This window comes from Aythya marila (genome assembly GCF_965140915.1).
Source record: "Aythya marila genome assembly, chromosome: 9".
Lineage (NCBI taxonomy): Eukaryota > Metazoa > Chordata > Aves > Anseriformes > Anatidae > Aythya > Aythya marila.
Genome location: NC_139050.1, coordinates 16,228,918 through 16,289,865, shown reverse-complemented (window position 1 = coordinate 16,289,865; position 60,948 = coordinate 16,228,918). Strand labels below are relative to the sequence as shown.

Below are 60,948 nucleotides of genomic sequence, written 5' to 3'. Positions count from 1 at the left end.
TTTCTCCTTCTTGTAATTTTCTCATTTCCCCCCTCTGATTTTCACCTTCTCCTCTCCTCCTCCCTCCTTTCCCCATCCCCTCCCAGTATCAGCACCCAGCACTCAGCACCCATGGGTGCCCAGGAGACCCAGACACCCCTTCCCTGCCACCCGTGGGCCATCCTTGGGGCTGGGGCCATGCTATGGGGCCCGCGGGGGGAGCGCACGGGGAGGGGAAGGGGCCAGGCCACAGCTCAGCTGTTCCCTGCCTCGGTGAGGAGGAAGACGGGGGCGGGAGGCAGCCCGGGTTTCCCTGTGGGGCTGAGATGGGCACGTTTCATTTCCACCCCAACCCCTGCCGCGTGTGGCGGAGGACGAGACAGCGCCGTGGGGAAGGAAGCGCGGCGAGAGCCGGGGCTGCGCGGCACGGCACGGGGCACGCGGCACGGGCAGGGGGCCCGCTGCCTCGCCATGGCTCCCGGCACCTCGAGGACCACACCGGGCAACGTGGACGTGGCCCTGGCCGGCCTCTTCGTCCTGCTGCTGTGCTGCAGCCCCGCGCTGGCCGGCTGCCACCGGGGTAGGTGGAAAACCCAAAGGTTTGGGGTACGGAAGGGGCAAGGGGAATGGGGGGCGCTCAGCGGAGGAATGGGGTGAAAGGATGGAGAAAAGGGCCAGGTGCTGAGGTCGTGGTGCTGGTGGGGTGTGAGCCTGGCTGCGTGCGTGCCGACCACGGTTGGGGTTTGGTGTTGGAGGTTTGGGTTTGTCAGGTTTCCTGCTCTGGGTTTCATGCCCCCGTGCTTCGCCTCCTGGGGTGGGCTTCATCCTCACCGAGCCAGGCTTCTGCCTCTGGTTTTGTTTGGCGTGAAATTTTGGGAGAGAAAGGCAGGTGGAGAGTGAATGGGGGAGTCTGGGCAGGGTAAGGAAGAGTCCTGGTGAGGCCGGGTCCCCGCTTTGGTGGCATCGGTTGTTTTCTGTCCCGGTGGTGAACACGGGGCTGGAAGCCCCTCGTGGGACCCTCCCCAGGCACCGATGGCAGCTGGTGCCGGGAGGAGGCAGGGACACCTGTAAAACCAGGGACTGCTCGGGACATCCTCCGAGCACTTCATTCATTGCTGAGAGTGGCGCTCGGTAGGAAGCACAGCCCTGAGCCTGCTGAATATTTCCTGTTAAACACAAGAAACTAAGAATACTGCGAAAATTAAAACTCGGCATAGGCACTGCCACAGCAAACGCTGCCCGCCGGGAGCTGGAGCAGTTCCCTCTCTCCATCCTCCTGTCTGGTATCGTTTCTCAGTTTTTTAAGCCCTGTTTTCTAGCTCATCCTGTAATCAAGGAACTGTCCCGGTTCCTTCTCTGCTTGGTGAGCCTGCCTGTACCAGCCTCAGGCCAATGCTGAAGAGAGAAGGCACTTTTCTGATCCTGCTTCCAAGTCTAGGGGCTGGTGTCAGTGCTGGTTTCTGAAAAATGGGAAGTTAAACTTCACCGATGGTTTGGATCACGTGTAGTCAGAAAACCTACATGTTTTTTGTTTGTTTGTTTGTTTGTTTGTTTGTTTTAATTTTCTTTTCTGCTTTTTATTGCTCTGAACCCAATATAGCACAGCAGCCACCTCTTCCTGCTGGGTCTGCTTGTCCTTGCCAGGACATCACCCATTCCAGTGGCTCAAGCAGCCAAAGTGAGAGGCAGGCAGAGAGTCTGATGGGCAGGATTAATATTGCTAATTCTTGCTAATTAGGGGCTTGCTAGGGGACAAGAGGGCACTGCTTGGGCTCTGCAGCCCTGGCTTTTCTCAGGAGGTGGTAGAAGGTGCCTGGCCCATGCCTGCAGCCCTGCTGGGACTGGGTGGGCAGAAATGAGGTGCCCCAAACAGGGATCCAGTCCCTCTGCTCGCTTTTGGAGGCGACACCAGCTAGAGGAAGGGTGAAACCCAACGTTAACACCGAGCATGGATTTAATAGCAGTAATAATATGCCTCCCCCTCCCTGAAGTCTGTTTTTTGCAAAAGCTCCTGTGGGTTCATTGTAGGGGGCTCTGCTGAGCCCACTTGGCACAGGTCACAGGGCTGGCGTGCGAGCAGATTTTTACAAATCTCCTTAAGGGCCTTCAGGAGCTGAGGGTGGGACAGCTGAGAAGTGTGCGGGGACTCTGGCACACGAGGCAGGAGCATGAGGGGCTTGGGAGCCCATCACCTCCGTGCGGGATGGGAGCTGCAGGGGGCTCTCACCCTTTCTGCAGCCCAGGATCCCACGAGGGGCATGGCTGCTCCTGCTACCTGCTGTCACCGTGTCATTTCCTTGCTTCTTCTCTCCCCAACAGTGACCTTCTCCCCAGCCATGTTAACTCGCCCCGCAGGCAGCTCAGCCACCTTCTTCTGCAACATCTCCATAGAGAACAACTCCAGCCTGGAGTACAACCTCAACTGGTACAAGGAGACCAACCACAGCGATCCCCAAAAAATTGCTCAGATCAGCCGGAGCATCCCCCAGACAAAGACGGAGAAGTACCTGCTCTCCAACCACGCTTCTGTCTTCAAGATTGAGATCCTGAACCTCCACCAGAATGACTCGGGCTCCTATTACTGCGGGCTGATCGCCTTCTTCCAGTCCAACAAAGTGGAGGAGAGCAACCGGTCCCACCTGGTGGTCACAGGTCAGCTGAACGGGACAGGCTGTCGGTGTCACCCTGCGGTGCCACCCCAGAGGGTAGGGACTGGGGTGGATGGCAAGGAGATGGGGACTCCCGGGCTTGTTCTTGGTGAGAGCCCTGTGGGGTTTTGCACATCAGCTATGGAGTGATGTCCTCCCTCTGCCCTGCTCCCTGAACCAGGGGCATGCTGGTGGCATCTCAGCTGTGGTGCCTCCAAGGGGCTGTGTCCCAGAGATGGAGAAACCACATTCCTGGTTAAGTGTATGGCCCCAGGCAGGCAGCACCCTCCTGGGGAGGACCTGGTGTGGGTGAGGAGAGCACAGCCCTGCCCTTTACTCGTACCGTTGAGGTCCAGGACACAGCAGGCTGTCCTTTCCCTGAGCACCTTGCAGCTGGGTCTGGTCCTGAGGCAGGAGGTCTCTGTCCCCAAGGATGCTCTGGGGAGGAATGAGTACTTACTGAAGGCATTCTCTTTAAGAATAGGGGAAAACACTGCAAAATTTAGTCTTCTTACACATCTCCTGCCAGCGTGAGCTGGCCCCAAGATGTGGAGGGGTCTGGGAGGCTTGGGGGCACCGTGTTCTCCTTGGGGATGGGGATGGGGTCCTGCTGTGAGACTGCCTGTGGGTGTCCTGGCCCCTACACTGTCACTGTCACCCCAAGTGGGATCATCCTCACCACCCGCAATGAGGAGGAGTGGAACGTGGCCAAAAAAAAACCCCACATCAGCCCAAATTGAGGGTCCTGGAGGGATGGCGGGGCTGTAGCAGCCAGCCTGGAACCGAGCCCTTTCTGGGGACACCCCCTGTGCTCCCCTAGTGCCATTCACAGAGATCTTACGCTCCTGACCTGCTGGCTTTTGTCACGGCTCTTGCAGCAGCCCCTGAGAAGATAAACACCACCGAGGAGCCTGGCGTGGAGGACAGCAGCCCCCCAAGCCACATCAAGGCCGTGATCCTGGGCGTCCTGCTGCTGGGCTGCGTGGTCGTGCTGGTGGTCCTCGGCTACTGCCTCGTCACCTACAGGAGAGGAGGTGGGGACCTCGGGGACCCCGCTCGCCGTGCCAAGGGGCTGGGGGTGCTCCAGGGGACCCAGGGGGTGATGCTCCTTCAGGAAACCCAGCTGGGACCTGGGGGCAGATGGATACGTGGGGTGCACGCGGGCTGGTTTGGATGCCCAAACTCAAGTGTGGCGTGTCCCTGTGGGACAGGCATCTCCGTGCTGATGGGACAAGGGTGCTCAGGGCTGCTGCTCGCCCTCCAGCCCACGTGCTGAGGCTCTGCACCTCACCTTGGAGCAGCATCTAAGGACATGAGGGGACTGGCGAGCCCCGGTGCAGCAGCACGATGAGGCTGGGTCAGCCCCAGCCGCTCAGACTGCCTTGGCACACAAGCACCTCCTAACCAAATGTGTTACTTTGCAGATGTGCAGAAACCACCGAGTGAAAACACCGCAGAGGTGAGTTCTCCGCCTCCGACAGCCCGCCGTGCTGCGGGGGAGCGGCGCCGGGTGCGGGAGCGGAGGGCACGGGGCCTCCCTTTATCGGGCTTCTCGCTTCCCCTATCTCCTCCTGGCACCGCGCGATCTCTCCGGCACTGCTACGGCTGCACCTGCAGCACGGCCCCATCGCGAAATCAAAAAACCGCCTGAGGCAGGACGGGGGCCTCTCTACTCCAAGCCTTGCTCAGAGCAAGGTTTTATCTGGTGGGGAATTGTGTTGCTGTGAATAATGGGAGACTCTCCCACTCCATACCCAACTCTTGCTGCAGCTTGGCTTGTTCCCTCTCTTCCTTTTGCTGGGCATTGCCTGAAGGAGGCCAGCTCTGTCTTCCTCCAAGCCCGTTAGGTAGCTGAGGGCAGCCTTCACTCTCCCCTCTCTGGGCTGAGCACTTGCAGCCTCAAGCTCACCCTGTGCCATTGGTGCCCGTGGAGAGGTGGCAAAAGGGACCCTGATGTGCCTGCGGGTGACCCCAAGGCTCAGGGTCTGGTTTCCCTGCACTAATGCCACCCCAGGTCTGTACGTCCTTCCCCTCTGCATTATTCTCGCCCTCGTGGGATGCTTGTTCTGGCACTTGCTGTACAAAGGGACTCGTGCTGGGAATGAATGGTGCCTCTGGGCAGAGGATGGATCCCAACGGGACGTCCTTTCTCTGCAGAAGGAAGAGAAGCCGCCCGTGGTGTCCGTGTCCACCGTGGACTACGGTGTGCTGGAGTTTCAGTGGGACCCACACACCCAGCTGCCTCCTGAGACCTGCCCGGACGACCAGACCGAGTACGCCACCATCATCTTCCCCGAGGAGAAACCTGTCACACCCGAGCGGGGCAAGAGGCACCTGGACGAGAGGACGTGGCAGCCCCCGTCACAGCCCTGCTGAGGGCCGGGCTGGCCCCAAAGCCAGGCGTGTGCTGAGCAGAGCGATGGAGGTGCTGCTGCTGCAGTTCGTGTCGGACAGCGCTGGCTGTGCTGGTGTCACGGCCATGGGACAGGCACCGAGGGACGGGGACAGGTCCCTGCTGGCCTGGTGCTGGGCTCCAGGTGCCTCTGTACTAAGGGCAGGATGGGACGAAGCAGCGATGCCAAGGGGTCTGTGCCAAGGGATGGCCTCTCAGCATCAATCTCCCGCCTCTCCCCGGGGATATCTGGGGCAGCCGCCCTGCATCCAACCCTGATGGCAAAGCAGGGCTTTGGGACGGGCTCCAGAGCGAGAACAGGGGCAGTGCTGGGAGCTGCCACCCCACGGGAGCAACATCCCCACCCCAGGGTCTTGTGCCAGCTCGGGGCAGGGCCTTCTGCACGTACTGCTATTTATCGTGCCCCGGGGAAGCTGGCGGGTGCTATCAGACACTTCCCTCCTCCGTGGGGACGAGGGGCACCGCTGGGCATCCCAGGACGAGGATGCTGTGCCTGGTGGGAGCCGGATCCGGCTACGGGGGTGAATAAAGGGGTTGGCACCCGGGCTGTTTGCTGACTCGTGGTGGCAGGCGCGTGGGCAGGCAAATAACAGCTCCTGGCAGCACACAGGTGAGAGCCGGGAGGCGGCGGCGTCTGTTGTGGTTCCTGGGCCCCTCCGTGCGATAAGCAAGCCGCTCTTCCATGAAGCTGCTCTTAATAATTTAGAGAACGAGCTGCTCCCTGCTTCCCAGCCCTGCCTGGGTGCAGACGGGGCTGGGGCAGCCACAAAAAAGCCCCCCACTCCCCTGTCTGGGCTCAGCTTGGGGTTTCTGCCTGCCCAGCTGGGGACAAGGTGCCGGGGACTGGCTGTCACCACGTAGGGTGACGCTCATGGTGTGGTGCCTGGCACAGCCCAGCTGTGAAACTGTCTCCAAACTTCCATTTTTCCCTTGAAAGCGATGCCAGGGATGCGCAACCCAGCCGAAAGCTTACAGAAACCAAAAGAGAAAGCAGCGGCAGTCGCTAGAGACTGGAGGAGCCCTGGTGAGAAGCAGGCTTGGAGGCAGCAGCGTCCTGCTGGGAGACCATGAAACCCCAAGCAAACAAAGGGCCATTTGCATACTGCACCTCGTGGCACTGTCAGCAGCTTTCTTCTTCCGTTACCACAGCTAAAAGTAGCATAGCCTTGAGACAGCAGGCACCAAGGGCTGTGCCCTCTGGGGGCTGTGACACCCATGAGAAGCCTCCAGAGAAGATCGTACGGGATGAGCATCCATCCAGAGCGGCTTACATCCTTCCCTAGGGCAAGACCATGGATGTGGTGGCCCTGCTCAGTCCCGTGACCCTCTGCAAGCTCCCCTGGGGCAGTGGCACATCTCACCCCGCGTTCACACACGTCACAGTGCAGCTCAGTCCATCCGGACTCTGTGCAAGGAGCAGCTCCGCTCCTCGCCCTGCAGCAGCGCCGCGCTGCCCCAGCAGCGCAATGGTCGTGCAGGAGGCAGCTGCAGCAAACAAGAAGCAGGAGCTCAGTCAGCAGTTTTGGTTCTGCCTTTCCCGTAAGAGCACACGCAGGAGGGTGGGCCCTGCTTCATTTTTTCCACCCTGCCTCTTCGGGCAGCAGGGGTGCCAGGCACGCCGTGGGGGCTCAGCACTTCATGAAAACCCCAGCGAGCACCCCGAGCCACCGCAGCGCTGTGCCCCTCGGGGCACCCAGCAGCCTGGCCATCTCCCTGTGCCTCGCAGGGATTAAGGCAGTGGGGCTGGGGACATTTGGGGAGCACGGTGGGGATGCCCCAGGCACCATCTCCCACCCCTGTTTGCAGGGCAGGGTGCTAGTGCTAGTGCGAGTTTCCCTGTTCTGGCTTTCCCAGCCCCACCATCCCACATCCCTCCTTCCCAGCCCCTCTCCCTGTGTCACAGCCCTCCTGCTTTTGCCCTCCTCCATGCCCACGCCGGCTGGCCTTGGCACCGACTTGGCACCCTTTTTCTCTGCTCCGAATTGAGCCAGGACCCCAGCAACTCATGTCCACCCCTGCTAAGGTTTGCATCAGGTTTTCTGGGGAGGCTGAGCTGACACCCTCACGGACTGGTGCCCTGCAGGTACTTTAACTCTCCCTGCCTGCACTAAGGTTGGGCTTTGATGGGTCAGGAAGTTTTGGGGGGATTTGGCAAATTCTGGCCTTTCTGCAGCAGCTGCTTTGCATTGCTGTGACGAGGAATGATTTTAATGGTCCTCTGTTTAGGCTGCAGAGAAAAAGCTTGCTGCAGAGCAGCCAGCCAGACCCCCAAAAACCTTGCTCTGGCTTTGAGCTCACTTCAGCCTTGTGGCCACCAGAGCTCACCCACACCCTGCAGCCGTGCCCCCAGCCAGCCCCGGTGCTGTGCAGGACGGGGAGCAGCCTGGCTGGCTGCAGCCACCGCATTTCCTGCTCTCTTGGGTCTGTCACAGCAGCCACTTCCAACCACGGCCACCCCACACTTCCTCAGGGCAGCGGGGCTGTCACTAGCATCACTGAAGTGCTTTGTCAGCATCTCAGGTGCACCCAGAGAGCAGGGCTCACCCCAGCTCCAGTCCCACGGCTGGGAGACCTCCGAGAGCTGGGGCTGGTCCCCATCAGCACACACAAGAAGCTTCACACACAATAAAGTACCTGAGCAAGCAAATGTCCCAGCAGAGCTTTTTAACCCCTCACTGTACCTCCTTATGTAGCCCAGCTGTGGTCAGAGGTGATAGGGAACATGTGAGTCCCTTAACGATGCCCTAGCCCAAGGGCTGGGTTTTGAGGAAGCGGGCAGGAAGGTGGAGAGGAAATCCTCTGCTGCTTGCAGGAGTGTCTTCGAGGAGAGCCATGCCAAGGAACATCAAAGCCCTGTTCCTGCAAAATAGGGCATTGCACATGTAGGGGAAAGAAGGGACAGTAGGGCCACATGGCAATAAGGTCACTTAGAAGCAAGCAGCGTCCTGGTCACTTACAAATGTGGAGAGCTGGGAGGTTTCACAGCAATGTTTTGGTTTTTGGAAGGGCTGGGCTGCAGGGGGATTGGTGTGCGAGTTGTTGGCCCCTGGGTTGGTGAGGTGGTGACCTCTGGGTGGGACTGGCCCCCCAGGTGTGGTGGCCACGGAGCATCTCCATGGCCCTGTCATGCTGGGAGAGCGGCTGAGGTGGGATGAGTGCTGCAGGTGGTCGGACGTGCTGCTGGGCAGCTTGCCTGGACCCCTAGCCACAGCCCATCTGCACCACCCCAACGTGTCCTGATGGGTCTGCACCCACAGCATCTCCTCCATCCCATGCAATCCCACCGAGAGCCCTGCCCTGCCTGCGACCGAGAGTGCTGGAGGCTTGCCGAGCATCTGCGTTTCCTCCTCCTGCCCTCATTTTGCTTTCTCTAGTTTTGCTTTGAGTCGGCTCCATGGTTTCTCCTTCTCTCTCTTCCTCCCTTGGGAGGGATGTGCTGCTGGAGGGGCTGGCTGGCTGAGCGGTGCTGAGCCCTGCGCCCGGGGACAAACCCGCTGCCACCGCACCGGGCACAGCCTCCCCGGGGGGCTGAGCCCTCTCCTTACACCAGGGGGACCATCACGGGGCCACCAGGCCAACGGGGCACCAAACCCCACTCGGGGTGGTACCCGATGGTGTTTCCTCAGCTGATTCCCCCCTTTTATCCCTCTCCACTGCTCAGCATCCCTCTCCATCCCAAAAGGCTGGAGGCAAGGCAGCGATGTCCCCTTTCCACAGCCCATCTCGGGCATGTCCCCATTTCCTTGGGATCTGATTCTCCGTGCCTCAAACCCATCCTGGGACAGACCTGCCTTCTCTAAGGGCTCAGCCGTGAAGAAAGCCCAGCCTGGAAGGGATGCTGGTCCCTAGAGGACGTGGGCCTCGCCGTGACGGGGTGGCAAGCAGTGGCACCAGTGGGGGACAGGGGCGCAGGGAGCTGGCACGGTGCTGGCTCCCAAGAGGGTACAGATGCCAAACTTGTCATCTGCATCAAGGAAAGGGAAAAAAGAGGATCCAGGAAGCTACAGATGAGTCAGCCTCGGTACCCGGAAAACCGCTGGAACAAATTAGTAAGGCCACCAAGCGGTAAACACCGAGAGGGCAGCGCTGGGACTGAGAACGTAGATTTAGCAGGAACAAATTGTGTCAAACCAACCTAATGCTCTTTTCATTAGAGCTGGGTGGTGCAAGGAAACTGGGAGTGATGCTATCTTTGTGCAGTGTGTTATGTTACGTTCTCGTAAGCAAATTAGGGAAATGGGAAATTCTCCCACTGTGGGTGGACCGCTACCTGAGAAGCTATATCCCCAAAAGAGTTATCAATAGCCTGTGATGGCAGGCTCTTCAGATAGGGTTTTTCCAGGGAAGGGATGTGCGTGGCCCGAATAAAGGCAGCCTGCTCTTTAGGGAGGCTGTGGAGGCCATCAGGGTTAGAAACCAAATCCACGGGTGAGCTGGAGGAAGGAGCAAAAATACCCTGAAAAAAAAAAATGTTGGCGCAGCGAGAGCTGGGAGGGGAGGAGAGGAATCTATCCACCTCCCTCCTCAAGCCCCAGCTCACCTGGGGGTGGGAACCGAAGCCAAAAATAAATTCGGGCTGTGTGAAAGTGGCAGGGAAAGCACCTCGCGGGCTGTGCCTCATCTTCTCCTTCACGCATCCCGCGGAGGAGTCAGGGCTGGAGCTCTGGGATGGAGAGGGCTTGTGGGGTCCGGCCCCGTGGTGGGATGGGGCTGATCCCTATTACCCACCAGGGCCGTGCCGGGGGTCCCACAGGAGCTTTTTTTTTTTTTCCAGGCAGGTGCCAGTAAGCATCAGGGCGCTGGGGCAGCGCCGGGAGGTGTGCGCCGAGTGGAACAGGACGTCAAAGCAGTTTCAGCTCTGTGGGTGGTTCTGGGAAAGTCCCTTCAGTGCCGGCAAGCACCGGGCTCTGACAGAGGGAGCAGCGCCTGGCTCCTCGCAGAGGGCTCTGCGCCCCGAGTCGAGATCTGAGTCGTGTTGCCGTGACGCAGCGGGGCAGGCTTTCCATGACAGCGGGGTTTTGGAGGCACCCGGCCCCCCGAGCCCGAGGGGCAGCAGGGAAACGGGGAGCAATGCTGGCATCCCTGGAGCCTCCCCTTTTCTTTTTCCCTGCATTCATCCCCTGGGATAAATCTCAGCCCCGAAAGCAGAGGGGCTGAGGGGGTGGGCAGGTGCTGCAGGGGGGTGGCCCTGTCCTTGCTGCCCTGTTGCAGGATGCCAGTGGGTCCCCGTGGCAAGGTGCTCGGGTCCCATCTGCAGGTTAGGGCTTTGCTAGCTCTCCGTAAAGGTCCCGAAAACTCTGCCTTGGCTCCTCTGCTTGCAGGAAATCTCCGTTCCTCCCTCCTGGCCTTGCTCCAGATGACAGGGAGGGATTGCTATTAAGGGTGAAAGGACCTCAAAACGAGGATTAAACAGGCACAGGAGGCAGTGTGGCTGCAGGGAACCCTGCTGCTTCTCCAGCCTCTGGAGGAGAAGCTCGGCATCGTCCTGCGGAGCTGCTGCACGCCACACCTGGCGAGGGGTTACAGCCCCTGTGCACAAACTGTGGTGGCCCACACAGCCTTTTTCAGGCACCCAACACGATTTGCTGCTGTAATTCTCCCCAGGGGATGCATCCTTGGTGATACCCTCTAAGGCCAGGCGCTTTGGGGAGTTTTGCACCCTCTCTGTGCAGAGGATGGTCTCCTCTGGATCCTTCAGGCTAGACGAGGTGGTTTCACATCGAGGTGGCTCCACCGGGCAGCAGATCCTCCCCCAGCTTCTCTCTCAAGACCAGGTGCCATTCAGCCCCTTATCTGCCCACCCTGCGTGGCTCCGGGTGGGATGCCCGGCGATGGGGGAGGCAGGGGGGTGTCAGCAGCCCCGGCCCCGCTGCTTTCACCTCTCGGCACAGAGCTCACCTCCCCACTTTCGGTTTTATGTGCGGTGCCATCGTCCCCGACTTTCCACTCTGTGGTTTCGTGTCAGGCTTTTTCTGCTCGAGTTGGCTGAAAGTTGTTAAAAACACCCCATGTTTGGTGGCAGCTATCGAGAGAGATAAATGTACCTGGGGTTTTGTCAGCTGCTGAGCTCTGCATTTTCGGTGGGCTTTGCTTCCATTATTCCTATGCTGGGCCAAATCTCTGCTGATTCTGCCCCATTGCTCTGATATTGGTGGTCCTGGCCAGCATGGAGGTTTTGCATTTTGAGCCTGTCTGCCTATGGATGGAACAGCGATGACAGCTTCAGCAGGGATGGGAGCTTGCCCCGTGCCCAAGTCTTACATGCAAAACGCATTGGGGACAGCTGCCTTGGCTTTGCTTTGGGGGACTTTTCACCTGTCCAGGTGTGGCACAGCGTCAGCTGAACCAGTGGATGCAGGGAGTGGGCTGGGGTGGTGCTGCTCACGCGGGAGCAAAGGTTCCCGTCTCCAGGCACCGGGATGTGACTTTGTACCCACGAGGGAGGGAAGAACGGTGTGGGGCACCAAGAGCTGCTCATGTGTCAACGCCCAGAAGCTGCAAGCTTGACCTTGGCCACCGCCGCTTCCCCGGCTCCAGGCAGGACCATGAGGACATGGCAGAAGATTTTTGCACAGAAGATTGCGGAAATGCGCGTGGAGGAGCCGTGGACAATTCAGGAGGATGGCAGCCTGCAGGTGAACGGCCCCAAGCATGGCCGGAGGGATTATTTGCAGATGCTTGCAGCCGGGAGGTAGGGGCTGCCGACTCGGTCCCCTTTGAACCACCACCGCTGTCCTCCCCAAAAAGCCTCCCGATCCTTGGGCTGCAGCAGGGTGACCTTGGTGGAGGGGTGCAGAGCCCTGTGCCACAGCACCCTGCAGCCCAGGGGGCAGGAGGGGATGCAGAGAGGGGTGCTGGGCTGCCAGCCCCCGTACGTGTTGTGAGAGACGAGGAGCTGCAGGTTTCTCCCCTTTTGACTGCTCAAGACATCTCCTCACCTGCCCTGCGGCCTCCACCCACACCTTCCTTCTATTTTGCTTCTTTTTCGACTTCCCCTGCCCCTTGTTGATGCTGGCTTTCCGCTGAGATGTGCTGCAACAGCACGGGCTGGGGGCTGGAGCCCCAAATGGAGCTGGTGCCAGATGCTTCCCTCCCCCAGGGCCTCTGCTTGGGGTGGCGGGGTCCAGATGGGTGAGGGCACCAGGCTCATCCTAAAATCTGTATAGAGCTTGGGCCAGCCCCCAGCTCACCTTGCTGAGCTACCCAGGCTGGTGTCAGGCCCACGGGGGAGGACAGGCCATGGGTGTCCTTGCGTGAAGCTGATCCCTCAGCCCCGACTGCCCTGGTCCCTACTGATGGCGTGGGGAGCTGCTGGGCTGCCGCAGGGAGCCGGGGATGAGCGGGTGTCCCCTGTGCCCCCCGGCAGGTTCCAGTGCTCCCACTGCTTACGTGAGTGGTCCTCAGCCAAGGTGCACATCCTCTTCCACATGCGCCGGGGCAAGGTGAGGATGCAAATCTTCCGGCAGAGATGCCGGCACTGCTCCAGCGCCCCGCTGGAGGAGCCCAGTTTCAGCCAGGAGAACATGGAGAGGATCCTACACAACCTGGTGCTTCAGATCCTCGAGGACTTCTACGAGGTGCCCGTGCAGCCCTCTGATCTCATGGAAGTGATGGTGGACACCGTGCCAACGGGGCCACACGACAGCAGCCACTGCGAGGGCTGCCGGCTTGGGGCTTGCTCCAAGCCACTGGTGGCCCCGAAGACACCAGCCTGGAAGCCCAGGAGGCATCTGGGCACGGCCACGAGCCCTCCACTCCAGCTCTTCAGTGACTTTCCCAAGCAATATTACTTTAGTCCCCTCTTTGTATGTGTTGTGCTTGTGATCCTCTTCATTGTGTTATTTCTTCTTGAAGTAGTGGGAGCTGGAGCTGGCAAAGGGCAGCTGGGGTGATGGCTGTGGGGATGGGGATGATGGGGGTGGTGGATGGAAATTTGGGTGCCCAGGGCCAGCCTTTTTCCCTGTCTCCCCAGCACACAGCGGTCAGGGACGGCCACCACCACCCTGCTTGGGCACCTTGGCTCCAGCTCGGGGGAGCCTGGTGGGTCTGATGGCTTCCTTTGGGAAATATTCTGCATGAGGATGACCCCCCCCCCAAAAAAAAAAGATGGAGTGTACCTGCAAGAATAAACCAGCTCTTTGTCCTCAGCATTTGTGCTTTTGTAATTTCTCCAAAGCCTTTTTCTGGGTATGTGCGACCAGCTCAGCTGGAAGCAGGGGATTCCTTTATCAGCTCGTAGGAGACATCCCAGTGCTCTCCTGGCTCAGCCTTAGTGAAGATGGGTACCCAAAGCAGCCGAAGGACACCTGAAACTGAAGGTTTGCAGCAAAAGCACCGGGAGCCAGCAGCACCTGCCCGATCCGTACCATGCAGGTGGTTTGGTGACTTTGTGCCTCGGTTTTCTCACCTGTAAAATGGATCCCAGCCATGCCGTGGGCATCCCCCTTATTCCTTCCAGCTTCCCACTGCCCTGGAGACGGGTGCCATGGGGCCAGGCAGGGATCCTGAGTGTCCCCAGGTTGCTGCAGCAGCAGGGCTGTGGGTGACGATGTGTCTTTGTGCTCCTCTCAGTGCTGCCCTGTCTCACCACCAGGGCTCTCCTCTCTTTCGGTGCCTGGTGATCCCGATGTGAGCACTTTTAGAGCTCAGCCCAGGCCATCAGCCTTTTCCACAGCCACCCAGACCAGGTTGAGGTGCAGATGGGTGCAGATGAGGACCTTCGAGCAGTGTGTGTGTGTCCCTGAGCCCCCACGGACCAGAGCTGCATTGCTTATTCATCTCTGCCCTTCTCTCTGGGGTTTTCTCTGTCCCACCAACTCTCTCTCCCTTTCCCCAACCCTTTCCTCCTCTGCTTCCCTCAGCCCCAGCGCCAGCAGATGGAGCTGCGAGATCTCCGGCACCGCACTGGGAAGCACTGGGACCAGTGCCCTGCCAGCACTGGGAGGGGACAGCCCTCCCTAAAGGGGGGCAGCCCTCTCCCCCATCCCAGTGCCCTGCTGGCTCCCTGCGGCGTGGCTCCCCCAACCCATGCCCTTTGTGGGTATGGTGCCAGCCTGTTGAGCTGGTCTCTCACTCTGATTTTTCCAGTCTTGAAGCACTGGAGAGAGATGCACAAGTGATGCAAATCACCATGTTTCCTGAGCATTTTGGGCAGGAGAACCTGAATGTCCCCATCTTGCTGGAGGTTTCTCCTTGCTCAGGGGCTGAGCTGTGCCGCAGGAGGAGCTGGTGCTGCAGATGTTGTCCCTTCCATCCCAGGGCTGCCCTGGTGCTGGGACCAGCCCTCTCCCCGCCAGCGTTATGTCATGAAGGCGGAGACGCTGCCAAGTTTCTTGCTGCCGTTGCCCCTGGCCCTTTTCTTTCCATGCTGAGGTTTTCCCAGCCCCAGTCGGTCCCCGTGCCTGGCTGCCTGCAGCCTGCCCAGCCACCCAGCTGCAGGGGGAACTCCCTCGCCTCCTCCTGCGAAGCCAGCTCTGGTGGAGACTACATCCCTGCGGGGGTCCTTGTTTTCTTGCTTGTGTCTCTTCTGCTCTTTTGCAAGGGCAGGGCATCCCTTAACCCTCCTTAAAATGTTCTCTGCACACACCCAGGCTCCTTTCACTCATGGCCTTGCACGCATACGCTGCTTTTTCCCCAGTCCCCTTGCTGATGCTGCCTGCCTGTCTCCTTGTGCTGTGTGTGTTTCTGGGGGGGCTCTGCCCCCTCCATTGTGCAGTTGCTTCATCCCCTTCCCATCACTCAGCAACACCCATGTATACATGGACTTCTGAGCCACAGCCTCATTTTTGGGCTTTTTTTTTTTCCAGGGTACTCCGCTCTGATGTGCGGTTGTGCCGATCTCCCACAGGTTTCTTAGCAAAGTGCCCTCTGTGTGCTGCTCTCCATGGCTCTTGGCACTTTTGGAGGTCAGAGCAAGCCCCCCCAGCTCAGCGCAGTGACCAGGGAAGGTGAGAGGCATGGAGACAGAGAGCCCAAGGAAGGTGGCTGAGGGATGAAGGATGCTCTCCTGGTGGGTCCTGGGCAGGTCCTCACTGTCCCTCTTGTGCCACCCTGGTCTGTCCAGGGCTGGGCTCCTCCGCAGCTAATGTCTGGTGCTTACACTTGGCCGGGGATGGGCAAACCTCACCCAGGGGCATTTTGCTGGATTTTTACCATAACCTAACTGATAAATTGCTCTCTCTGTGCCTGTCTCCCTGGCGAGAGGCTCTCAGCACCCCGGCAGGTCATGAGGTGCCAAGGAACACATGGCCAGCTGCTGCTTTTGCTGTTCCCCTCTGCTGCCCGCTCCCATCCCCATGGCACTGGGGCAAGGGGCTGGCATTTGGTGGCATGCAGGGGACACGGGCTGGGTGGCATCGGGGACTTCCCAGCAGAGCTGTGGGAGGGAGGAGGAGGAGGACAGGCTCTATTTGTGATGGGTATCTTGTGGGCAGCAGCGTTTTGTAACTTGCCTGGGAGCTGTCTAGGCACAGGTCCTGCAGCTGATGGTCTGATGCCCAGGGGACCATCTTTTGCTTTTGCTTTTTCTTTCTCCTTCCGTTCATTCTTTGGATGTCTTTGGACATGCCAGCACACCCGGGTGTGAGCAAGCCTGGGCAGCCACCCTGCTGTGAACTCCGAGGAGCTCAGTGGTGTTATTCCAGTCCTGTGCTGTAGGAAAATGAGGGCCAACAGCCCAGCTCCCAGCCCTGGATCTGGGCACAAGGCAGGAAACATGCCCGTGGCTTAGGCTCCCTCCAAAGGCTGGATTTTCACAGCTTGGGGAAGGGATGCTCAGCAGAGCTGTGTCCCTGCCCCAACTTCCATCTGTATTTGCTGCAGAGCCCCTGCTGTGAGGATGTGCTTTCTCCCAACAGCTAGCAGGGACGGGCTGCTTCTTCACCCCTTTTAAAACTAAAGTCCCTTACCTGTTATTTTTTCTGCATGCTGATTGAACCCAGCTTTAATTTTTATTCTCTCTCGCTGCGCTCTGCTCCGGCCACCAAATCCATCTTTAATGACACGCGAGGGCTATAAATAATTGAAGGGCAGGCTCTCACCTCTTGCTTTTCCCTGCAGTTTGCATTCCTGGGCAGTCCAGGTCTGCCTCAGCCCATGAAGCTGCAGGGGCTGTAGCTGAGCAGGCACACTGCCAGCCTGCACACGGGGCAGAGCCCCTCAGCATCCGCCCTACACAGGTGAAACCACAAATGCTGGTGGAACCGCAGCATTTCTCCCCTCTGTGCGTTATCTCTGATCCCCAAGTAGCTTAAAATAAACTGACAGCGTAAACGGAGAGCCCAAGGGCTTTGGAAGTCGCAGTCGGTAGTGACTGGTGGTGGATGCGCTGCTGGACACCAGCCCAGCTGGCAGAGACGAAGGGCGATTTGCAATCCTGGGGGATTTCGTTAGCATTTCCCCCGTGATGCTTAGGAACAAGAGATATATTGCAGGCGCTTCAGTTTAATTGTTTGCTTTCAGGGATAAATATTTTTTTTTCCCCCAGCACTTCTGAAGAGGGAGTTTATTGAAAGCCAAAGGGCTCAGCGGTGTTGCAGGATTCCTGGCCTTGAGAGGCTTCTCTGCAATCTGCAGCCCCTGGGGACCGTTTCCGAGCTGCCTTCAACCTGTGCGTTGCTGCGGGGCAGGGAGCTGGGACACCCCTGGGCAGCGGTGAGGAGGCAAGCCCTCCCCTTGGGTCCGCAGGAAAAAACTCCTCTCCTCCACAATTCTCTCCCTTTTCTGGGCTGAGGAATCTGCTTTACTTCCCTTTTTCATGTAGGATATCCATGGGTCCACATCAACACCTGGGCTTTAGCAGCCCACTGCATCACCTGCTGGGCTCTTCATGCCTGGGGACGCCGGTGGTTGGAAGTCAGTGCTCCACCGCTGTGACCTTCCTGAGCCACTCCAGGCTCTGGATGACACTGGAATAAACCCCGTACTGCTCCTTCACCCCGCAGCCATCCCCCCAGGACACTGTGCCCAGCAGCTGCCACTGGCTCTTCTCGGGGCTGAAGGTGACCATGGGACCGCCTGAATCTCCGCTGCAAGCATCGTTCCCACCTGCATGGGGTGAAAACTGCTGCAGAACCTCTCCAGGAACCCAGACACCCTGGTGGAGTGAACTGGAGGGCTTGCAGGGAGCAGGGACTGGGATGTGAGGCTGGAAACAGCACGGATTTTACCTTCTTTCTCCCCAGCACAGAGCATGTCATCCGTCACCGTCCTGTGGAGCCTGGCGTAGGCATCTCTGCACTCGCTGTGCTCGACAATGGGCACCTCTACCTGCAACGCAAGTGCTTTGGTTCATTTCTTCCTGCCTCCCCCATCCAGCCTCCTCCCCAGCACTTCCTGAGCCTCTAGTTTTTCTCACCAAGTGCTGTGTGAGACCCAGCCCCATGGAGGGAACCCCACCGTGATGGGGACATGGGACAGTGCCATGTCCTGCTGAAAATTATCTCTGTACCAGCCCCTGAGGCCAGCTGTAGCTCTCACCTCCATCAGGGTTTCGGGAAGCCGTTGCAGGAAGGGTTTCCCCCAACCACTGACGATGACCAGGGTGTCTGAAAGGGAAAGGGGAGATGCTGCACTGCTCACTGTGTGTGCTGCCCTTGTCTGGTGGTTCTCAGATGCTGGATGCTCCTCCTGCCCACCTTCAGGCTGTCTCTGCCTCCCACCTCTCTTCTCCTGAAGGCTGCTCCTGCCTGGCAGCTCCTGCCCCAGCTCCCCCATCCGAGCTGTGGTTCGGGGCTGGGGAGTCCCATAGCTGTGCTGGGGAGCTAAAAGAGACGTGTGGAGCAGGTAGTAAAACTGCCTGGACCTCACACAGGTGTGCAGCAGCTCGGGGAAACAGCTGTCAGGCAGGATGTCTGGGCTACACTTTGATAAGGGACAAAGGGGTTGGGAAGAGGAGAGGGAGGGGATTGTGGTTCTGGGTTCACAAATCACTCAGAGGTGCAAGGATGAGTGTATCAGCTTCATGCAGTCTCTGAGGAGGCTAACCACCACCAAACGCTGTGGCTCCAGCTCTAGAAGGCTGTCTGACACCCCGGTGAGGTCTGAGAAGCACATGCCAGGGATGCTTTCACTTGGTTGATCCCAAGCCAAGCCAGAGGCCTTGTGAGGTCCCTTCCAGCACCATTTCATACAATATTTTGTCCCTGCCATTGCCTCTCCTCAACACCTTGTCTCTTTCCCTCTCCACCTACCCAAGACATCCCACATACACCTAGGTGCCCTCTGCACCCACCCTGGCTCATCACCCAGCCGCTCTCGGGGTGCACCCTGGCTGCTCCCACTCCTCATCCCCACTCCCATCCACCTCTTGAGCCCTCCCACAGCCCCTTCCCCATGGCAGAAGAGGGAAAGGAGGGCAGTGAAGCTCTTGCCTCGTGGCTGCTTCTGGTCGGGGAAGCAAATGGGCATGACGTAGTCATTCAGTGCTGCTGCACCGGACAGCTCCACCAGCCCGATGTCATACTCCAAGGTGTCAGGGCGGTAGGATGGGTGGACGAGGAGGGTTTTGGGGTGCATCTGCTGCTCCGTGGCATCCTGCCTCAGGGTGCTGTGCTTCCCTGGGAGGGAGGGGAGGCAGGGAGATGTTTGTACCAAAGGGGGAGGTGGCTCTGTGGCGTTTTGGCCATTAGGGCAGCTCCCACTGTGGCTGGGTGCTCTGCATGTGTCTTTCAGAGGTTATTGTGCAAGCTGTGCCCAGAGCCACTGTGGGGAGAGCAGAGCCCTGGGCATGGCTTCACAACCCCCCATCAGTGCTCTGCTCACCCAGGATGATGCTGAAGGAGGAAGGGGCGAGCAGATCCGAGCTGCGGAGCTGGGGGATCTCCATGTCCAGTTCGTTGTGGAGGCAGTGGGCTGCGGTGACAATCCACTTGTTCCCTAGAAAACAACCCCCAGGGCATCAGCGTCCCTCTGAAGAGTCCACCCTAGTTGCTCTTGCTCAAAAACTACATCAGTATTTTCATCAAGCAGGATGGTGAAGCTCAAAGGCACCACATCTGAGCCTGGGAGTCCCTGGGCAGCAGCAGGCTGGAGGCTCCCAGCATCCTACGATCCTCCCTAACCACAGGCAGGATATTCCCAGCCCGGTTTTTACCTCCTACAGCATCTCCCCGAGGATGGGCTTACCCAGAAGGGAGCCTGCGCAGAAGGGCCGGCCGCCCCGAGCGAGCATGGCGATCCAGGGGGAGGCTCCTCGCTGGGAGAGGTGTCTGCCTGCGGGCCGGGACACGGCGCTCCTGGAAAACCTGGGCTTCCCACACACTGCAACCAGAGGCAAGAAAGTGAGATGTGAGGGATGGAAACACCCAGACTTCGCAGTAAACCCTTACTGGGGTGTGGTGGAGTAAAAGGATACGGGGTGCCTCTCCTTAAGCCTGAGCGAAGGGCACTTTGAGGCCATCACTTGGGTCTTACAACCCTGAGAGGGTTCCCAGACTTTTCCTGCTGTTTCCAAGGGTTTCCAAAGAGCCATATGGTCCTGAGTACTTGCTGCATTCCCAGGCCATGTGGAATGGAGGGGCTCTGATTCTGTGTCGCTGGCAGTGTGGAAAGCAGCCTGCGTTACCAGCAGCGACCAGAAGCCTGGGAAATGGTCCATGGGGAGGTTTCTAGCGGGCCTTGGCTGTTCTCTGCTCAGCAAATGCTTGCTGAAGCTGACAGTAATTGCAGACAGATTTCCCAAAGTGATATGGATGTTTCTGTCCGCTGATCACTGTGAGACCGGGTAGTATTCAGGCTTGTAAAGCCCACAGGTTGTCGAACCTGACTGAAGGCTAAGGAGCTTCATCCTTTCAAGTGAGCTGGTCTTTTGCAGCACTGCTATACTTGGGTGGGCAGGATGACTGTGTGTGAAATCCAGTAGCTCCAGCCTCTGTCTTGGCCATGGAAAGAGTTTGTGTGATGCAGAGCTGGACTGTGTGGAGCTGAGGGCATGGCTGATAAGGACTGATATGGACAGAGAGCAGATGCGATGGAGAAGGAGCAGGGGTGTGTGGCACAGACTCATGACCTGCCTTTGCCCTCAGTCCTTGACCTTGATCTGCCTGGAATAAAAGCCTCAGGGCACAAACTCAGTAAATATTAAAGTTTTATTTTGTTCTCAAGAGGAAGATTACACAGAACCATCCTTACATGACATTGGATATTTTACAGAATGTAGTATCAAAAAAAGAAATATATATATATATATATATAAAAATACAGTCGCAGTTACATGACATAGCCAAGAATACAGTTCTTAGCGTGTCTGCAAATCAGACCTTCCTTAGGCCTTCTGCTCCTCTACATGCTCTACAAATGGCCTTTTGGACGATAGCAAAATGGAGAGTGGCTCATTTACTGTTGACTCATTCCTTGCATGGCAAAACCAAAGGAGGAGGAGGAGGAGAGGTCCAAAGGAGGTTAGAGGCATGCAGAGGGAACAGCAGGCAGTTGCTGCATGTTGCTTACAGCTATAGGAGGGCTTTGCTGGCAAGTGAAGGAGTTGATGTCCCTGCTGAAGGAAGCTAAGCTTACCTGGCCATCCCATATGCTGGGTCAGTGCCATATCAGCAGCCATTACCTTTCCAGCCATGGCTGAAGTTTAGGGCTAATGTGGACACATCCTCACATCCCTGGGGCCAGGTGGACATCACCTGAGATGCCATCAGGAAGGGATGTTTGTCTGCAAATACAAATACCAGCAAACCCACAGGGCTCTCTCACTGCTCCTTGCACAGAAAAGGTGTTACGCAGTGGGGGGGACCTGTGAGGTCCAGACCTGCCCATCCAGGTTTCCCATGCTGTCCACAGCCCCTGTTGCTCCTCCAGTTACATCATCTGATGGGAAGAGCTGGCCTGAGAGCCCTGAGGGTGTGGGCAAGTCTTTGTGCATGGCCCAAGGCTTTGGTGGCAGGGAAATGCTGCTTCTGTCACTTTGCCTTTGTCACAGCTTGGAGGGAGCCTCCCCGGGAGGGTGGGCAAGGTTTGGAGCCCGGCAGCATGAGCTAAGGATGCCGGATGAGATCTCACCCTTCGCTCCCTTCCCCCAGCTCCCTAGCAAGCATTTCCTAAGAGAGCAAGCAAAGGGATGGGACCAAGCGCAACGGATGACGTGGAGGGCTGGCAAAGGCCCGAAGTGCGGCTGAGCATCGTGGCTACTGCTTGCGAAAGACCAGAGTCTGGAGCATATTAAAAAACAACAAGAAGAAAGGAAGCTGCGGCAGCAAGCAGTGCTTAGTCACTCATCTCTCCAGCTCAGGGTCCAGAAATGTCCACCTCTCTGAGGAGCCTGTTTTCTTCTCCACCCAGTCCACGTAGTTGGAGACTTTGGTGTACACCCCATACACTTGCTTGCTGCCACACTCCTCCGGGCCACCCCACGAGACCAGCCCTTGGGCCACCCACCTCCGGGTTCCCGGGTCCTGAATGACGAAGGCTCCCCCACTGTCTCCCAAGCAAGTGTCCTTCCCACCTTCGTAGTAGCCGGCGCAGAACATGTTCTCGGTCACGCTGTAGTTCCCCGACCGGGACTCGTAGCTGGTCTTGCACTCCGCATGCAGCACCACCGGGAGCTTGACGTACTGCAGGATGTCGGACAGCGTCCTCATGCCCGAGCTGATGATCTCGTCCACCGTGATGTTGGGGTTGGAGATCCCCCAGCCAGCCACCAGCCCTAGAGTGTTGGGGTGAGGTCCCTCCAGCTCATGCTCGAACTGGGGCAAGCAGACGGGCATGACGTAGTTCCCCATGGTCACCTTCTCCTTCAGCTTGACCAGGGCGATGTCGTGGTTGTAGTTCTGGATGTCAAACTCCTCGTGGAGTATGATCCTCTCCACTGTCCGGTTGACAGCCTCCATCTTGTTCCTCACGTCGTGCAGGGCCAGGTAGACAGTGACGTGCTCCTTGGAAACGGGGATGACCGTCTTGTCTCGCCGCTGTGAGCGGAGCACGTGGGCAGCTGTCAGCACCCAGGAGTCTGAGAGCAGGGCCCCGCTGCCGAACCACTTGTCGTTGGGCACCCGGGACATGTCCTCCACCACAATCAGGGCCTGCCAGGGGAAGAAGCCGGGCTCTGCGTTGCGCCCGCCGATGATGCGCTTGATGATCCCGGGCAGAGCACGAGCCGGCCGGCCGCACACTGGGGACAAAACGGACAGCACTGTTACTCCCAGCACTTATCTGGGGAACAAATGAAAAGGGACTCCCCTGTAGATTATGCCACATGGCTGGTTATCTTCATGACCATAAGGATGGTGGGGTGACCCCTGCAGACCCTGTTCAGCCCTTATGGAGCTAGTTCTCTCTTGGCCTGAGCTATGTCAGCAATACTTTTGGAGCACAGAACATCTTCCTTTGCTCATGGGCCCCGGACAATAGGGACAATGCTCTCCTGGAGTTAAAAGTAACTATACCAAGCCCTCTGTCCATGCTTTTTGTGGCTGTGGTCAATGAGACATAGATTAGAAAAGTGTCTCGTTTATGGGACAGTACAATCTGTTGCTTTCCAGGATTTGGGGGGGACCCAATCCTGTCATCTGCTCCCACATGGCACCCTGGGAGACCCAAGGGAGGGTCCCAGGCAGCTCTCCCAGGAGGTACCACTAGGCCTGTGGCATAATCTACCTGCAATGATGCATGCAATGCACCTTGCTCAGTGCCATCCATCATTGCACCTTTGGGACCTGCAATACCTTCACAGGGGGGTAAGAGGGTCCGACCTGCCTCTGCATCTCCCCATGCACCCTGAAGCATGGCTGCATGGCTCCCATGGCTATGGCAGCCTGCCCAGACCAGGCCATTCTTCAGCTGGTGGGACTGGGACCAAGCTTGGCCGCTAGGCCAGGTGCTGGGGCAGGGAAGGAGACGTCTTCAGAGCCAGGAGCTCCCTCTGGCTGCTGTCCCAGCTCTGCAGGACTCCAACATGGGTTCAGCCACGGGCAGGCAAGGCCCAGGTTGTCCCAGCATGTTTGTTCCAAAAAACAGCCTCCTGGCCGCCTTCTCCTTTCCCACCCTTGCCATAGGCTGTGAAAACAAAAGGTAGATGCCCTTGGCCATGAGGCCATGGGCTTTCTAGGCACAGTTTTGGCTACCAGCTTTGGTAGGTCTCTGTCCCAAAAAGTATCCACTGAGCTTGGGAAGGGTTAAGCTTTTGGTGCCTGTCAGGGCAGGGCTACAGTACATGTGGTCCTATCATGAAGGGAGGCAGAAAGCCTTTGATGAAAAAGGTGGGCTTGTGCAAATGGGTGGTGTGTGCCAGACCTCCACTCCAGAGGGGCTGGAGGATTTGCCCTGCAAATAGTGGGTGAAAAGAGTGGTCTCAGCTGGTGGAAAGAATGGTCTGTTGTCTGCTGAGTGAGTATGGACCATGGGAACAGTTCATTGCAGACCATGGGACGTGGAGGAGGCTTTTACCCAGTGCTGTACCAGATCTCCTGCCACTGAAGCCAGGCACAGACCTAGCAAAGGGGGAGCCAGGGTGGGACTTCAAGCTCTCTGAGTAGGATCAGATCTTACTCTTGGTTTACACCTGTGTGATTTGTGCTCCAGATGTGCACCGTGGTGTTACCAGACTCCTTATGGAACAGGAGGTAGAAGGAGAATGCTGCTGTGTCAAAGACTTGGTGGATGCTAGGATTCCTGCCAGGCCTGGGCTGCAGTAAAGCAGGGCTGCCATGTGAAGGGTTGTTGTACAGTTGTGCTGGTGGGTGGGAGACAGAGCTGGCTGGTGGGCCAGCCTGCACTTTGCAATTCCTCCCATTGCAGCTCAGTTTCTGGAGTGGTTTGGCTGGACCCACACCACTTCAGAAGCAGAAAGGCCAAGTGAGTAATCCTGCAGCCTCACGCTGCCCCGCGAGCTCGCTCAGCCCTTCCCCAGCCATCCAGCCGCTCGGGCTCCTGCTCAGCCTGTGCCAGGGGAACGCCACCGGGAGGGCTGGAGCCTTACATCAGCCTGGCCTCACCCCTCGCCCTGAGACCCATCACGAGGTCTGTGGTGTCACGGCCATGGCATTCACCCTCCCGGAGGAGCTGTGGCCGGAGGAGGCTTGGCCGCGGGATGTTGCCTAGCACCGTGGGCTTTACTCCTGCATCCCAAGTCTTCGCCGCAGTTCTGGCAGCCAAACCAGCTTCCCTCTGCTCAGCTCCAGCAGACCCAGAATTATGTCTGAGGGGCCCTGATGTGCTGCCTGGTTTGCCTCCAGGTGCTTTATCCACGTGCTGTGACCCACCGGGAAGAATTCAGCAGCTGAAGGTGGCTCTGAGAACCAAGGTGCCCTTGGGGAACATATTCCTTGGGACAAAGGTGGTGGTGCTGGAGCTAGCTCGTGCCTGGGGCAGTGCCAGGGAGGGAAGTCCCAGGCTGGTTAGTGCCCAGGGGTGCTGATGATACTGGGAAGCTGTGGGAGACGATTTGGGCTTGCCATGACTCTGCCCCATGCCCTCATATTGTGAGGGGAGGATGCTGAACCTCCCAGAAAGAGGCTCCCAAGGTGATGGGATCAGTGCTGAGAGCTGGGGCAGGAGCACCGGGAGCTGCTGACATGGATTTGCTGTGGCTGCTGCTAGGAAAACTGCGACTTCAGAGTGTGTGGGGAGCATCTGCCTGCACTTCACTCCCCTGCCTTTCCCAGTGCTGCAGGGAACAGAAAACGTGCTTGGGCTAAGAGCTCCTGCCTCCCAGCCCAGCCCAGCTGTGCTGCTGCACTGAAGCTGACAGCCATCCCAGGGAGATGATTTTAGAGGAAACGCATCCAGCCAAATATTTATTCTATTAAATTACATATCAAAAACGCTGACCAGGCTGCAAATGCTCCCACTAATGGCAGAGGCAGGCGCGGCGTGGCCTGGAAGAGGAGTTTCTATTGATGGGGAGGTAGCGTGAGACACGAGGGAAGATCTGAAGAGCAGCTGGCCAGCTGCTGCCTGCAGATCCCAATCTCAGGAGAGCGTCACCCTCTCCCTGGGATTTTCCATTATCCTGAAGCCTCCCTGTGACTTCTGTCACTAATCAGGAGGTCTGGAAATGGCCCATGAAGGCAGCTAAGGCCCCGAAAAATGTCCCCGTATGCTCCCGGCACAAATTATTTCAGGCTGAAACATCAAGGAGGGATGCAGGGAGCAGCTGCCGAAACGAGAGCAGCCGCAGCCCCGGTCTCTGGAGAGCAGACACCCAGCGAGACCTGCCGTGGGGCTGAGCCCTGCCACCGTGTCCCTGCACCGCTCCGAAGAGCTGTCCCCGCACATCCGACCACAGCCTGCACCCAGAGCTGCCGCCAGCCCCGTCTGCAGCCGGCTGTGGCCAGCCCACGTCCCAGGGACTTTTGTTTAATCCCAAGCGGGCGCCTGGCCTGGAAACTTGCTGGCTGCAAACGTTTCTGCCACTGCTTAAAGGCTTGGGACTTCTGGCCCTGTGAAGGGGCTGTTTTTTTCTGCAAGGCTTGGAGACGTGCTAATTGCTCCTGCATGGGGACACGCTGCTAATGGCAGCCGGGAGCCGGCGCCACCGGGCAGGTCGTGCGCTGCCCTTGGCTGGAGCCAGCTCCAGCGATGCTGGGGGCTGAACGTGCCCATATTGCTGGGGCTGCTGCCTTCCTGAACCTTGTCCTCACTGCCCTCTCTGCCATACATTGCAGCAGACACGTACAGCACACAGCTCTGTCACCGAGGAGGGGGGTCCCTGCCCGGGAGCAGCAGGTGAGGTCGGGCAGGCAGCCCCCTCCCCGCACATCCCTGCACCCCTCCCCGTGGTACCCGTCTCCACCAGTACCTGGTCGGCATGACGGCAGCGCCGTGCCCAGCTCCTCGCTCCTCCACACCCCTGATGCATCACACGTGTAGGTGGCTGGAAGAGAGCAGTGTGTTAGCTGGGCGGTGGCCCAAGTATAGGGACAGTGAAATGCTGCCCTGCCATCGCGACCCTCTGAACCCTTTTCCAGGATGGGCTCCTTTCAGAGGGCTCCTTTTGAAGCCCTCTCAGCTGTAACCCCGTTAGTGCTGCTGCCGCCCATTACACTAATGAGTGCTGGATGCGGGGACCAGATGCACAGGGCTGTGAGCAGGGAGGCAGGAATGTGAGGAAATTCTTTGGCTTTCCATACTGAGGGAGGAGGAGGAAGGAGGGCTGGGACATATGTGCACCCGGGCTGCTGCCCAGAGCCATATCCAAAGGGTGCAGAGACCCGTGGTGTTCTGTGAAACCCCTTATGGTGTCTCTGCTGGTGGATAAGCTTGAAGCTCTGCCTGCCATGATACCACTGCTCTCTGCAGGGCTTTGGCTCTGCTGGATTTTTGGGATGGGTGCCTTAAGGAGCCCTTCCTAGGGCTGCTGGACCTGGTGCTCCCCCAAGCACGGAGACCCCATTGTGGCCATATACCTGGCTCCCCCCGCGTGCCCACCCGCACCATGGGGACCTGTCCCCCAGCTCACCGGTGCTGTTGGGGGCCATGTGGTAGTAGGGGTGCTGGCAGTGGTACTGGATGGCCGCGCGGTAGGTGGTGAGGTTGTTCCTGGAGGAGAAGGTGACAAAGCCGTGCTCCAGCTCCGGCGGCTCTTTGCAGTCAGCAACTGAAAGCCAACACAGAATCGGGGTTGAGCCCTGTGACCGTGCTCGGGGTGCCCAGCCCCGTGCAGGCAGTGCTGGGTTTCAGCATGGGTGGTGGTCCTACAGGGCAGGGCGAGGCTCCGACAGCCCCATACCTCGCTTCTTTAGGGCAATGCAAGGAACACAGCCTGGCACGGCTCAGGCAGCTCCTTGGCTCGGCTCCCATCCCTCCTAGGATGTCCCGAGCTGTGTGTTTAGGACGAGATCTGCTGTAGCTTTGAGAGGGGAAGGGATCTGCACAGGTGGGCAGGAGCTGTTAGGACTTGCTCCCGCAGTTTGTCTTTGCATGCCTTATGAATGGGCAGGAAAAAGCAGGCAGTGGTTCATCAAACACCTCCTCCACGCACCAGGCTTTGTCGGTAGCACAGCCCCATCCCTCCTGCTCTGGACCTGCTCAGCAAGCCTTGCTGATAACCATTTACAGCTCAGGCTGAGCACCCCTAGGTCCTGGCTCTCCTGTGACAACCAGGGGTGAAGGACATGGAGAGCACAGCTTGGCTGCTCTGCAGGCAGGGCAGACTACCAGCTGTAGGGAAAAACCTACCTGCTCCAACCTCCAGGGTGCCATTGCCCTTTCCCATGGTCTGTCTTCTCCCCCACATCCCTCACCATGCCTCTTCTCCCATGGGCCAGGCTTGTGCCACCCACACAGGGTCCCATCCTGCCTGGGAAATGCAGCTCTGCAGAGCTGGGCTCTGCCACTTTGAAGCTGAGAGGATGGGAAAGGAGGTCCAGTGTGTCAGGGGCACATGAGCTCCATGGGTCTGGGTGCTTGAGGATGGGGAGGGGGCTAGCAGAGCAGGCAGTGAGGTCAGGAGCCTTACCATGGTGATCCAGGCTAATGAAGAAAAAAATCACTAGAAGCAACGCTGGCACCAGGGACATGTAGCGATGCTCAGGGTGAGCCACCCACTTGGGTGAAAAAAAGCCTGGTTTATGGCAAAATGCTGTGGCTCGCTGCTCACCAGGGTCCCCTCTGCCCCGCTGTGGTTTGGCAGGGACAGCGGGTGATGGGATGGGTGCAGCCAGGCTGGAGGAGGCTCAGGGTGCCTCTCAGAGGGGCAGAGCAGGGGACATAGACTCCTGTCACCAGCCCCAGGGTCCCCAAGCTTCCCTGCTCTCTTTCCACCATGCTTAGGAGCACAGTGGATTTGTGCCATGGTACCAACACCTGCAGGACCTGTATAAGGTGTTGGGAAATGCTGGGGCTTGTAGGAAGGGGGAAATGGGTGTTGGGGGATCGGTATGGCTGGCACGTCTGCTCTAGGGCTATTTATGGCTGCAGGGCTGTGCCCCCCAGCCCACACAACCTGCTCCCTCCCTGCGTGTCCCATGTGTGGGGGCAGCCCTGATGCCAGAATGGGCTCCTGCACGGAGGTGCTGCCCCACCGGTGTCCCGGGTCCTGCCCAAAGGGAGTGGAGAGTTTGTGCCTTGAGCTCTTCCAGACTTTTGCCTCAGGAGAGGGGCTGTTAAGCCATCTTCCTAAGAGCAGAGCCATACAGAGCCCCCCAGCACTCTCCTCCTCCTCTTCCAGCCTCCGGTCCCCCTCCCAGTGCAGCCCTTGACACCTCAAGGAGCCCTGTGTGCACATCCTGGGCTCTTGGGGACACGGATGGGGCCAGACACGGGGCTCTGCCCTCTTTTGGCTGTGACCATCCCGAGGCCAGCCCATCCTCACCTCCGCAGGGCCAGCAGCAGGGACCGAGGGGAGGCAGAGCAGCATCCCCCGTACCCGTGCCAGGTCTCGGTCCCGCACGCATCCTCCCAAGGGCTGGCAGGAGAAGGCTGCTGATGCCACCCCATCCTCCCTCACCCCGGGGCGGGGGAGCTGAAAGGATGCTCGGAGAGAGGAGAGGAAGGAGTGTTTCTTATTTGCGACGCTGGGCCAGGGAGGAAGGGCAGCGGGAGGTTAAATCCAAACAAACAAACCATGTGCGGGGCCGACGCTCCTTGCGCAACCGCCGGCTCGGAGGGGAGCAGAGCACGGCCGGGGGCGTCCGGAGGGGTGCAGAGGATGTGCCAGGAGCTGGCGGCAGCCCGGGGACAGGCAGGGACCTTCCCAAAGGGGCCGACGGACGGACAGGGGGGCTCGGCTCCGAATTTCCCTTCTGGAGACGGAGTTAAGAAAGCAGCGTGCGCAGGGGGTTAGGAGCGCCATGCCGGTTAGACAAGCTGCGGAGATGGAGTTGGCAGCCAGGGGCAAAGGGGAGCTGCCCTGGGTGTGGGACAGAGCAGAGAGGGGCACGGAGGCAGGCTGCCCGTCTCGGCGGCGCGGCCGGCGCCAGCCTCACGCAGCCACTTGCTCCGAGCCGGCTCTTCTGTCTGTCTGGTTGTCGGCTCTGTCTGCAGCTGCACCGAAGGCAGAGGGGAAGGAGGAGAGCAGAGAGAGAAAGCTCAATTAGTAGCCGAGCAGAGAGAGGCATGCAGGAAACCCAGCCCCCAAAACACCAGAGATCTGTAATGAGCACCAGGAGCCATGGGGACCCCGATGGGGACCCTGATGGGGACCCTGATGGGGACCTGCTCGGCTCATCCGGGGCGATCTGGGGACAGTGGCTGGGAGAAGCTGGCCAGGCTGCAGAGCTGGATGTTATCCACCTTGGCTGGGGAGGTTTCTATTTTCTTTGCTTTTCACTTCAAACCATTTTTGCCTCTCCCAGACAGACGTACAGGGGAGGTGGGAGGCATGGCAGTCTGAAGGCCTGGACTGCCCATTTAGGGGCTTCTTGGCTTTCCAAGAAAGCCACAGAAATTTAGTGTAGTGATTTATCTCATGCAAGAAGGGACCAGTTCCAGCCCAAATGGAATAGTGCAGGTAATCTCCAAAAATTAATGCTTTGGGGGTTAAAAATATCTAACTTTTGCATTTTTTTTTTTTCCTAGGCAATGCCAGTGTTTATCTGATCTCTCTCCAAGCTGGATAAAATGAATGGGAAGCTGCTGGTGAGAGGGGTAGTTCTCTGGTGGGGCAGAGACATCACTGATCCCATACTTTGTAAGAAGCCCTTTCAGATAGGAATCTATTTAGCATGTCTGGCAACCTCCCATTTTTCATTTTGAATGAGCAAACGTGACTTAAAACTCCAAAAATACACTCCTAAGGTAAGATCCACGACATCATTAAAACAAAAAGGATATGCCCAGAAGGGGAGAACCTGGGTGCCAAATCCCCTGAGAGCATCTCGTCTTGCCTGTCCTGGGAGGTCTTGGGACCTTCCCTGAGAGTGTTTGTTGCTTTTCCCTTCTCTGGGCCAGCCTTACAGCAGGCTGAGTAGCAGTGAGTGCCTTCTGGGGCAGAGAGGTACTGGCGAGTGTTTGGGGAAAGGAAAGAGGTGTTACCAGGTACATGAGAAGCACAGCTCCGGGCCTGAGCTGAGAGAGGAGCTGGGTTAGACAAAAGAAGAGCTGATGCAAATGGAATCTCCTTTCTTTTCCCTCTTTTCTCTCTTTCTGAGGTTTGTAAGTATCTGGGCAACTTTTCTGTCCCCTTTCTCTTAGCTGTGCACTGCCCAGCTAGAACCTGGCACCTCTCTAAAGCCTGTGATCTTAGCAGCTTCCATTTGGAGGGAAAGTTGGACTGGGAACTAGATAATCCCAAATTGTGTCAGATTTATCTGACAGCTCAAACAATCCCACCTCACTCACCCAGGACCAGCCACCTCCCTCCCTCCAGCAGCAGCCATTCATGAAGGTGCATCACTACAGAGGTAAGTCTGATCTGATCCATGCCCAGGCTTTACAGTTAAAAAAGCTTTGTGGAAGCTCGTAGGTGTTTTCTAGACAGCAGGGAGTCATCCCATCTCACGCAGCCCTTGCTCTCACATCGAGAGCAGGATTCAGCCCCGAATTTGCCATCCTTCACATGGCAGCAGAGCCGTCTGTGCTACCGCTCATCCAGCTCCCAAGAGTCAGGGTTGCTCTTTCTTTGACAGGGAGACGGCCAAGCTGGTCACAAATCAACTTATGAGTAATCTAAGGGAAAGCACAAACCTCCTGCTTGTGGCATTTGGACCAAGCCCCGTTATGCTACCCAAGAAAGAGCCAAGAGAGCATTGCAGAATTACGTAGTCTCTCTGGCTGGGTCTGAGTAAGGAGCTCCGCTCTGGCAGGGCAGCTCCATCCAGTGTGAAATTTCAGCAGGAAAAGGACATCGACAGGGTGTGCGTGGGGTTTCCTTACTTTTGCAAACAGGGATCTTGTTACTCCACGTCCCGTCCTTCAGGCACTCGATCTGGAAGGATTCGCTCTCTAGGTTATCCTGTGCAGAAACACCGAACAAAACAAAACAGAAACCACAACACCATCAGGGTATGAGCCTATAAAAAGTCAAATTCTTGGCAATTTAGTAAAGATATAACCAGACCTCCCTGGAAGAGGACTTTTCTAGCTAAAAATTGCTAGAGGAGGCTGTGCCCTAGGCCCTGGGGAGGAGGCCTGGGGGTGTGGGTCATGTTTGCTCTCCCAAGCAGAGATGTGATGGCTTTGGGAGGAAGGGTTCCTCCCTGCTCCACACCGTCACCCCATACCTTCAGTACTTTGTAGCCGGTGTTGCAGCTGATGACAACCTGGTCTTTGAAAGTGTACTTGGCTTGGGAAGGCTCGATTTTCCCATTGATGGGTGGCTGCACCAGTGGGCACGGGTTTCCTTTGAATGAAGAGCAAGCAGAGCAAAACAACAGGTTTCCACCTGCAGAGTGTATAAAGCCCTTCCTTCCCATTTCCCAGGGAAAGCAGCAGGAGTTACCGATTGCTGTGTATGACAGCTTCCAGCCCCTGTTCTCCCCTGAGTTATCGCTGTGGAAGAGGATCTGCACGCTGTTGGTTTGGGTTTCGATGCGTCCTGGGGACTTCTCTCCACAGAAAGGGCCAAACTCCCTGGGGCCAGCTTTGATCTGCCAAGGGAAAGAGGTGGCTTGAGGTGGGGTGTGGATACCTGGGGACCTCCTCACCCTGAGGACGATGGACTGGGACGTTTCACCACCATGTGGTGGGGCGATGTGGACTGGTTCTGGGCCCAGGGCCAGAAAGAGGGTCACCATCAGGTGTGGTAAGAGGTTCAGCTATCATGGGGCTCCTGCTGGCTTCATCATCTCCGTTTAGACTGGGGACATTTTGGCCCCATCAACGCGACACCGGGGGTATGACAGGATAGCGGGGCAGGGGGAGCTCACCTTGATGTAGTCGTAGGGACAGGTCACCTCGGGGTGGTCTTCCACATCGAAGCTGTCCTCGAAGCTCAGGGTGATGAAGAAGCCCTCCTCCAGCTCGATGCGGTACAGGCAGTCCGAGCTCTTGGGGTAGGGGCTGGGGAAGTCGGCGCTGGTGACCACCCCGCTCCTCTGGGTGTAGAGGTTGTCGCTGCACTCCACTGAAACACAGCCGGGATGGATCAACGCCCCATCAGCCTCCCCCAGCCCCGGCCATACTCAGGATAAGGGGTGCTGATGGGCACCCAGCTCTCAGCTCCCCTTCGTCCCAGCCCCTGATCCTGCTTGCACCCTGCCTGCTCAGCCCCTTTACGGGATGGGGTCTACGGCCCTGAATGTGGGTCCATGCAAGGAGAACCTCACAAGCCAAGCTCCACATATGCCCATGATGTGGAGGGTCCTGGGCTGAGAGCCAAACCCATCTCACCTTCATCAGGCATACTCAGAGCAGAGACTAAAACCTCTCATTTCTCCCACTTGAGATCTCTAGAGTTTAGCAGAGGGAGAAACCACATCTCATCCCTCATGACATGACCATGCATGACCATCCCCACGGCCGTGCTGTGCCCGGCCCAGTACCTTTGCAGGTCCTGTTGTCGGAGTGGAGGATGTAGCCAAACCTGCAGGAGCAGTAGTACCCGCCGATGTAGTTGTGGCAGTAGTGGTCGCACGCCAGCTCCTCGTCGCTTTTCTCCAGGCACTCGTCCACATCTAGGTGGGATGGTGACAGCAAGGAGAGGGGGGTCACACGCTGCAGCCCCCCGTGTCCAGCAGGTCCCGAGGCTGCGTGCTGCTTACCCACGGCCGTGTAATGGGCGTCGAAGCCAGTGAAGCGCTCCTCGTTGGAGAAGTCGGACCTGAAAGTCAGCCCCATGTAGGGGCCGGGGGACAGGATGACTTGCTGGCCGGGGGCCTGCTCGGTGTCCGTTGTCTCCCTGCCGCAGAAGGTTGCCAGCTCCTGGTCCTCCGCTTCAATCTGTAGCAGAAAGGCTGGGTTAGTGCTTGGCTCACATGAATCACACAGGGCTGACGTGTGGGCAGGAGCTGGGGAAGAAAGAGGGTGAAAATCAGCCCCCAGCTGTGCCTTTCCTACCCACAGCTGCTGGTACCTGTGTTCCCTTTGCTCAGAAGGGTGCCAGGACCCTTGAGGACCCCCACACTGGTGGTGCTGGGATGAGGAGCAGAGCAGATAGCCCATGGGAAGAGCTGGAGCTGCTGCGTGCTCTGGGAGCACTGAGTATCGATCACTCCGGTTTTGTATCAGGTCAGAGCAGCTGTAATTTGGATGGCCTTGCAGTTCCCTGGGCTGGCTCGGACAAGCTCGGTGCTGTCCCCACCACCCTGGGTCCATGTGCTGTGTCCTAGAAGGCTGCAGGAGGGGATGGAGGAGCCACCATGCCCTGCTGTTATTTCAGCGTGCTCACTAGCCCCTCTGTGCAGCTCTTTACAGCCTGGAAGCACTGTAATCCCTATGGGAAACCCTCCTGTTTTCCACATCCCTTCCTTTTACGTTGCCCCATCCCTTTCTTTTACGTCGCGGTTTCCACAGGACCATTTCAGCACCAACCTCATCTCTTCCTCTTGCAATCCCACCTCTGGACCCTGTCCTCGTTCCCAGCACCCTGTCATATTCTGAATACGAATAACCCCCCAGGGGAGGAATATGAGCAATTCTGCACCACGCCAGCCCTCCGTGCTCACACCAAGAACACGTTATTGAGGCCATAACAAAGCACACAGCTTGGGGACCCATGAGTGCCACCCCCAGCTCGTGTGGCCTCGGCGAGGTGGGACCCTCCTGCGGCTGCCACCACGGCTCCCCGAGACCCTCGGGATGCGCCGGCTGGGGAGGGAGTGGGGAGAAAAGGAAATTTCCCAGGGCTGAGCATGCAGGAGGAAACTCGTTCACACCAGGGAAAGACAACATGGAAATGGCAGCTCAGCGTGCCTTGACATTGCCTCCAGATATTTTCCATCCTCTCATATGAGCAAGAGCTGGCCAGAAAAGAGAGAGACTTTCCGATGATAGATTTTGAGAATTTGGAGAAAAAGCATGCGTCCCGCATTGGGACAAAAACCCAATTGAATTTTATTCTTTTTTTGTGAAACAGAGTTCTGAAAAAAAAAAAAAAAAAAAAAAAGGAAAACAAGTAATTTGGGGTCCATCTGGTTTCAATCGCTTTGAAATATACTGTGGTGCTTTAGAATCGTTTAAAAATCCAAAATAAAGGGTGTTTTGAAACAAAACATCATTTCAGGCTGGAAAACGGGAGCACCATCTACAAAAAGCGAACGAGCCTGGCTCTTTGGCTGCTGTGAAAAGTGGGCACACTGCGTTTTCTGCAAAGACACTTTTTTGGGGAGGAAAACTGTCGGAAGCAGTGTTTTCCAGCCGGATCCTTGGTGCGGGGCCGGTGCTGCCATCACCTCTGAAGGGATGCACGGGGAAATGTCCCCTGTGCCCGTGTCCCTGCCCGAGGATGCTCTCGCCGTGGGGCCTCGCCGAAGGTATCGGCAGCCCCTTATCTGTGACGGGTCCCATGCCCCGGGACGCAGGGAGCAGAGACAGCCCTCCGGCTGTAAACTAAACAGAGAGGTCATCCTCCCTGGTTAATATTTGCTGCTTCTGCTGAGGACTGTATACTTTTTCGTAGATCATTTACATCCAGCGAGCAGGCTGGTAATTAAATCCTGGTTGTTTGTTTGGAGTTTCTCCCTCTCGGGTCACGATGTCGACGTTTTCACTAGAGAAGATGTGTCCCTGAGGGAAATATCAATTGCCGCGGAGAAATTCCCTATAAAAATACGCTGAAAGAAGCCTGCTTTGAAAAATAAAACAGAGCGACACTCTCGTGCCTTAAATTTACCCGTGCCACTGCCTCCCGCCAGCTTTGCTGTCTGCTTTTGCCTCTACTCTCCTTGTGAGGATGCCTGCCCCTGTGGATGGAGGGGGGTCCCTGCCATGGATGTGGCTCTGTCCCCGTGATTTTTGGCTGGTGCTGGGACTCAGAGGCTGTCACAACGCACGTGGTGACGCAGGCTGTGCCCAGGGCACCCAGAAAGGAGACAGCTTTGGCTGCTGGAGCAGTGACATCCCAGTGATGCCTCCTGCAGCGGCCGGGTTAACAAAGCCCCCCCAGCACCGCGGGGAATTTGGCTGGGCGGCTCAGCCCCTGCCACCGGAAAGGAGCACGGAGCCGGCAGTACGGAAACGCGGCCGCCAGCCCGCCAGGAATGCACTAATTGGACTGACGAGGGCAAAGCATACTGCTTGTAATATATATAAATGGCTCATTAGGCCGAGAAATCACAGCGCCGGGCTGAAGACACTGGGAACATGACATGGGGAGGAGAGGCTCAGAGGCAGGGAAGGGCACGGAACGGCCCCTGCGGAGCCGCCTTGCAGCCGGAGTGCATGGGAGGAGGCAACACCCAGATTAGTGGGGTTTTGTGCGAAATGCCTGATGCTGTGCTGCCTGGTGCTGGAAACGAGGTGGGGATGGGGCAGCCGGGAGCAAGAGCCTGCAGCTGAGTCTTCCCCACATGCGTGCATCCTCTCCCTGGTGGAGGTTTCCCAGACTTAGCAGAAAGCTCCTTCAAAAAAAACCCTGCAAAATCGTGCTGAGGTTTTAACTCACACCCTTGGAAGCTCCCCTTGGCTCCCCTGGTTCAAGAGAAGACACCTGTCCCATTTGGGGCAAGGACCTTGCACCTCCCGTCTCTCTGCTTCTGCCCTAGGGTTGCTGGAGACCTGTGTCCAGAAACACCGGGTGCTTGCTGAGGAGCACATAGGCTGGTGTTTCCTACCTGCTCGGGGCTGCCTGCTCCTCCTGCTCCTCCTCGCTTACCTCCTTACTGAAGTGCCACCCGTCCCATCCCCTTTTGCACAAACAATCCCGCTGGCCACGTTTCCCTAGGAGCCACGTTCGTTTTATATATATACACACACGCACGCGCGTGCGTGTGGATATATATAAATCAACAGCTATTGTTTTAATTAGCCATTGTTTCAGGGCTCTGGAAACTGTTCCCTTCTGAAGACCACCCCGAAGGCAGAGACTGGCGTGTGCTCGCAGCTCAGCGGGCCCCGAGCTTGCTGCTGGGGATGATTCTCTGCACTGTTCAAGCTGGGGCACATGGGCAGCCGAGGAGGTGAGGGAGGCAAAAACCATGGCACGGTGGCTTTCTGCCTGGCCCCAGCTGGGTCCCCACCTTGCACCAGGGCTGTTTAGCCCCCGTGTTCGACCTCTGTCTTGTGGCAGTGAAGATGATGGAGAGCCCTCGTTTGGAGATGGTACCAAACAGAGAGGAGGCACCTCTGGCTTTCTGAGCCTCAATGAGCCTCTTTAGTGGGGCTGCCATAGTATTACAGACACATCTATACGTGTTGGGTTTTCCCAAGGAGGAAAATGGTCTTCTATTCATCTGCTGCTCTCCTTACGTGTTCCAAGCTGGTGCTTTAATAGCATCAAAATTGCACGTCTTCCCAGCGGAGCAGCTTACGGATCACCTGTAATCCACCCAGACGGGTGTTCCTGAGCGTTTTCGGCACTTTTCAAAGGCAGTTCTGTGGTAAAGGCTCCGTGAGCTGAGCTACAGCCCTGAGCAAATTTATACAGCTGAGATCTAAATCCCTGTGAAAAATGCCGCCTTCTTATGGAAATCCAGCAGCAGGGAAAGCTGTGATGCCAACTTGGCACCGTGGCCAAATAACAGGGAGCTCTTATGAAAAAGGAAAAATGAGCAGGGGGTGAAGGGCAGGAGGAGGGGTAAAGCCTGGAATGGGGAAAGTTTCCAAGAAATCTGCTCCTTGAGCTTATTGGGTTCTTAGAGCAATATATCTCTATATATGTCCCTGGCCCTCGTGCTTGGAGAAGATCCAGGAGAAGCAGAAAGAACTAATCAAACCTCAATGAGAGCTGTTAGTAGCAGAATGAGTGCCAGCACAAAGGGGAAATTAAAGCAGCAAACAGATCCAAGAAGAAAAAAAAAATGCAAATGTTTGCTTTGTCTTCTTAGGGCGAGAATAAAACAATAATTGCAAGTAGCTGGCACCTAGCACCGGGGCTGAGTGCTTCCAGACCTGGGTGCAACCTCCACCTGCCTCCGTGCAGAGAGGCAGGGTGAGGCTTGTGCTGGGCGATGGGTGATGAATGTTCAGCCCTGAAATGTAGGAAGCACCTGTTTTCTACACCTGGCCTGCCAGAAAGCACCAAAACTGACCAAATTCAGAGAGACGGAGAGCCCAGGGGAACCCTGTTTGGGGACACAGAGTTGCAAGAGGCAAGGATGCTATGTGTGGCCCCGCAGCGTGTGGCCCACCATCATTTCTGATGGGTTACTGCCCAGCAACGAGGCAGAATGAAATCTTTTGTGGTTTTGGTCATGACAGCTCCCTGGGAACATCCAGAGCTTGTTTTGTGCTGAGGGTATTTGCCAGCAGTGGCCCCAAAAATTGGACCTGGGCTGTGATATGGGTTTGTAGTGAACACAACGGAGCCTGTGGGTCTGTCCCAGTTGCTCGTAGGATGGAAGCTCTGCATGCAGACCCCAATTTACAGCCTTAAGCTCGGGTCTAACCCGTATTTTTGGGTCTGCTGGGTGTCCCCACAGCCATGACCTGGCCAAGGGTGCCCAGCTCAGGGGCCTGCTTGCACGTGCCTGGCATCAGAGGAGCACAGCCTGGGGGTTTTGCCACAGGGATTTCATCAGCACGCAGGTGTGCGAATCCCATGGGATTCAATGAGAAATAAGTGTTGTAGTTTCAGAGATCTGGTCCTTTGTGGCTGGGCTCTGACTTGGGTGTCCCACCCACTGGTTAGCCCAATGGATGTTGTCAGCTTATTGTGCTCTCCCTGTTGTCCACTGGACAGACAATTCCTGTGCCCAACAAATGGGGAAAAATACCTTGTTCCCAGCGTTTCCAGCACTCCCTGCTGGCCAAACGCATGTCCCACCTGCCCGTTCGTGCGTCCCCTGATACCACTGCTCACCTTCACGTAGTCGTATTCACACAGGTAGGAGGACTCCAAGTCGAAATGCATGAAGTACAGCTTGATTTTAAATCCCTCGGGCACGGAGATGTTCCACGTCACTTCCGAGTCGCTGGGATAGGAATCGGGGAAGTTTGGGGAGCGGATCTCCCCAAACATCTCCGTCAGCTCAACAGCATCCGCCACGCCGAGCAGCCAGGCACAGAGCGACCAGGCCAGGGGGTACCTGGAAAGCACATGGGGACACCAAATGAAACTCTGGCCATCCCAAAGCCTGTCAGGGCTCAGTCTGGTTTTCCAAAAAAATGCATTTTTTTCCACCAAAACCCTTACAACTTTGTGTAAGGTTGCACAGTTGAGACCAGCATGCTGGGTTGGGAGAGCTGTGGCACCATGCCACTGCCAGCAAACTCTTCGTAGGGATGTGGAGGTGAGGGTGGGAGTTGCACAGGGAAAACCCCTTAGAAGGGTGGGTGATGGAGGTGCCCCGTGGGATCCAAAGGCACCCCTGCAGCTCCAGGCACCATCAGGAGCCCCATGCTTCTCGCTCCTGGCAGCTGCAGCCACCAGCTACACGTCTTTGGACGAGCAGCCGATGGGCAAATCTTCGCTTAATAGAAGAGTAAACATTAGGATGCTTAATAAAATAACGATGCTTTCTGAATCGGTTTAATGAAAGCATCATGGCAATAACTACTGCTGTTACTACTGCTTAGCTTCACCCTGCTAAACGGGGCTCACTGACTCCCAGCAAACAGCACGCGGCTTTGCAGCCAGGCGAGGATGGGCCAGGGCCCCAGCAGCAGAACCTGCACACTGCTCCCCTCGAGCACACTATCTTTTTTCCTTCCTTTTCTTTTCTTTTCTTTTCTTTTCTTTTCTTTTCTTTTCTTTTCTTTTCTTTTCTTTTCTTTTCTTTTCTTTTCTTTTCTTTTCTTTTCTTCTCTTCTCTTCTCTTCTCTTCTCTTCTCTTCTCTTCTCTTCTCTTCTCTTCTCTTCTCTTCTCTTCTCTTCTCTTCTCTTCTCTTCTCTTTTCTTTTCTTTTCCTTTTCTTTTCTTTTCTTCTTCACTTCTCTTCAATTCTCGTTTACTCTTCTCTCCATTTCGCTTCTCTTGTACTTTTCGCTTCTCTTCATTTTGCTTTTTTTCTCTTCTCTTTTCCCTCTTCAATTCTCTTCAGTTCTTAGGGTACCACTCACCCCAAATGAAGAAGGACACAGCAGTTAAGATCCATAGAGACCTTTTGTCATCAAACTCGGATTTTTAAAAAATCTGATCCTAGAGAGTTTGTCCCAGCTGCCAACTTGTTTGTGCCCGAGGAGGGCACAGAGGACAGCGATTGCAGGTCACCCTGCACACCAGTCTGGAGCTCTGTTTGAACAGCAAGGTGAGCACCAGCGGAGCAGTTTTCAGCAAACCCCTGCCCGTGCTAGGGGTACAAACTCGAATGCCCATGGCATTGCAAGGGACCCGGCTGGAGGAGAGACCTCCGTCTTTTTACAGCACACAGAGGAACAGAAACATGCAGGAAATTAGAGCCATTAGAGAAAATTTCCGCTTTCTAAAATAGGTACTAAGGCCTGGCAGAGGCTTGTAGGTGTATATTACAGTCGCTGGAACTACCCACACGTGCATGCACACACGGTTTCAGAAGCAGGGCTTGATTTAGGTATGCTGATGAGGAAATTGAAGCTATATAAGCGGATTATTTTTAACCTGTCTGCGTTCTTTCAAAACCAGGGCAGTAGTTTTCTGGGGCTCGTCTGTCTCGTGCCACCGCTCGCCCCGGCCCCCGGGTACAAAGCAAAGTCGAGGGGCACCGAGAAACTTGGGCCGACTTCTCATCCGAGTGGAGTGAGGTTGAACATGCCTTTTTCTGACAGCTCGTCTGAAACCACAAAAATGTGCGAAGGGAAAAAAATCTGTTTCTCTTCTGCTCGGGGGCTGGCGGAAACGGGCATCACCCCCTCCGCTTCGCTTCGCCTTGCCTTCAGCGCCGCCGGCTCGCCCCACGGCCAGCTCCTCTCCGCGAGTCCCGGTCCCACTCCGGAGTGAAACCGGCGCCGTCCCCCAACCACCCCCCGATGCCCCCCGGAGCCCCTCGGAGCCGGTGTGCGCCTCTCCCCCGCCGCATCGCCCCTGGTCCCGGAGGCACTCACCTCATGTCTCTGCTGGGAGAGCTCCCCGAGGGGCTGGGGAGGCAGGGGAGGGCGGCTGGCTGGGCGGCGGGGGCCGGCTTCGCCTCCTTCCCCACGCTCCGCTGTCCGCCTTATCTCTGGCCGGAGATTTGTGAGCGTGTGCGCGCCTCTGCGTGTGTGTCTGGAGTTGTCTGGCATTTTCCATGCAGGTCACGCCTTCCCCTGCCTGCAACGGTTCCCCACATCCCCGCACGCACACACGGACCTGCCTGCGCTGAAGGCTCTCTCCTCCTCTCCTCTTCCTCTCCTTCTCCTCTTCCTCTCCTTCTCCTCTTCCTCTCCTTCTCCTTCTCCTTCTCCTTCTCCTCTCCTCTCCTCTCCTCTCCTCTCCTCTCCTCTCCTCTCCTCTCCTCTCCTCTCCTCTCCAGCAACTGCCGAGAAGTTTTTGTCTTCCCTAATCTCCAGAGTTTTGTGTGTGTGTGTGTGTGCCCATGCACATTGTGTGTGTGTTTTTTTTCTCCCTCTCTCATTTTTTTTATCCTACAGTCTGCTTTGCCAGATGGCTAAAATTTGCCTCTCAATAGGGACGGGAGCCTCCAGCAAAAACAGAAGGCAAGAACGTGTGAAAAGAAAAAAAAAATAAAAATAAAAACCTGCACAGAAGTGCAGAGCTGCGGGGATGTGCTGCAGCTGGGACCCGCGCTCAGGACCCGATCTCAGCTTCTCCTCCCTGAGCCGTGCCCGGCTTGGTTGGGGCTGCAGTCTGGTTCCTGCAAACTTTCCGCTGGTGGCAGTCGGGATAAAGGCGAGAGCAGGCTGTGAGCCTCCTGCAGGGCTCGGGGCTGGCTGGGCTCTGCATTTTGTCCCAGGGCAAAAGAGCAGCTTCGGATGCGGACTCTGCCCGGGAGCGAGAGCTGCAGATGCCAAAGCTGCAGGTCCAAAGCCTGAGTCCCTCCTGGCGAGGTGAGGACCTGCACGCTGCCCACCGAGCCAGGGGACATGGTTTTCCCTTCCCTGCCCCAGGAACAAGCAAACCCCGGCCCCTCCTGCCTGCACAACCCGAATCGTTACTTAGGGCTGCCTTAGGGTGCAAGTGGCCCCCTCGTCCAGAAACGCCAAGCTCGGAGACATCAAGAATGAAACTTTCATAGCTGGTGACCAACTTCAGCTTGAGCTGGTTAACGTACACCCTGCAGACACCCCCTGGCAGGCACGGGTACATCTGCGGCGTGTTAGAAGACACAAAAACAAGGGGCAGGGAGACAGGGATGTGCTGGCACCGCTCCCCCAGCAGCAGCTCCCAGCCCTCCCCAGCCATTAAAGTGGCAATGGTAACTCGCCTGCCCCTTCGGCTACGTGCAGCCCCCCAAGAAGCTGGGAGGGAAGGGGTCTGTGGGGAGGAAAACGGGGTGGTTTTTCCATTCCTTGCCTTTGTGCTCTGGGGGCTGACAGCTCCTTGGCTTTCAGTGCCGAAACCGCTTCTGTCGCTCCCATGGGTCCCTGGTTCTGTGCCGGGGAAGAAATGGCACCTAGGAGACTCAGCCGGGTAAAATAGAAAAAATATGAGTGGGAAAGCACTGGAAGAATAGCAGGAAGGCTCTGGGCAAAGGGGAGATCTCACTCTGCCATTTTTTTCTGCCTCTGTTTGGGAAGTTTTAACAGCTCATCACTGTACAAACACCAGCTGTCCCTCATGTTAACACACCCAGGCAAGCTGATCAAACTAATTAATAGCTCAGCAACGTGTCAAACGCAGGGCTTTATTTTTGCAGGCAAGTGTGCTCTTGCCTGAATACATTGTGATCTATTTTTTCCCTGCCTGTTCTGCAGGGTGGGTCCTTCATGCACTCATTTTTCCACCATGACAACCTCCTATAGCTTTTTGGAACAGCTCCTGCACTTCAGGAGCAGCCCTAAGCCTCGTATGACACTTTCTTTGCTTGCTGATGCCTCTTTCAAGCCAGATCACTGAGGGTCAAAGTCTGTGTTTACACTGTGAGGCTGGCCGTGACCTGTGCAGTGGTGATGCAAGTTCAATGTGGATCCAGCCCATGCTGCTGGGCATAGCAGGGTTTAAAGCATCCACACCGACCCCAAAGCACTGCAGGGCAAGGGAGGATGTGAATCATTGCAGACCCCAGTGGCAGACCTCTGTGCTGCTTGCTCAGATGCTGCAAACACCCCTCCTACGATCGGTGATGCCAGGGATGTCAATCTTAGCCCGGCCTCACCAGGGCCTCGTGTACATGTTATATGAGGCCTGGCCATGGAGTAACAGGAGTGGGCACGCAGAGTCTTTACCCAGAAGTGCTTTTTCCCCAAGTGCTGGTGGGACAGCTGAGTTAAACTGTGACAAAGCAGCAGCTGGGCTTGGACCTGCTTTATCTGCCTCCATCCTCAAAGAGAAGGTCCCTGGAGCTACTTCTGTGTGCCCACAATTCTTGTCTAGGAGAGACCTCAGCAGTGTTGCCCAAGGCAGTTCTTTAATGCTGGGGCCAGAGTCACCTCCTGGAAATAACACCCTGCACTCTGTGGAGAAAGAGAGCAATAAAAAGAGTTGTGAGGAATAAATCTGGCCCTGCATGAATCCACAGCTGGTGTAAATGATCATACACCCAACACCAGTGCCTGGCAAAGAGCTTGTGTCCCTGCTGGGTCGGCGCAACCCGTGCCACAGCCTCGCTCAGGTCCCACACTGTGCCCTTGCAGCATACTCGCTGCTCCTCGGCATGATGAGAGAGGAAAAAGCCCTGTCTCTGAGACAGCGCCGTGACATCTCTGCTGCTCTCCTCCAGCCCGGCTGCTGGAGAGGAGCCCAGCTTCCAGGAGACGGGAGCTCAGCTCCCAGCAGCCGGCTCTGATGGGCTCCTGGAGCCCCCTCGTGGCTCTCACCGCTGGTGGGGTCCCAGCAAAGGCATCCCCGGGGAGCTGCTGGTGGGCCAGCATCCCCCTGCTGGGGTGGGGGATCCCTCTGCATCCCTGGCCCTATGGAGGCAGCAAGACCCTCTTTGGGGGCATCTCCAGGGTGTGAAGCAGGGGGTGACACCGGAGACCCCCAGGTGCCCAAATGGGGAAGATGGTCCCCTTGCAAGACTGTCTCCTTGCTTTGTGAGCCTTAGATTTTTTAGGTCGTTCGCTGTCTTTGCTGTCCCCTGCTTTTAGAGCCTGCTCCTGCGTTGTGACAGCCCCAGGCGGAGGTGACCCCTAAAGCAGGGGGGAGACGAGGATGCGCAGCACGGCAAACACACATGGCAGTGGGAAAAAGGAGGCGCACGGGGGCTGGGGAGAGGAGGAGGGTGCACGGGGGTGGGGAAGGCAAGGAGCAGGGTTATGGGAGAGGGGAGGACACCCAGAGGGGACCGGCTGGCAGTGTGCCTGTCCCCGTGCCGCTAGGTGGCACTTGGAGCTCTGCTTGCGGGGACAGCGGCCCGAGCGCTGCGCGACACCGGGGGGGCTGCTGGGGACAGGTGAGATGCAGCCCCCCGATCCCACCCCACGTCCTGCCCCGGCCCCTCGCAGAGATTTTTATTTATTTACTATTATTATTATTATTATTATTATTATTTTTTATTTATTTTTTTTCTGGGGTAGCCGCAGCATCCCTGGGAAGGGACCTGGAAACCTCCAGCAGCACAGCCCCGTGGCTATTCACAAGAAATCGATGCTGCGCCCGGCTGCGGGAGGGAAGCAGATCCATAACGCTGTGGATGGAAACATTGAGCTTCCTTCCTCCTCGTTTCCTCGCCGGCTCTTGACAGCTGCCAGAGCTGTGACTGTGCGGGTATTTAGCCATGTGCCCTGGCCCTGTCTGATGGGTATTTTGGCATTGCTCCCTTTTGTATTTTGCTGGGAGGGAAGCCCCAAAATGCTTTTGAGATTTGAAGTGCTGGAGCATCCACCTGTATGACAGAATATGGGCTTAGCTGTGTCTACACCACTGCTGAAGGTTTGCAAGGATTTAAGGCACTTAGCACCCACAGGGGCAGGGAGCAGAGCATCCTTTGCACACCTGAAAGAGAACAAAACCTACAAGACTTTTTTTTCCAGAGGAAAGCTGGGGCAGGGACTGGCTTTGAAGCCCACACTCCTGCCTTGCAGCCTGATGCCCTCAGCCCTCCTCAGTCCAGGGGGGCTCCTGGCAAGGAAAGGGCTCTGTTTATCCCCCCAAGTGCCCAGATCCAGCCCCTTTTTCTCATCCAGATTCATCCACGAGCTCCACCACCGGGATCTCTGACCCCAATGAGGGTCCTACCGTGCCCACCCCTCTCTGTGCACATCAGTGCTCCACATCAGCACAGCACGCTCTTGTGATGCTGGCAGACAAGCCCGGATCGCCGTGATTTCCCCCCGACCGAGCGGCTGTGAAATTGCAGCGGGGGCAGAGCCTGGCGTGACCGAGGTGATTACGCGGGTGGCAGGGGCCGATAGCAAATCTGCGGCGTTGGAGGGGGCCGCACGCTGCGCCGCGCTCCGAGCACAGATAACGTGAGCTGGCTGAGCTCAATCAACAGTTTGTTTCCAGGACCCTGCTTTCCTGGGAAAAAAAGAAAAAAGAAAAAAAAAAAAAAGAAAAAAAAAAAAGATGCTGAAAACCTCAGAGCATTATTTCTCTCTCTCTCTCTCTCTCTCTCTCTCTTTTTTTTTTTTTTTTTTTTTTTTTTTTTTTTCCAAAAGCTTGGCTTGCCTGAAGCTGTTTGGTGTCAAACAACGGCATGAGTCATTGCAAGGAATGGTTCTGGCAGCACCATCCCCTGCTCACCTCCAGAGCACTCGCAGCAAATCCTGCAGCTCGTAGGTCCCAACATTAGGGGCTGCAGCCCCTGCTTTGTGCACCTAATTCTCTGCCCTAAACGCAGCCTCTTTCCCCTGGGAAGCCTGAAAACTAAGCCTGGGGAACCCAGGGCTTGCTGCTATTGGAGGAGCTGGATGTCTGCTTTCTCCTGGGGTCAGCAGACCCTCAAAACTCCCCACAGCAAAGCCCTCCCTGTCTGGCTGCTGCATTGCTTCTAGATTTGGTGGCGGTGATGCCGTGGTGGCTGGGATAAGCCATTCATAAAGATTTATGGAGGATTTCTGCAAGGAGGTGTCTCCAACAAGTCCTTAGCCCACCGATGCCAGCATCCACCCCAGTAGCAGTGGTGCAGAGCCTGGGAGCTGGTGGCAGGAGAGGACTTGGCCAAAAAGGGTTCTGGGGACAGGAGAGCTGTTTGCCTGCCTCTACACAGTGCTGTGTGGGTCTGGCTGTGGAATAATATCGACACACACCAGCCCTGTGCTCATTAACAACCTGTTAATCACCTGCTGCCTGGCGTTAGATGTGCAGCAGGCGATGTGACGTGTTCTGGGGGCTGGAGGGGGAGCACAGCTTATAGATCACATCGCTGGAGGCAGGAGAGCTGGGTGGATTTTAACAACCTATAGATCACATCGCTGGAGGCAGGAGAGCTGGGTGGATTTTAACAACCTATAGATCACATAGCTGGAGGCTGGAGCGCTGGGTGGATTTTCACAACCCACCTGCATTTATGAAGCCTGCAACAGGCCATTTGTTATCCTCAACATCTGCCCTGGCTTGTGCCTTTACGCACAACCTCGCATGCAATGCCATTCAAGGCACGTTTCAGTTCTTACTCACCCCCCAGCCAAGCCCTCCAAGACACAAAGACCCAGCCGACGACGAGCTGGGCTTTTGGGAGAAGGAGAAGGCTGTCGGTGCTGAGGGTGGGCAGGGAGAGAAGGTGCCTTGGGCTGTGTTCGTGGAGAACAAGGTGAGCAGAGAGGTGAGGGTGAATCCCAGCACCTTGGCCACTTCATGCTGGAACTGTCAGCCCTATATCATCCTGTGCCTTCCCCCGGAGCAGCCAGTTTTGGGGACAGGGAGGGCAGCAAGGCACGGTTGGTGACTCCAGCCTGCCCCAGCTGCGTTGTTCCAAGGTCATTTCTTCTTCTTATTATTATTTCCCTAGCTGCATAGCTTCGTTTACAAAATTTCTGAAGTGTCAGCCAGGATCAAGCCCCGGCTTTCGTTTTCTGTTTCTGTTTAAATGAATATTGATGCAGTGTTTACCTTTCTTTAATAATCATGACGATAAAAGACTTGGAGCCATTCACTTTTAATTACAGCCTTCTCTGGCAAACAGTCCAGTGCAATTAGAGGGCTTTCCACATGCGGAAGAAAACAAACAAACTTTTAATTTCTCCTTCCAGAAGCAACAAGTGGGGTTCCCAGTGGTGTACCATTTTCCCATGCTGTGGTGGCCTGGGAACGAGGACTTCTGTGCCACCTCTTGGCTCTGCTGCTCGGGGAACTGGGGGAACTGGTGTCCACAAAGCCTGGGGACTCCTTGCAGCCCCCTCCCAGTGAGGCCAGTGACCTGGAGGGGTGGGAAGGTGACATCCATCCCATGCACGGGGGTGGGTGGCTGGGAAAGGAGGGGAAGCCTTTGAAGTCTTTGCAGGTCAGAGCCCTTAAAAGCTGGATGCTGGGACCCTGCGCAGACACATCCTGTGTTACAAGTCAGTTTGGAGACTCCTGTGCCAAGCAATTTTTATCTCTCGAGCTCCCTTGTGATGAGCAATCAGTCGTTATTGGGCACATGGTGCTCAAAGCAGCTGAGCTCTTTGGGGTTTCCTCCCATATAATGGCTGTTCCCAGCAGCAGCGTGCTTTGGCTGGGACAACACCTTAATGAAAAGCTCTTTTACAGCTCTTTTCTGTGTGCTGAGTGGTGCAACAGGCTGATCATTTTCATCTTGTAAAATATACATCATTCTATTTTACATAGGGAATAATCATGGCAGAAACGATTTTTTTTTTCATTTTTATCCTTTTCTGCTGTAATTACTGTCCTCCTGCTGATCCCCATGCCGATGTCTGTGCATGATGAAACGAGTGAAAATTTAAACTGCCCCGGGTGATGGGACACGGACCTTGCTGAAAAATTAAAGTGTCTCCTATGGAGAGGAGGCCAGCCCATAAATAAAGGATGAAGTCCCCACTGCAGGAGGAGGAGAGCCAGTGCAGCACCGGAGGCTTAACGCCTTGCTGCCCGCCTCCTGCTGTGCCTTTTGCTGTGATTTCTTCTCCTTGCTGCAAATCGGGAGCACCCAGGAGCCCCAGATGTGGGGGGATCCCAAAGGAGTTGGGGCTGGGTCACTGTGTTGGAGCAGGAAGCCTTGAAGTCAGGTACAAACTGAAAACAACCACCCCGAGCTGGAGCGGGCACGTTGATCTATTTGGCCTGAGAGCTAAAACCACTGGCAACCACTGGGCTTGGCTGTTGCAGGAGCGATGGGCCAGCTTTCTCCTTTGGGATACGGGGGATAAAAGCAATTTATCTCCTCACAACACAGAGGGGATGCTGCAGAGAGGGAGATTATCACACGCTCTGAGAGCTAACATGAACAAACCGCTATCTCTAAAGGATCAATGATTTTTAGTTTTCCAGCGGAGGACTGTGTTTTTATCCCCACGTCTCCTTGGAGGTATTTTATAGCCCAGACAGCCACAGAAGCTATGACAGTTTGGTGAAAAACCTCTCCCAGTAGTAAGGTACTATTTCTGTTCATCACTGACTGTACATCACAGCCGTGGTGCACGCAGGTTACGGACCTCTGGCAGCATCACCTCTGCCTCCCTTCTAGCACAAGCACAGCGTCGTATAAGCTTCAGGGAGCCCTCCTCCACCTTCTGCTGCTGGCGAGAGCTCATCAGAAACACGAACATGAAGCTCACCTCCCCCTGGACACTTGCCCCCCATCCACGCTGCTTTAAGCAGCTGCACGGAGGAGGAAATTATGTGGGATGGACCCGTATTTGGGGAGGAGGCAGTGAAACTTCTCGTTTCCCAGGTGGTAATTTGCTTCTCAGCAGATGATTTTCTCCTTCTCTGCTGTTATTGAAAGTGGCTCAAAGAAGCCTCTAAAGCCACAGCAGGGGGGGAACTCTGGCTGCAAAGTGGTGGTGGCAGATTCAGATGATGTGTGCGAGAGGGGACGTGGTGAGAGGGGACACAGAGGACTCTGCTGTGTGGGAACAGGAGCATGAATGAGACAAACCACTGCTCTGGGCTCTAAATGTCTCATTTTTCAGCTTTGTGTTCCAGGAATGAAAGCATAATGCAGCCAAGCTCCCCATCTCTCACCCTGCCTCCCGTCACCTCTGAGCGGGGTCACCCATTTCAGCCAGAGCTGTCGTGCAATGGCCCCAAAGATGTTAAGTTCCTCTTCAGTTCAGGGAAAGACGGAGGAGAGAGACCCAAACCAGCATCACCAGCATTAAGCATGTCAGAATCCCCCCAGAACGAGAGATGGGGAGCACGTTCCTGGGGCTTGCTCCTGAGGGAGGTCTGTGTGGGCTCTTCCAATTAACCCACCATACTTAATTAGCAGAAGCTCCCTGTGGAGGCAGATAACTAGGTAAGGACCTCGAGGGTCGGCCCTCATTAACTCTGGGTTGGGATATGGGATAGGGAAGCGTGGGGCGCTTTGGGATCTGCCGGCTGAGCCCTGGAGGAGCTCAGCTCCTGTGTCCCAAGTGTCCCCGTACCCCAGGCAGGCTCCTGTGTCCCGAGTGTCCCTGCTGTCCCCACGGCCACCCCAGTCCCTGGGAGCACAGTGCTCTTCCCGAGGTGTTTCCACCTGGTGACCCACGCACTTCCCAGGGCTGTGGGTTTTGCAGCGTCACCTCAACAACCTCCTTTGGAGGGAAGCTCCCAGGGACAGAGTATTGCCCTTGAGGTGCCACCACCAAAGCCCCTGTTGGTGGCTTGGGGCCTCTGATGAGGACACCTACAGCCTGGGCCAGACAACCAGAGACCCCTGCCCAGCCCATCTGCCCTCATTCCAGCTCCTGCCCACGCTGGAGACCTCAGAGGGAGGTTTGCATAAGACCAGAGTGACCCATCCAGCTCTGCCCGGCTGTGTTGTCCCTGCTGCAACTGTTTTGTTGCCTCCGAGAGCATCCTTTCGATGCTCCCACCTCGCTGGGGCAGCTCACCCTCCCCTGCACAGCCAGGCAGCCCGCTCATGCTGCAGCTGCACCACGGAGAAGCAAGGAGCTCTGGGGTTTTATTAATTTTGAAGAAACAGATATTTTGATCGTCAAGTCAATCCTGGATTATTTTGGGCGAATGCAGTTTGACAGACCATTATTTTGAAGGGACATGGATCATTTAACCAAGCCTAATTGCCTCTGTGTCACAATTAGTCACTCAGGCTGAGGAGGAATCGGTGTCAGCATCATTTTGCATTGGGAGGCAGTGACTAAATCTAATGCAAGCATTTGAATCAGGACTGCTCTGTACGTACATTCATTATGCTGTTAAATTGGCCGTAACTCCTCGCGAGGCTGCAGAGCACCACGTGTGCGAGCCTCGTACCGGCTACGTGGGGGAGAAAAAATGCTGAAGGCAAGGGAAGGGTTTAGGGGATGCTCCCCAAGGTCTGATTAACCTGGCGAGGCTGATGGGGCACGATGCAGGGCAGAGCTAGGGGATGGAGAGAAATGCCCAGAGGTCTGGGGAAGGGAAAGGTTCAACCACCCCTGGGCTGCTGCATCGCCTGGTGGGGTCACCTTGAAAAGCAAGTCCATGACTCAGGGTTGTTCCTCAGGGCGGGCTGAAAGGAGATTTGAGTTCCTTGTCAGGCCTCCAGAGATGAGGATCCAGCTCAAAGGAGCAGATTTGGACTGGAGACAGCCCAGGGAGTTGTGCTGGTGGATTTATGGCTGCTGAACACACCTGAATGGCATCTGCAGGAACAAAATCCGGAGCACAAGGGGAGAGGTATCCCCAGGCAGGTCCCCGTGTCCCCAGGGGGGTCTGTCCCCTTCGTTTCAAGCTTTTAGGCCGTACCACAGGCACTGGAATGCTGCTGTGGAATCAGAGGGTGGCAGGGGGTGTGGGACCTTGCCCTCCCAGCTCCCAGAGCCCACGTTTCCAAAGCCCTTCTCTTTTTCCGAGAGCATTCAGGCCAAGAGCCGAACGTGGCGAGCAAGCGAAGGAGCCAGGAAATGAACTTCTCCGTGAAGCAAAAATCCAACTGACTCATTTGTTTTCAAGGTTTCCTGCCCCAGAGAAATGAAAGACATAATCATACAGGGAAGCGGGAAGATAAATCGGGTGTTATTTCAAGTATCACTGGCTCACATAATTTTATTGTGATGTTTGCAAGAATGGGCATTTGTTCCAAAGCTCCTCATTCTGGATTCAGATGGATTCTTGCAACTCGAAGCTTTTAGTGAAGAAAAGGACATTTTACGCTTCACAATCATGGGAAACAGCTTGAAAATCATGGCCTGAGCTCGACTGCAGAAATTCAGTAACCAAGAAGCAAGCAAGGAGAACTCGGTGGACACGTTTCATCTGATGACCCCTCTTCTGTTCTGATCAAGAGAAATTTTGCCGTGCTTTCCAACAGCAGAGGGCACAGCCCTGGCAGGAGAGCGGATTTTGGGGACAGATTGGGTACAGTGTGAGTGACTCAGAAAGCTGTGTGGCTTCTCCATCTGGGGACTCATGGCTTCAGCACCAAATCTTTCCATGCTTGGGGTGAAACCACATATCCAGATCCAGAGTGGTTTAGGGACAGGGAGTGAAGGGGAGGCAGGGTTGGTTTGGTGGAGGCCAATTTAGCCCATCCTGCTCCTCCATCCTCTCCCAGCAGACAGGGTTCCCATCACGAGAGGCCCCTGGTGCTTTGCCAGCCATTCTGTGACCATCAGTGCTTAATGACAGAGCCACGAGGCAAATGAACCCCGACCGACTGCTAATGTGCCTCACGGAGCTGCGTCCCCTCTTCATTATTAAACCCCTTTCAGGAACACAGCCACTACTTCAGCCGCTGTCTCAGCATCGAGCAGGCCATGTGGAGAGCTCTCAGAGGCTGGAGGCAGGGATCTGGCCGAAAACAGCCCCGCTGTGCCCCGCACAGCACAGGTTGGTTCGGGTCCGATGCTTGCTCAGTGCGGATGTTGCTGGCCTGGTTCAGCGAAGAAGAGGCAAACATCACGGTGAAGGCAGAGGATACAAGGTGGTATCTTGCCCCTCTCCTCCTCTTATCTCCTCCCCTACAGCCCTGTCAGCTCGTTCAGCAGCTTGCCTGGCCGTTGTCCTGCCTTATCTTGCCTGTGATGCATTTTCGGAGGAGGGCAGCTGTAATCTGTCATTCTGAAGCGTCACACGTTGGAAATTTCTGAAAAGAATAATTACAGAGTGGCAAAAAGAAGGACCTGGGGCTTTAAGAAATAATCCCACAAGGCTTCTGGGACATTTCCAGCTTCTATTTTATCTCGACAAAGGCAAGAAGCAGTCAAAAGAAACAAGGTGCTGTTCAACAGAGAGAAGGGAAGATTTCTTTAGGATGCATCCAGGCTGCCTGGCTGGCTGTGGGCAGGTGATTCACGCCGCAGGGATGCAGCCCAGCCTGTCTGGATGCTCGGCCTCCAGCTAGAAAAGGATGCTCCCAGCCCTGTCACCACCTGTGATAACCTCCAAACACTCCTGGCTGTCTCAGACCTGAGCTTGAGTGATTTCTCTCACTAACCAGGACCCCTGCGCTCTCTCCCCTGTGAAGTCAGGGCATCCTCTGCACTTAGGGAGCAATGCAGCGGTGAGCAGAGAGCTCCTCGTCCTCTCCATCCTCTGCCCAGCTGATTTATGCACCTGTGTAGGTGTCTGTCCTCCCAGGCATCCCTCCTCCAGCCCGGTCCCTGCTCAGCCCTAGCATTTATATCTTGTCTTCCCTGCCTCGTCCCCACCTGGTTAGCGGGGAGCTCTGACTCACAGGGATAAAACCAGGGTGAGGCAGGCAGCGGGGATGCACCGAGCTGAAGCCAAATGGCTCCTGGAGGCAGCCAGGAGAAATTTTGTCTCACTTGGCTTGCTCTCCTTGGTTTTATGTCCCGTGGGAGGGGGAGCTGAAGGTCTGTGATGGCTCTGTGGGATGGCCCTTCGTGGGGAAGAGCGTTTCCCTTCCCTGCGAGGGACAGGAGCTTGCAAGCAAGGCTTTGGCACCCAAATGAAGAGCTAACTGGGATCTGTTCCTCATGCTCAAGCTCTCCGACCGCTCAGCTGGACATCTGCATTCGGCTGGGGGATGTGTGTGACAAAGAAGTGCATGAGCTGCTGTTTTTTTGCCCCTGCTGGGTTCTGCAGAGGGGGACAGCAGCCAGCCTGGCTTTGCCCAGGGTGAACCACCAACAATGGCCAGCCCCAGGCTCTTTGCTCTGAGTGTCTTTGCTCCGAGTGTCAGAAATCTTCAGTTCTTACTACCAGTTTGCTCTGGGGAAGCCAGAGAGAGGGCAGGGGTGGTGGGAAGAAGCAGAGATACTGCAGCCAGCCTCCAGCCTTGTGCTGGACACCGAAGGGAGCCCAGCGCTGCAGAGCAGGGGCTGCAGAGCCCCAATCCTCCACCAGAAGAAGGTTTTTTTTGGCAGAGGTGGGGGACAAGACAACAGGCAAGGTCCTGGCTATGTGCTGGGAGAAGCTCCTTCAGGTTCTGACCCTCCCTGGGTAGGGGAGTCCAAGGGCTCGCTTTTGGGGGCTCTGGGCATTGCAGCAGCAGCACCAGCCCTGGTTTATGCAGGCCGGCTGCTTCGGGAGCAAACCGTGGGTTTGGGGCCGGTATTTCCTGGCTTGCAGCCACTAGGGGCTGCCCTGCTCCAGCTCCTGAGCCGCTGCTCGCCGGGGCTAGCACCCGCGATGCAGGCACCAAGAGGAGGAGGCAGGAAAAGCCCTGAAGTCTTTTTTTTTTTTTTTTTTTTTTTTTTTTTCTTTTGATTGAGCAGGCATCCCAGCTTGAGTCCCTGCTGAAGGACAGGGAAACTGAGGCACAGGGAGCACAGCCCTGCAGCTCAGGATAAGCCCCCAACTCCTTTCCCAGTTGGTGTCACACTTGGGGACGTGCCCTCCCCAACCCTACGTGGTGGGCAAATGCTGCAAAAGGCAATGTCCTGCACTCACACACCCTGATAATCCCCCCGGGATGGGGGAACCTGCCTGCCTCTAGCTCCTGGCTGGGCACCCACAGTCAGCATCTGTCAGCACATCCCTGGTGAGGTGACACATGGCACCCAAGTCCCCCTGGCCACAGCAGGGCTGTCCTCCCTGCCACCAGTGCAAACCAGCCTGCACGGTGCCGTGGGGAGCCTGTCACGGTGATGGAGATGTAAACGGTGGGCAGGATGCACGAGCTGGTCCCCTGGGGGTGGTGGATGCCAGAACGGGTTACCCTAATGCTCCCTCATGGCCTTCAGATGGCTCGAGTGCTTCTGGGTTGTCACGGCCACACGCTCAGCACCAAATGTTCCTGCTTCATGCTGGGGTGTGGGACTCCCTGTGGGAGGTGGAGGCTGGGTGGTGCTCACGGGACGCAGCCCCCCTTTCTCCTCCGTTTCTCCTTTCATCCCGCTCCTTGCTGCTCTCCCCCTGGGGATTTTTGCTCTTCCCTTTTCTCCCTGCCCTGCAGAGGCTGTCATAAATCTCAGCTCCTGCCCTGCTGCTAACGGGCTGCTTTGTCTGGAGGGAGCAGGATGCTCAGCGATGTAAATCGATGTAGCTGCCCTGGCACTGACTTAGCCCAGGTGAGGATCTGCTCCACAATCTTTATTTCATTGTTATCAACGCCCCAGCACTGCTTCTAGTGCCCGAAAATCACTGCCTTCTGTCACACTTGGTCTTTGGCAGACTGATTTGTTGACAAAGACATCTTCGTTTATCTTCTCAAAGCATCCGCTGCAGCCGGATGCTTCTCTGACCCTCACGTTTTCAATAATCTTTTCCCTTCTTCCTTCCAGCATTAGAAAGCCTCTTATTCATTTGAGAGATAAGTGTTTACGTATGTGTCGGTGAGGAAAACTTAATCAATAATACTCATGAATAACATTTCTTTGTGCTTTAGATCTACCAAATCTCATTCCCCTTTGTTTTTTTTTTTTTTTTATTTCTTTTTTTTTTTTCCCTCTTTTATTTTTATTTGTTTATTTATTTATTTATTTATTTATTTTTCAGCCAAGTTCAATTGTCTGGGAGAGACAAGCGAACTCCAAGCACAAGCTGTCATTTTGGAGAGACATCAGTCTTATCGGTCCCCAGCACCCACACCGTGCCCGTCCAGGGAGGCCAGGGGAGCAGGGCTGCCCGTCCTGCTGCACTGCCCTGCACGAGGATGCTGCCCCTGGTCTCTGGAGCGAGCAGGACTGCTACAAGTGTAGCCTGCTCCGTACCTGCCCTAGCGAGAGAGAAGCTCATATGCCATGGAGATGTGTGAGTGTTTGCGGGGAGCAGCTACAGGAAGCTAATGGACCGTGAAATTATCCAAGAAAGGTAAAAAAAAAAAATAAAAAAAATGGAGCAAACTGCAGTGCATCCCCAGCTCTGCTGTGGTATCAGCCTGCTTAATGCAGAGGTAAATAAGATGTGGAAGGCAGGGAGGGCTGGAAGGGCTCCTTCCAGGTTATCTGGGTGACCTGTGTGAAGCTACAGTGCTGGAAGCAGCAAATGCCTGGGGGAAGCTCTGAGGAAGGGTTATTGCCTTAAGGAAAAGCAGAAGGAAAAAAAATAAAAGACTTTGTAGATTGGTAGCCTGGCTTTCAGGGGAGACTAAGATAGTCATCAACATCCTCCTGATGGTGAAGTGCACTGATCCAGCAAGCTTCATCCCAAGGGGTCCCAAAGTGCAGTGTTGAGCTATATATACACCAATTTTTGCTGGGGCTCCACCTCCAGCACAGGAAGCACGCTCTGGGGCTGAGGGAAGAAATTCAGAGAGCCAGGGCACGGGCTGCGAGGGGCTGAGAGCTCAGCAGGGGGGCAGCACCCTGGTGAGAGGGATGCTCATGGCCATGGACAGGCGTGGGGGGAGCAGCAGAAGCTCACCTTCAACAGGCTTCCCCCTTCACTGAGCTGTCCTGCTCCTGCCCTCCTGCCACTGTGGGGTCTGAGATGGGAAACGAAGCTGTCTGCAGTATTCAGAGCTGGTTCAGAAATGTGGTATTTTTTTATTTTATTTTTTTTCTGGCAAAAGAAAGTCTGGTGGGAACATATGTTTGTTGTCGAGGCAAGGGAAAATCCCTCTGATTTTTATTTATTTCTGTCTATTCAAAGCCCGAAGCTCAGGGTTTCAGCTCTCAGGAGCGTGTGTTGGGATAAATACGTCTCAGCTCACAAAGAGGAATATACCTCTGGATACCAAAAAGCTGTGTGCCCTCTGTGTTGCTCTGGGCATGGAGCAGGACCAGCTTGCTGTGCAAAGCCTCCTGCCTGACCCTTAGCTTAAAAAACAGAGATCTCTGAGCTACTGCCCCATAAGCTGGCTGTGTGGTGTCAGCTTATTATGGCCTCATCCTTCCTGCCCACTGCCTCCACACCTCCATCCCCCTCGGCTGCCTCAGCCCCCAGACCAGAGCTGGAGGCTGGGACCCGTCCTGGGCTCAGCTTCCACCCGACCTCGGCAGGGGTCCAAGTCTGGGGGTCCTCTTCTCTTTGTGCTGGTGGAAACAACCCGAGATTTGGGATTTGGGTTGGTAAGGCGGGGGCTTGAGAGATCAAGGGGGAGCTCTGGGGCCATGGCGTGCCGCTTTAATCTACGCAGTAATTCGATTTCTCTAGAGCAATGCTGGCTCTGCGTTGGCTGAGGATCTGAAATGTGTTTGCTGAGTTAATTTGCTTGCAAACACGAGATAATTGAAAGCAGTGCTGCCACTTAAAAGCTACCTGAGAGAATGTAAGCACACGTGAAAGGACAAAATCCCCCAAATAAAGGACAGGGGTCATGTTCCTGGGGTGCAGATGAGCTCTCCTGCCCTCATGGGTCTACCTATGGATTTTTTCCTTGAATTTGAATACAAAATGGGTCCAGCCACCCTGCCAGCCACGGCCCAGAGCCACCCGTCCACACCCTGCTTATGAAAAGAAAGTTACACTGAAAACCGCCTTTCACCCAGATACTTAATTAAAATAATATTGAAACAAGCAAAACACACAGTGTGCTAAGTGCACGGTCACAGCTTCCCACAGCTCATTTGCAAGAGTGCTCAATAATGGCTGCGGGTAATTATTTTTTAATCAGCCGGTGTAAAGAACGATTGGCATGTTAACAAATGGGGCTTGTTTCCTCTCGCTCCAACAGGGCAGGACAAATCCTGCTGCTCCGTGGGGCTGTGCCCGGTGGCTGGAGATGCCAAGGGTGGCACGGTCAGGGTAAATCTGGGCAGGGATGCTCCAGTCTCCCTCCCGTACCAGCCAGCAGGCATCTCAGGGTGGGTTGGGGATGCTGCCTTACGTCTGACCAGAGCGAATACTTGTGCCTGGGAGGCTCTCTCCTTAATTAGCTGAGTTGTCACCGAAGCCCAGATGTGATTTCAAGGGCAGGATCGGTGTTGCCAGCCTGTGTGAATATTTCACCCTTCCTAATTGCCTGCTGTCCTGCTCCCTGGAAGCCCAGGGTGGCCCAGAAGCAAAGCAATACTGAACAGGTGCAATTAGGCAAATCACTCATTTTTTTAAAGCCCAAACTCTATGCTTTTTGTTTTATTTATTTATTTATTATTATTTTTCCTTCCAGACAGCTGAGGCATCTGGGGGCACGAGCCCTTTTCTCCAAGGTTTCTGCCTTCCTCCCCGCACCGAGGCCAAACCCATTGGGGTCTGGAGGATGGACGCGACCAATTCTGGCATTTCCTTCCCCGGTTTGTCAGCCCCGCTTTGGCTCTCGGAGGGCCTCGTGTTCCCAACAGTGCTTGGGTAACTCGGAACATTAATAATTCCGCTTGTTCTAAAACCACACTGTGGGTGCCATGAAAATTAATGAGGGAGCCTATGGAAATCAATTTCCTGCTGCAAAGCCTCCTCTCTGGAGAGCCGTGTACCGGGGGCCTTCGCTGGTTATCCTGGGCAGGCGGCGTGGTTATTTCGGGCATCCTTGGCCCAAGGAAGAGCCTGTTCTGTGTGCTGTCCCCTGAGCACACCCAGCAGGTCAGGAGCAGCAGGGTGCCATCCAGACCCCCCCCAGGATCACTGCTGAGCCGAGCAAGGAGCTGCTTTTTGGTACACCGGTGGCCGTGCGTTCCTCAAACCTCATCCGCAGCGGCTGGAGAAAGTTAAAAGAAGCTTCCTCACTTGGGGAGTTCGCTGTCATCACCCCAAGGGTGGCTCCGAAGCCTTCCAGACGAGATCTCGGCTCCCCGGCAGCTGGCTTCATGTGGCCTGTGCGTTCCCACGAGGCTGTGTGGGCTCGTCTTCATCTCTTCTCTCCATCTGGTTGATTTATTTCATTACGCTCCAAAATTGCAACTGACACATTCCTCCCACAATTGAATTTTTTTTTTTTTCTTTTCTTTTCGGGGTGCAACAAAATTACTTGTCATACCACCCAGGCACCATAACTGTAATTTTCCCATCTGTGCAGATGTGCTTGTGCCTCTGGAGTTTCAGCAGTGTGACAGGTCGCTTTGCACCAGCCCCCCTCCCCAACACCTTCCCTGCAGCATGATGTCTGGAGGGCAGGCACGGAGAATGGGGGCTTCCCATCCTTTTGGTGCGTTACTGCCCATTTAATTTATTTCCACTGATTTTGTTGCTAATTATTTTGTCTGGTTCCTTGGGTGCAGCGGGTCCTGTGTCCTTCCTTCCCTGCAGAGCCTCCAGCACGGACAAACCCAAGCACAGAGCTGGGGGTTAGGGTCCAGCCAAGAGCTGCTCCCACCAGGGATGTCTTACGTTGCCCATCGTGCCTTCAGATGGGTTTGGATCCACCTCCACCAGCCAGCAGATGACCCGTCCTCTTCCATCCCTTACTTTCCATCCCCCAAACGAGACTCAGCCTGTTTCCACCCCCCTTTTTTTTCCCCCTGAGCCAGACACCAGACAACACAGACACCACCTCTGAGGTGCCCAGGAGTCAGACTTCTCAGAGGGCTTTTCCCTTTTTGCTTTCTTAAGAGCAGTTTCATTAAAACGGGTCTCTGACTGTGTCCTGCAGGCCCTTGGGACCTGGCCTTCGTGTAAGCCAATTTTCCATCCCTCTCTGCCTCTCAGTGCATTAAATCTCTCTCCCTGCCAGAGGTGTTCCGGGTGAGAGCACTTTGCTTTATTAACACGGGCACGTTAGTTTGGGAATTGGAAAAGGGGAATTTCTTAGCGGATTTTGCCCTTTTCAAACTATCCAGCAGTTTGGCTGTACGCTCTGGGGTTTATTTTCCTGCAGCAGAGATGAGATGGCTTTGCTGGGGAACTGACCCATCGCGACTCCGCTCAGAAAAGCAAAACACCAGCACCCTGTGCTCAGAGCCTGCTGTGTGCCTGTGTGCCAACCCCATCCAGACTGCGTGGTTTGGAACTCAAGAGGTCTCCAGATGCCTCCTGCCAGGGGTGGGCTGGCAAATTTTACAGGGTTACAGGGGAATTTGCCAAAAAGGGTGTACAGGCAGGGATGGCTGTTCAGATCCTCTTCAGAGCCCTGCACACCAAGGGACACCGTGGGGTGGGGAGTTCCCCAGTGTGACAATACGGGCAGCCCAGCAGCAGTACTTCTGGGACAGTCACCAAAACCAACACACAAACCAGTTTTGGAAGGCAACCTGTGATCACCTTTTTGTGGGAAGGCTGTCCTGGTGGGCAGCTCGGTTTCTGCCGGTGCACAATGTGAGCGGGGGCAGGAGGATTGAACCATCCACATCCCAGTGAAATGGCCAGGACGCAGCCCCCAAACCCCTCGATCTGTGCTGGGAACCCCTGCTGGGAAGGGAGGGCTGGTTTTAGTCCTAAAAAGTCACCCGAAAGCATGTAGAGGATCTGCTTGTTTTCCCGTTATTTAAATCCCACCAACCTTGGCTGCGTTAAAAAGCGACATCGTTCTGCTGTTCCCCACCGCACTCCGCTCTTCTGAGTAAGGAGATTATGGTCTGGGGGAAAGAAAATGCCTTATCTGAAGTGGGAAAAAAAAAAAAAAGCAGGGTAATGTTGAAATAATTGCTGTCAGAGGATGATACATTTTTCAAACGTGTCCTCTCTGCTCAGCGTGAGGCAGTGGCTGCCTGGGTTTCAGACCATTATGGAACATTAGCCTCCGCACGCAGCGCTGGTTGCTTTGTTTATTATTTTAATTTCCAAGTGTCTAGCAGGGGTGGATGGTGCTGGGGTGACAGCAGGGATGAGATCTCCTCGCTTGCAGTGCTGCGGGGACAGGGACAAGCGGGGACAGGCTGCCATCCTGGCAGGGTAGCAGGAACTGGAGACCAGCACCCTGTCATTTTTCCACTTTTAAATGTAATTCTTCCACTTTTCCTTGAAAACTGACAGACTGGAACCTCTGAACCCTGCTTATATGGACACCCCAGAGGCACAGCAACAGGGGTCTCTCCTACGGTGCTGTCCCAGCTCCTCCTTCCTATCTACTCCAGCAGAGCTCTCTTGCTAGCAGAGCCGTAAGTTCAGTAGGAAAATGAGGTTTCCAGTCAACCCCCGTCTTCTGCTCAGCCTTAGAAGATGGGTTTGTTTGTCTGGGTTTTGTTTTAATGTCTCCAGAAAATTAGGGCAATTTTTGAAGAAAATAATTTACTTTGTAATGGAGTGGGGGGGAGAGGAAATGAAACAGAGAAAATGTTTTGACAGTTTCTCTCCCAGTGCCCTCCTTTCTTCTCCACCAAGGCTCCTTGCATTTGACCTGAATTCTCAAATAGCTCCAGCCCTCCTGAACGTCTGGTTTTCAGCAAAAGCACCCCTCTTTCTTCACTGAAAATACCTGTCCATGTCAGATCCCTGTGCAAGGCCCATGTGCCTGCCCAGCAGCTGTGTGAATGAGGCTGAGGACAGATGCGATGCTGATGTGGGTGCCAGCACCCTTGTTTGCTGCTCTACATCTGCCCCATCCCGATGTTTTACATCACCCAGAGAAGCCCAGAAGATGAGAATCTCAGAGATAGCTTTCTTCTCTGAGAAGCTATTTGCAAATATTAACATAAAGCCTATTTGTATGCTTTCAAGGCCAAGGACGGGTAAGCCGAGTTCCTTTTATCTGATGCACAATTAGGAGCATCTCCCAAGCCCTGGAGAGCCCAGCAGGGAGCACGGCATCAGATGGGGGGTTAGTGCTGGGTTTGTTCATGACATATTCTGCTTTCCACACTGGTTCTGGTGCCAGCCCAGCTTTACATGTGGATGTGGGCAGTGCATAGCAGAGATGCTCAGCAAACAATGTCTGCCTTTACAAACATGGGAAGGAAGTATCAATCAAATTAAACAAACCTAACAGCTAATGACTTGACTGCTGATGAAAAGCTGAAATTGAAATGAAAAAAGCCCAGCCCTTTCTCAATTCCTTTGAACCCAAGCAGTTTTACAAAGCAGGGTTGGCAGTTCTGGCAGCCAGGTGAGCACCTCTGGCTGTTGACCAAGCATCCAGCCCTGGTGAGCTGCCTTGGGCATCCCCATGAGCACCTGGGCTGCCTGGGGTACAGGATACAGCTGTGCTCACCCAGCCTTTCTGCTACTCAATGGCTGGAAAAAGGATTTAGGAATCCCTCTTTGAAAGGCACAAGACCCATCCTGCAGCGTACGTGTGGCCGAGAGATGTCCCCATAGTGGTGCTGCCAGCTGTCAGGTGCTGGTAACAAAACCCTGCTCTGAATATTAGTTTCAGCTTAATCAAAAGAACTTGACAGTAAATATAAATCACAATCAAAGAGGGATGAAAGGGTATGCGTTTATGTATCCTTGAAGTTGTATTATTACCTAGCCCAAAGCTGGGACTTGGGAGCCAAATGTTCCAAATGCAAATGCAAGCCTCGCAGTCTGACCACAGCGTGGAGCTTGTGATTCGAGCTGGCTTTCCAAGCCCAGAAGGGACTGCTCTGCCCAGCCTTTATTTCAGTAGGGCTGAAATTTGGACAGATGAAATCAAATCACATAGCTTTGCCACTCACAAATAAAATATATGTTTCCACTGAAACATGGGGGAAAGGGAGAATTTCCAGCAAATGTATTAAATTTTGCAA

General features: G+C 55.8%; 3 protein-coding genes across 3 annotated transcripts; 1 reads left to right on the top strand and 2 right to left on the bottom strand.

Annotated features, from left to right (window-relative positions):
- Window positions 1-363: 363 nt before the first annotated feature.
- On the top strand, window positions 364-5,578 carry PDCD1 (programmed cell death 1). Its single transcript, XM_082767171.1, has 5 exons — window positions 364-559; window positions 2,299-2,631; window positions 3,506-3,661; window positions 4,052-4,086; window positions 4,785-5,578. The coding sequence occupies exons 1-5, from the start codon at window positions 451-453 to the stop codon at window positions 5,001-5,003; spliced, it is 852 nt and encodes a 283-aa protein (XP_082623297.1). The 5' UTR covers window positions 364-450; the 3' UTR covers window positions 5,004-5,578.
- An 11,223-nt stretch (window positions 5,579-16,801) lies between these two features.
- Window positions 16,802-19,210, bottom strand: LOC309881366 (mannan-binding lectin serine protease 1-like; the record flags this gene model as incomplete). Its single annotated transcript, XM_082767233.1, has 7 exons — window positions 16,802-17,085; window positions 17,208-17,307; window positions 17,518-17,585; window positions 17,676-17,801; window positions 18,411-18,596; window positions 18,802-18,915; window positions 19,165-19,210. 7 exons carry the CDS (start codon window positions 19,208-19,210, stop codon window positions 16,895-16,897), a joined length of 831 nt encoding a protein of 276 aa, XP_082623359.1. The 3' UTR covers window positions 16,802-16,894.
- Window positions 19,211-20,119: 909 nt separating this feature from the next.
- LOC309881613 (mannan-binding lectin serine protease 1-like) lies at window positions 20,120-40,200 on the bottom strand. The gene is given in 12 exon segments (XM_082767767.1): window positions 20,120-22,156; window positions 25,784-25,858; window positions 26,444-26,581; window positions 30,799-30,877; window positions 31,146-31,264; window positions 31,364-31,511; window positions 31,791-31,987; window positions 32,406-32,537; window positions 32,625-32,802; window positions 37,820-38,045; window positions 39,979-40,016; window positions 40,019-40,200. Coding segments are annotated over 12 exon segments (2,370 nt in total). The 5' UTR covers window positions 40,163-40,200; the 3' UTR covers window positions 20,120-21,260.
- Between the last annotated feature and the right edge of the window lie 20,748 nt (window positions 40,201-60,948).

Coding starts and splice junctions, on each gene's coding strand:
- PDCD1 (XM_082767171.1), top strand. CDS start 451: ATGGCTCCCGGCACCTCGAGGACCACACCGGGCAACGTGGACGTGGCC. Junction 560..2,298: donor GCTGGCCGGCTGCCACCGGG/GTAGGTGGAAAA, acceptor TCTCCCCAACAG/TGACCTTCTCCCCAGCCATG. Junction 2,632..3,505: donor GTCCCACCTGGTGGTCACAG/GTCAGCTGAACG, acceptor CGGCTCTTGCAG/CAGCCCCTGAGAAGATAAAC.